The 67771-nt window shown below is 39.1% G+C and overlaps 1 long non-coding RNA gene across 1 annotated transcript; it reads left to right on the top strand.

The window, feature by feature from the left end:
* The first annotated feature begins 27180 nt into the window (after window positions 1-27180).
* Window positions 27181-38193, top strand: LOC121670899. The gene is made up of 2 exons (XR_006018322.1): window positions 27181-30660; window positions 35457-38193. It is a non-coding gene; the product is annotated as an uncharacterized LOC121670899 (long non-coding RNA).
* The last annotated feature ends 29578 nt before the right edge of the window (window positions 38194-67771 follow it).

Genomic DNA, 67771 nt, shown 5'->3' on the forward strand with positions numbered 1-67771 from the left:
GAAAGGACCATTCTTTTCCTATGTTCTCATATAGAGAATAAAGTTTGTATACAGAGCTCAGGAGACAAACAAATCCCTCGCATGATGAAAGTGGAAACAATTCTTACAAGAAGATTAGGTAAGGTGACTTGTATGCCACAACCATAGTAAGGGCAAGATCACAGACCTGAAGTGGATGTAAGTTCTGTATATTTTTAAGTAATTTTATTTAAATGGCCACTGAACCTGTCCTTCCTTATCTCCACCACAGAATGCCGTGATGTAATTTTATATGAGAAAAATTAAGCAGAAGAGCTAACTGCAGACTCAGTTGAAATTGAATCTGATCACATTTTTGTTAGGATTCTTCAGTAGAAATGAACATCTTTCTCATTATGGTGTTTATGACTAGGGTGAAGTTAATTTTCTTCATGGTAGCTGGTGGGGAAGTGTTTTGCATTTGTGCTTGAAACAGTGTAGGTAGAACCATAGAGTCAATCGTATCAGAATCATCGACTCATAGAATGGCCTGGTTTGGAAGAGACCTTAAAGATTATCTAATGCCAACCCCCCTGCCATAGGCAGGGACACCTTTCACTAGACTAGATTGCTCAGAATTCTGTCCAACCTGGCTGTATACATTTCCAGGGATGGAGAAAGCACAGGGAGCTGAGCAGTGCTTGCACAGAGTCAAGTCCATTTCTGCTTCTCACCCCAGCAGTAAGCAGGCTGGGGGTGAACAAGGAGTTGGGAGGGTACACAGCCAGGACAGATGAACACCGTCTGGTCACGGGCATATGCCAGACAATGTGGCCTCATGCTTGGCATGTAAAACTGGAGGAAGGGGGGATGTTTGGAGTGATGGTGTTTGTCTACCCAAGTCACTGTTGTGTGAGGTGGGGAGCTGGTCTCCTGGAAATGGCTGAACACCTGCCTGCCCAAGGGAAGCAGTGAGGGAATTCCTTCATTTGCTTTGCTTGTGTGCACAGCTTTTGCTTTACTTATTAAACTGTCTTTATCTCAACTCATGAGTTTTCTAGCTTTTCCAATTCTCTCCCCATCTCACTGTGGGTGGAGTGAGTGAGCAGCTGGGTGGGGCTTAGCTGGGGTTAAACCACAACACATATTTTTTACATCAATGCTTGACTAGAGGCCCTAAGAAATTTAAACTTCTGAAGTGATAGATCCTGTGTGCAATATAATAGTAGGCCAAGAGCTGAAGACATGATGAAACAGGTGGGTAAAATAACTGATGAGCAGATGTGGCACAAAAGTGGGTGTCAATCCTACTAATAGGAATGTACATGCACTTATTATTCACTTTGATAGAATAAACTGGTCTCACTCAGAAGCCTCCACCTGATGGATTTGGATTTGGATGTGGATAGCCTTTCTTCATTGTTGGGGCCCTCCCCCTGCCATGTGGCCCTGGGAGAGGGGCCCTGGGGGGGAGACACGGGGTTTCCCTGCCCCTGGTCAGCCTCGTTCCCCATTGGTTGTTTTGTGTTCCCCTGCGTGGGCAGAAGGACCCTTGGGTCCATGATTGAGCAGTTCCTCGGCAGATCCCGGCCATGTGGCTGGAGAAATAAACATCTCTGAAACAGCTAGCAAGAATCAGTCCATATCTATTTCTTTTCCACGGGCCTCGTTGTTTGATACACGTGTTGCAGTATCCGCACTGTAACACTTCACAATCTTGCTTAGCCCACTCAGAAACACATGCATTTCTATAAAATTGTCCCACGAGTGATTTGCCTGATTTTGAGCTCATGAGTAACCCACACAGAGGATGAGAGAAAGGCTGTGGATGTTGTTTACCTGTTTACCTGTATCTACAGCTTTATGATATGAACTGACTTCCCCATCTCTCACTAGTCAGTTGTCAGAAGCTGGGTACAAGAAAGCATAGAATTTCAGAAAAGTACTTTCTCCTGGAAATCATACCTGAATGCACGATACTACCGACATGTGCATATATGTGGATTCTCTTACATATGCATCCTTATTTTTTATGCTGACAAGGGAATAGTAACATGGGTCTGTGACCTAGGGACTTCTAACAAGCATCTATTTAAAGGCTTCTAAGAAAAGCTTCTCACTTTTTCTAAGCAGGAAGAGGAAACTAGCACCTTAGTGAATACCTTGCTCCCATTCTAGGCTAAGTGGGGAAAAGTACCCTTATTTTCTTCCTTCATGTTAAAAGGTAGGTTTACTTTGAGGAAATAAGACCCAAATGAGAACAACTGTGAGAAACAGCTGAAAAGAGAATTGGGTGAATATCTATCCCCAGTAGGCATTGGGAATAAGTAAGTGGAGAGCTTAAGACTCCCAAAGCATTATTCCTGAAGAAGGCTGTGACTGAAAGGCCAGGAAGTTATTGGATTGGATGTTTCTAGCCAAAGACATATGCCTACAATGTGTGTTTATTCCTGGGTTAGTCACACTCTACTCTTTTTACAGTAAGAGAGAAACAAACATTTTTTTCAGTTATGCATCTCTATTACTCACATAAAAGTGTGGGAGAAGTCAGAAGAACCACATCATAAAAAATCAGTTTAGGATAACTAGTTCATATGTATTAAATGACACTGTAGACATCTCAATTAAATTGAGATTTGTGGTAAAAGAGATTAAATAAAAATGATCAGATTGAGTAGAACTAGAAAAAGGAGGTGTTAAGGGAAAAGAAAAAGGCCTTTAGTTATCATAGAATCATAGAATGGCTTAGGTTGGAAGAGACCAATGTTCATCTAGTTTCAGCCCCCTGCCATGGGCAGGGAGACCTTCCACTAGACCAGGTTGCTCAAAACAGCATCCAGTGTGGCTTTGAATACTTCCAGTGATGGGGCAATCACCACTTCTACAGGCAACCTGTTCCAGTACCTCACCATCCTCACAGTAAAGAATTATTTCTTCCTAATATCTAACCTAAATTTACTCTCTTTCAGTTTGAAGCCATTCTCCTTTGTCCTCTCTCTATATTCCCTTCTAAAATGTATCTTTCCATCTCTCTTGTAGGTTCACTTTGGGTACTGGAGGGCCACAATTAGGTCACCCAGGAGCCTCCACTTTTCTAGGCTGAATAATTCCAATTCTCTCAGCCTTTCCTCATAGGAGGGGTGCTTCATCCTGCTAATCATCTTGGTGATCCTCCTCTGGACTTGCTCCAATAGGTCCATGTCTTTCCTTTGCTGAGGTTGCCAGAACTGGATACAGCACTCCAGGTGGGCTCTCGTGAGAGCAGAGCAGAGGGGCAGAATCACCTCCCTTGCCCTGCTGGCCATGCTGCTTTTGATGCAGCCCAGGATATGTTTGGCTTTCTGGGCTGCAAGTATGTGTTGCTGGCTCATGTCCAGCCCCTCACCAACAATGTATGTGTAGACAGTTATTTATATATATATGAAATTATATCAGGATATATATGAGAGGAGAGAGATGATGTAGGTTAAGTGATTTGAATATTTATTTCAGGCAAAGAAAGAGGAACAGACTAACTGAATTTGGCAAAAGCAAAACTATGAGAAAATAGGACAGCTATCCTAAAGTATATCCAAATGGTAATGACAAGAGAGTTATTTATGCTGAAGGACAAAGTAAGAAACAGAACATTTGTTTAGAAAGTGTCCGCAGAGAAATTAGAGAAAGGTTTCTAATTATTACAAGAATTTAACTAAGAAAGACTCTTTGCAATTACAAAGCCTATCTAGTTTAAAGTTTAAAATACCTGACAGATTTCTCAAGAACTTTGAATGATGTGGGTTTGCCTATTATATTAATGCATTCTAGCTGATCCAGTCTTAAGCCTTGGTTTGTTTTATTTTAGAAGCTTTCTGGCTGAAGGCTATTGTAAAAAAATTATGGCCACTGTCAAATTCTCCACGAACTCCATTATTTTTATAGCACTTCTACTGTTTTGTTTTTGTTTTGTTTTGTTAAGTCTTTGAGAGCAAGTTACCCAAGAGAAGGAAGCCGTTTCTCCCTAGCCTGTTCCACTTATCCCTGAGTACTAATACAAAGGCCAGCTGTAGTACAGACCTTAGGAGATTTATAACCACTTTGACCACAATGGTTGAAGAGCTTTTTGAAAATTCGTGGTTTCATCTCTAATTACATCTTCTGCAAAATACCCTCTCTCTTTTGAGGGAAACCTTAGATTTTGTTTGTAAAAAATAAATGTTTTGGTTAGATCTATTTATGTTAGAAGATCCTCTCTAAATAGAATTTGGATTTGCAAAAGTATTGAGCATTTTTAGTAGAGCTTTTAAGAATATGTGCAGTAACGTAACATAATCCAGATTTAGAATACAGATATGAAAACATGTGAATATGGTTATAGTGTCTCTATTCTACCTTCAGTACTTGTAGTTTGGTATCTTTTCCAACATTTGAAATTGCAGATAAGCCTTAGATTTTCCCAGCGATTTCTCCTTAGGAATATGAAGCACTTTACAAATTTTAAAACAGATTTCTGGCCAGTTCAGACAGGCCTTCAGGTAGGAGAAGATAAAATGTTAGAGCATGATATCATCCTATTCTCAGTTTATCTCCAATTCCATTGCCAGGGCACATTCAAATTCTTTCTCAGGATTTACAGGAGCATCACTTTGAAGAGAGTTTAGACCTCTTTTCTTCCATGTCCAAGCACTCATATTTCTTGACCTAAAAAAAAAGTTGCTTGTGTATCAATTTAATTATAATGACAAACATTTTTTTCTTTCTAGCTTATTAATGAACATCTTGGAATTTTTGTAAAATTCAATGAGCTTTGAATTACAGTTCATTAACTAACAATTCCAAGCAACAGGCAGCAGCTGAGGACATTCATGCAGATGATGTGCCAAGAATAATGATGCTCCTCAACTCCTTGTCACATTCTCTCTGGAGTCCTCTGTCCCACTGTGGCACCCCAGGATGGCTGAACTGGAAGGGTAGATTTTTCTCTTGCTTTTGTAGTTTTGCTCACTGTAGAAAAATATTGAGGGCTCAGCCCTCCATTTCGGTCTCCCCTCAGACTTTCCCAACATCCTTGTCTCTTTTCTGATGGGGCTTCCTCATGGGGAAAAGAGAAGAGCTTATCAGTGATACATTTCTGGGGACATCAGTAGGTGAAAAGACCCTTGTTCTTGTGAAATATCTTCTGCCTGGATGCAGGTGAAACGTCATCTCAGATCCAGAATTCAGTGAGTTTTGAAGAGGATCAAGTGATCATCCTGGATTTTTGATCAGCATCATGAATTTTTAAAGCTGTTAAGGGTGTTAGCACTAACAAATCTGCCAGCTTCTTCCTCAGGCACCTCCATCTGAGTCCTTGGTCCTAATCCAGCAAACTGCTTAAGCATATGACTACATGTGAGTGGAAGAGCAGCATTTCTGGAGCTATGCACTGGTTCAACCTTGAGTATAAGTTTAAATTCTTCCCTGAAATGGAAGTTTCTGATGAAACAACTCCTTGGTTCATTCATATTATCACCACAGCCTGATTTAGGGTGATAAAGCAGCTGTACTGTGTATGTCCATTGTGCACAGACTTGAGGCTCAGAGCACAGCTGGAGGGAAGCAATGATTCTTCCTCATTTTTCCCAGATTGCTGGAATAAGAACCTGCTAAAAAGTGTGGAGATTATGTTCTTTTTGACACAGTGTATTTGAAATAGCTAGATGTAAGATGTTAGTGAATAATAATGATAAATATCTGCAAGTTCATGTAGCAAGTACATTTGTAACTTCTTTAATTCATTTAAGAGAAAATCATTCTTTTCCTTTAATTTGATGCTATAGTGCTATAGCCTTTGCAGGCACATCATTCCTCTGCTATCTATCTTTTAGTGGTGTTTAACATTCTTCACATTTTTGTTTTTGCTATTAGCTGAGGCATAAAAGGTTAATACATCTAATTGTACCTCACATATATATATACATATATTTATATCTATATTTGCCATGTCTCACTTTGCTACTGGTGCCAAGTAAAATGTTGGATTCTATTCAGTTTTCTTCATATTCATTTTCCTGCCCACTTAACAAAATTACATTCAATGAGCTGTGGGAGAAATTCACATCAACGGGCATGTAATGCAATTTCTGGTATATATGCAGGAAGAAAAAATCCTGCATTTTCTTTCATTTCTGTCAAAATCAATCAAATTGTACTGAACTGAACATAATCTCTTAAAAAAAAAAAATCACCCAGGCATTTCCAGTGAAATAAGCCTCTCTTACATGGTAACATGCACATATTTAAGAGGTCTCTGTTTTATTTTTTTTTAATCATGCCTAATTAGTTTTTTTTAATCACCCACACAACTAAGGCTCTTGCCTGCATAATTTATGACATAGAGGGGCCAGTGTCAGAAATCAAATGTTGTAAATTAAAAATAACAAGTTTGAGACTAGTGATTCAATTAAAACCCTAGAAAACATTGGATTATGCATAATTGAGAGCTTGTATGCAGAGATGCATGTCATGCTTGTCAGCTTGGATGGAGGATTGGATTGGAGCTGTCAAGAGCATTTAAATCAGCTCAGTAAAAAAATTAGAAAACAAAGATGATATTTATTATTAACTTCCAGTGTTCAAAAATAAACTGAGAGGTATTTAAATTGAATGCTTAGATGACAAGGCTTTATTTATAGCAGAAGTTGTAAAACTCAGTAATAACCCTAGCTGGCACGGATGTAAAGATACTACTGTGCAGCTGAGCTGCAGCCTGCAGTGGGAGGATTCAGCAGTTGGCCCCAAATCAGATTCAGCTAATAGAAAGTTGTGTTGGAAAAGAGGAAATCCAGATTCTTGAAGGGAGATGTGAATGACCAAATCCTTATTTTTCTTCTCATTTTCTTCCCTTTCTTTTCTTCCTCCCAGAGACTGATGATACCCCATGAAACACTTTGTGACCTCTGAGAGTATGTGAGGACATCCTAGGGAAAGACTGACTTGTGCTGGTGAACCAGTTCTGCTGGCCTACATTTCACCAGCCACTAATGTTATTTAGTATGAATATCTGAGGACTGAAGATTAACATCTTCCCACTTCAGCCACACATCCCAGAGTAAGTTCCAAACTTTATTTGAAATTGTTGAATAAGCAATAAATTGCACTGTTGAGAGTAAACTTAAAAGCTAGCCAGGATACTTTTCACATTTGAAAACAAAGAGCGTTTTCATTCCTAGGTTGAGCAGAAAGACTCCAACAAAACAAAATTGCGACTCTCAAGACTGCAATATATTTGTCTCTAAAATGAGCTCACAAGGGCTTATCCTAGCCCTCAGAAATACACCAAAGGACTGAATGCTCAGGAAGCTCATTTAGTCCTTAGCCCATAACAGACATATAAAATTAGGCTGTATTTTTAAAAAACAGTCCAGTCCCTAATGACATGGCCTTTTGGATGACTTGAAATCTCTTAGCAAGGTACCCTGAAATGCTGAATGTTCATATCTTTTTTTTTTTTTTTCTTTTCTACAGTCTCTTTTCCCTGGTCCTTTTTGAGCAAGTCCCAAGACATGAGATGTTTTTCCCATGAAGCTTCTGTAAATCTAAGTGTGCCAGTGTACCCTGTTTCTTATCAGGGTATCTTACCAATGAAAACAGGAATGCAAAGGGATCACCATCAGCTTTAGTAAGTTTTTTATTAGCTACGTGAGGTGATACAAGACAGTGGCAATGTCAGCCTTTTTAATGTTTTATGACATTTAAATTTAAATATAAATCTAGAGGAAAATTATTGCCTCAGGAAAGGCAAAAAGGATCTCCAGAAAGGGAAGAAAACTATATGAAGAGTTAAATTCCTCTCCTTTGGTAAACTGCTCACCACTGACGTCAACAGGATTTGCGAATGCACATCTGAGAATGGAATTTGGCCATAAGTGAGGTGGAAAAATGATTGATGACTGTCTAACAGTGGAGGACTTGGATCAGCACAATCACACAGCAGAGCTGGAAGTTACTCACTTTACCCTCAGCAGATTTCTGTCAATTTTCCCTGTGAGCTCAGGGGCAGGTGGAGAATCTCCAGAAACACAGTAGCTCTTGGTACCAAGCTACCCTGGCTGAACATGACCTCCATCCAGTGCCACAGGAGACAACTTTCTGGGGATGTGACGGCGGAAGGAACACACCACAGAGTAAGGTCTGGGCCACTTTTGGTGTACCTCATGCAGGGAGTGCACATCAGCCCTAAATTTGGAAAGCGAAGCAGAGGTGTACTTAGGCAACTTCCAAGGGTTCTAGAGGGAAATACATAGTTAAAGCTCCTTAGTGAATGTAGAGGTTAGATTTTAGTGGTTCATTTCTTTAAATCTCATTTGGCAATTCCAAATCTTTGCTATACTAAATTCCTCTTATAACCTACAATCACTTGGTAGCATTTACATATACTATCTTTGTATCTCTTTCATCATCTTTCTTTGATGTTTTATTAGTTACAAGGTTTAGCCTAGAAAAGCCTGTGCATTTTTCTTTACTTAAAAAAATTAAAATGTGAAAGATTTTAATTTAAGCCATTCTGAGAATTCTCCAAATTATAACAAGACTGTAAATATGAGAAGGAGTCTTATGTAAGCAGAAGGGAAGCAGAAGCAGTGGGTTATCGTTTTTACTGTATTGGAAACTGGAGCTTTATTCCTGAAAGTTTAAAATATTAAAATAATTTTCCATTTTTATAAACAAAATCAACTAAATGAGAATATTGTGTAAGTAATAGGAGAACTGCAAGTGCCTTCAACACTGGCCTAGCTTTGCTCTTATTAACCTCTCTAACAGTTTTCTTAAAATCTTCAATGGGACTAGAGTTCATCCAGAGTCCCTCCATTTATTAACTCTCGCATCTGGGAAAAGGATCAAACTTCTGCCATTTTTTGGAGGAACTGCTGGTGTCAGTAAGTTAATGTGTAACATGGAAAAAAGTTAAATTCAATTTCTGTTAGAGCACAATCCACTATCAGAATTTTCCACTAAAAGATAAGCAAGCCGTTTTTTCCTACAACAAAACTAAAATGAAAGTATTTCATTCAAACTGACTTTCTAGACTTAAAGGAGTAGAAATTAGAGACAATTTTTTGCAGGCGAAAACATTAATCATTAATACTGTTCATTGTCATGGGACTCTTTTCTTTACTGTGTTCTACACTTCCAACGGAAACTAAAAGTTCTTGTGTTTTCCTCATGGACTAAATCAAATGGAGGGGTACTTTAATGACTATTCTGGCAATTTAAGTCTGAGTAGATGCACCCCACAAAAATTCCTGGAAAAAAAAAGTTGAGCACAGATTTCTAGAATGAAAACATAGGAAGAAGGCTAGCATGATGAAGGGTGGATGTGGATGAGGAGGGTCTATGAAAATGGGGAATGAGATTGTGGGTCTTTCTGGGGAGTTTCTACATTTTATTCTCTGAGATTAAGACTTTACCCTTTGCACTTGACTTCTCTACCTTTCACCACTTTCACTGCTTCTGCAGATGGAGCATGATGTTAATAATGCCAGGGTCAAAGATTTGATCCCCATATGGGCAATTCACTTAAGAACTGGACTCGATGATCCTTGTGGGGCTATTCCCACACAGAATACTCTGTAATTCTGTCATCTGCAGATCTTTGCAAAGGAAGTAAAAGTCAAACCCATGTGCAGTCTGCCTTGTGTTAGAGACTCTCAAAAGTTTTCAGATTGTCTCTGACTTGAATTTACTCTTGCTAGAAACTGCACTGAGTTTCAAGGGATGACGTGTGAGAGAATACAAAATTTTCATTTGGTCAAATGGCAAATCTAATGTAGTTGGATGGACCTCCATCTAACACTCTGTGACTCTTTCATGGGATCCCCAGCTCTGAGTTAGATCCCCCAGCTGAGGTGGGATAGGACTTGGAAATGTGTTCAGTGAAATCCAGCCTGGTGCATAGGCAGCCCCATAAGATGCCATGGTAAGCATTTTGTCTCAGCTTTCCACTCTGTCCTTGACCTGATGCAGTGCTGCCTGCGCTGCTGTTTGAGCGTGTGTGCAGGCTGACACCAGAGCCACATGCAGGCATGGGCTGGTGGAAAGGTACTAGGAGTGGTCCAAAGCAGCAACAGGCATCATGCTAACACTAAAGCAGTATGGGCTATGCACAAAATCGTTATTTCTACCTCTTAGCTAGCAGTGCAAATGTCCTCAGAAAATTTAGCTAGAGAAAAGCAATTTTCTGGATGCTGACTATGCACAACCATGAGGCAAGACGAACAGCAAAAGTGAGTCACATCAGGACACTTGCAGAGACAGAATTTTTATGTTTCCTGCAGAAAGTTTCAGGGAAAGAGTGTGACCAATGCCTGGGAGGTCAGGTGTCAGCTTAATGGACCTTCTTGGGGTTACAGTCTGGTGTAGATGCATATACATTTTTTCTTAATTTGTGCTAAAAACACCTACCTGTCTTTCTAGATGTGGTCTAACAAATCTAGAGAACATTATTAGCAGAAACTTAGGTGCCATGGGAGGACAACCATCTTCCCCTGGGGTGAAGCAGCAGCTCAGCTGGGGCTTTGAAGATCTACATTTTGGACTTAGATGTTTACAGTGGCTGTTAGGCTCCTAATCCTTTTAGTGGATCTAGGCCATAACATATAGGCAAAGCTTGGTGGAGTCAGCTGAATTTTTTCTTAGAAGTTTTGGGTTTCTTTGAAGCTGAAACTCACAATGGAACTAATTATAACTTAACTGTAGTTGTCTGCCTAATGCCTTACAATATTCTTGTTTGAGACATTATGTACAATTATTTTTTTACTTTTAAAAGTGTAGTATCACATTCTCTCTATCTGCAAAAATTAAGAGTGTTTGTGGTGAGTATGAATTCTGGATGGTAGATGTAGAATTTTATCATGAAACCAGATGCAAGACTTTTTTCTGTTGAAAAGCTTAAATTTCTGCTGATCATTAAAGAAAAAAAACCCAAACAACATTTCAATTAGTTCATGTTGGTCGTATTTAATTAATAAAACACATTACTCAATGGGTGTAAATAGTCATGCAAAGATATGTGTAATAACTATATATTTTAGTAACTTAACATCTTAGTAATATGCTAAACTCAAAGATTTTTATTCAAGGCATTCAAAACCTGGGATTTTTGATTGAATAATTCACAGACTTTAAGATGAGCAGGAAATGATTCAACCATGCAGTCTGACCTTATGTACTCAAATGCTCATCTGGCAGACTGTGAGAGAGAAATTCCCATGATGTGACTTTACTCGCTATGAAAAGTGTGCATCCAAGAGATTGTAGGAGAAATACTCCATCAGAGGAATGAACTTAAATGTTAGCAGACTGCTGGATTGCCCTTTTTGATTAGCCTGAAATCACTGTATTGCACTGCATTCCTCTTAACAAGCTACAATACAAGGCTAATGTCATATAGGTAACTAAATATTAACCTTTGTACTAGTACATTTTTTCAGAAGACAATGAAAAATGAATCTACTTGTGTAGTGTTGAGGAATTAATTGGGGCTGCCCCATTTCATAAGACTCGATTAAAAATAAAAAGGAATTGCATGATGAGAAGCAAAGAAGTTAGAATAGAGAAGACCTCAGTAATAAGAAAATGAAACAAGGGCTTGAAAACGCAGGTTCCAAAATCCCAAATCATCCAAAAAAAAGTAGTAAGTGAAATCCCCAAAATACAGGATCAAAAAAACATCAAAGCAAGCACGTATACACTGCCAACAATTAGAACAGTATTAATTAGCAACAATGTTCTTTAATCTATAAATAATAAAGTGATCAAACGGTCCCACAGAGAGGTGTATAACAATACATAGAATTTTACAGTCATAGGTCAAAAACTCTATTTAAAATCCCTGTGGCTAATTCAAACGTTCAGATTTAAAGCCCTGTTTATCGTTTAGTTGAGAGATGACTCCGAGGTGGAAGAGATGTCAAAATCAGACCCAGTGCCTCAGACAAAATACATAGCACACAATAAAGAAACTGCAGTCTCTAATCCTTTGTAATGAAGGAAAAAGGTGCAGCAAGTAAAAAACTGCAATAAGACAGAACCTGTGTTTTAGAAGAAACTTAAAGCATCCACTAAGACAAGGAGTGTACACAGTGTATCAGGAGTGAGCTGTGGCACCATACTGAGAGTTATGACAGGTGATCACAGAGCTCTAGCAACTTTAACACAGATATATAGACATCTGTGTTTCACGTTATATTGTAGGTCAGAATATTTAGAAATATTCTTGATCAAGTTGTGTTAAATGACTTACATAATTAAACCATTTGATATTCTGATGAGCTAAATTAATATTGCTATCTCCATTTAAATATTGAGTCAACTGAAACAGGTTAAATGAGTAACACAAGGTTATTTTTTACCTCATTCTTCCATCTGGAAGACTGCTTTAGAATCTGATTACTCAAGTAGTAAGGAGCTTTCTTAATACTCACACAAATTCATTAAGAGTTTATCTCTAAAACTTGACTTTTTGTCATTTTGTAATACACTAAAATCACAGATCATTCACTGCCTACTACTTGATTATTTCCATACAGGGTAGAAATCTGCAGTTTTCTTTACTGAATCATACATTGATTTTTTTTTTCCTGAACACTTCACTTTATCAATCTTAAAATTTAACTGTGACCTCCAACGTGTTGTGTTCTTTTCCAGATGGCTTAATCTGAAGACTCAATGAATGCATTTGCTATTCTTTTATTAAAGTGATTAATAAAAATATGGATCAGTAGGCAGTTTATAATTACTCTTGCAATAAACTTCCCCATCCAGTAACTTTTTCACCACTGATATTTCCCTAGTTTGTTCACGAAATCACCTGTGAGTAGCAGAGTCAAAGCACCACTGAAGTCAAGGTAGATTTTCATTACAGAACGATTTGAAGGCAAAGGGGAAACAAACTGACAGAAATATATCTCATTGAAGCCTTCTTGGCATAAATGTGTCTCTTGCCTTCCCTCTTATTTGAAACTGATTAGCCCTTAGAAGAAATTCTTGCTATTACTCCCTATGTACAGAACTTATGTCACTTATTTTATACACTTCATTCCAAATATAAAATACTTTGACAGAAAACATATATTTCATACATAGCACAGAGTAATTAAATATGTTTGTATACACATATATGTACTTGATATGTTATCTGCATTTATATATTAATATTGAGTAAAGTTACTGTCATTTTTGGATCAGGATGAAACTTTGCACAGAATTTAACTCTGTTTTGAAGATGGAATAGATGTTTTCTGGTGGACTAATAAACTGTTTTTGAAAAATTGAATTTTCATTTACATACCTTATGCACATTTTTCACATAATTTCCATAATATTAATGAATTTTATAAGATTTATAGTCTTTGCTAGATTTAAGAAGCTAACTTTTTTCAGATACCTGGATGGCCATCACTCACATCACCTTCCAGCTTAGTGTTTATTTTACCTTTAGCCACCACAATGAAGCTTAACATGCAGTGACTTTATGTTGTTGCAATGTTTGTGACAGATAATTATCATCAATATATTCTGTTAATTTTAATATTGTTTTACTACTGCATACATGTATCCTTCAACATCTGCCTCCAAACCTCAAAAGCCCTTTAATAACCCAGTTTTTCTTTTCACATATTGCAGAGTAATTAGTTCTGTGTCCTTTTTAGATGGATCATCAGGAGGCCTGACCCGTACGGCCTTCTTAGAACTCTGGGCTCAGGGCTTCTTAGACCCTCCATGCTCTAGTTTGCAGTGCATTTCTCTTCAGCAGAGAGAACATCAGACTCCTCTGCTTCTGAACAAGTGCTGCCCTATAGTAGCTGTAGACTCTCTACTCTCTGCATTTTTTAACATCTTTTTCTTTGATGATGTGTGGCTCCTCTTTACATTTTTTTAGTTGAGCAAGATTTTAGCTGGTTTGAGCCTAGAATTCTCTTAGCTGTCTTTAGCCAGAAAAAACATTTCTCTTGTTATCCAGTTCATAAAAATCTCCTTCACCACTTCAGTAAGAGCACAACAAGTGCTCCTTGCAGACACAGATTTAATTTACTCAGCTGTTCAGCAGTTTTGGGCTTGTGGTTCTATGTTCTTCATTTTCTCCACAGTAAACTGTATCCAAGCTCTAAATCTTGCTATTTAGCACTACTCAGTAATGCTACTCAGTCATATACTCAAAACCAGGAATGTTGCATCTCAACAGTGATTTCAGAAACAGGCAGATGCACAAGAACAATTTAGGTACAAGTGTTTTAAGTTTGCCAATCGCAGATACTGAAAAGAGTGCCAAGGAATGTTTAGCTATGGCCTTTTCTACTGGCATTGCCTACAACTCATCCCTGAAGGTGAGGATGGCTCCCTTTTATTGTGTCCTAGGCTCTTTTGGGCTAGGAGCACTTGGAGTAGGTACTTAAAATTTTTCCTCTAGAAAAGCATGACTTAAGAGACTAATACAGCTGGGCTATATGACACGTGTACTAGCTTACCATTACCAGTTTTCTGTAGAATTGTAGGAGGTTCACTGCTTGCAAAGAACCCAGTCATAAGTGCTGATAGCTGTATGTCCACAGGGTCTGTTAGCATTCCATGAAGCAGCAGGAGATCTCTGGCACGATGTGGTCTACACTTTTTAGCTTATGTAACTGATCCTTTTCGCATTTCTGATTTTTCCACCCAGGGACTAACTAATGATTATTTGGATCGTTTCCTACTCTTCTTGTCTTGCTGTCTGCCCCTTCCCTGAACTGTAGCTCTGTATAGCAAATAAGATATGATTCATGGTACATAAATGAGCCAAGAAGAATTATCTGTTCCCTTTAAGTGAGCAAAGAGTATGTTTGTGTATTTTACAGATAACATCAGAAAGCCCCTCAACACAAAAGCATGTATTTTTCTAATGAGATGTAATTTTATTTACTGAAAAGAGGACATTATAGTGTCATCTTCATTTCAGTAAGATTTCCCCAGGTAACATCTTACTCACACTGTGAGTGTCTTGAAGTTAATTTCAATTTCAGAAAAGCTCATTGGTGCATTCCTCAATATTGATATGTAAGTAATGGAGGATTCTTTAAAATTTTAATATTATGCACAGTTTAAAGATCCCTATGCTAAGGAAACCTTGGACATGCACATTTAGATTCTTATTCAGAAACTTGGATTTTGGATGGTTATATGAATATTGTAGAACATCGTGTTGGAAAATTATTTCCTTCATATTTTTGTAAGAGACCAGGGCCAATGTTTTAAAGCTCTATATCAAATTGTACATGGGTAAAGTGGGATTATAATTCATTTTGCCAGAGCTGGAAGAAAATCTTGACAAGACCACAAAAAAATGCAGGTGAAAATAAAAAAAAGCTTTCTGCTTCTTTTTCCTCTCTGTAGTGAAATTCATAATCAGGTGAAGAAAACATTTGCTGTTCACGCTCAGACTTATATTTACTAGATGCTATCCCCCTTCTTTTTAAAACCTTGATGTAATGATCCTTACTTCAGTTCTGCGGTAAACAAAAAAATTGCAATCTTCTGTGTTGGGAAGGGTTCAAGTAAGTTCATGACTTTTTTGTAGTTGTTTTTGGTGGTTCTATAACAAATACATAGACAGACGGACAACAGAATATTTGCAGAAGGAGAGAGAAACTGGTAATTGCAAGCATTTGCTTAAATAAGCTGATTCTCATCTAGCCAGGACACAGGAATGTATATCACATAACCCCAATTTCACACCTCAAAATATATTGAGACTTAGGTAGAGAGGAGCAGTGCAGAATCTACATGCTGTTTAAGAACCTGCAGGACAATGAATGCTTTTTTAAAATAATGAATACATTTGACAAAATCAGTTTGTACAGAAGAAGTCCATGAATGGATAGGTATATTCAGCAAATATGATTTTTTAATGAATTATTAACTAGTAATCAGTTCCCAAACATGGAACTCTAACATGAAGCTTTTACAAGGAGACTCTTCCTCCCAAATATTGGAAATATCCATTTGCAAAGCAGTCATTGCCTGGTACAGAAGAGAGTCAACATAGGAAAATCCATCATTTAGTTGTTCATGGGATTTTGTGAAATATTTTGCACAAAGCACTTTTTACTCAGACTGCTTTGTTTTCACCCACTATGAAATCAAGAATAACAGAAGTTGGAGAAGCTGATGATCAAAGTTTAAATGTTGCTTTTAGCATCTCAGAGACCTCAATTTGAATTCTGCCCAGTGTGATCTGTGACATTTCCATTGTCTTAAGGACACTTTGCAAGAAGCGAAGAAGAAAACTCACTGTCAGGAAAAAAGAAAAAAAAAAACAACCAAACCCCAAGCTTGAATTAAAATTTAGATTAAGAAAAAAGAGGGAACTAATCACTCTCTTCTGCTTTGCTGCTGATGGCAACACAGCTAAGACAAGTACCCACTTAATTGTACTCCTGAGTTTAAGGTGCTCCTGTAGTCTCTAATACTGCAGTCCCTACGCATATTACCATCCTTCTTGTGGATATACACAAAACTCCCCTTCAAGGTGACAAAGTTTTATTTGTTTTATTTTAAATATTAGCAACAAACAGTAAGTGAGGGAGATCTGTCTATGCTGACTGAGGTCTGAATTTATTGCACCTATTTAAGGTACTTCACTGAGACACTCAAGCTAGTACTGCAACTGCCCTTTTGTAGAAATGTACGGTCTCAGGTAGCCTCTCCCCTGATACCCCTAGGTAATTCATTGCAGTGTCTGTGGTTAGGCAAAGTCGCTCAGATAAATGGTAACGGGGCAAAGGGCTTCTCCAGCTTTCTCATTTCTGGAGTCTCCTTCCTCACTTCTCAAGTCTTTGCTTATTATTACCCCAAAAAGGGAACTACGTGGTGATGATAGGTGACTATGTGAGCTCGTGCCAGCTGATACTGTGACTGTGGGGTTACATCTGAAATTGCCCTAACACTTCAGTTGCTGCTGGCAGCTGTGCCTGAAAGTATGTCAACCAAGGGGACAGGAAATAATTTTTTTCCTCTACAGTTGCTGCACTGTAGCTAAGAATGATGTAGTGGAAGGGTATTGGTGCCTCTGTGTCCCACTGCCTCTGGGGGAGGGCAGGCAGCACTCCCACTGCAGGGCTTCTCAGTGCACATTTTCTGGAGTGCTCGGGTAGCTCAAACATACTTGCAGGCACACAGTTTTACAAATGAGCTGTTTTGCCTACTAGCAACACTTTGAGTTTTACTAATCTGTAAGATTTCATGTCTGGGGAGCAAAGGTTTTTCCCAGTCTAAAATGAATAGTTCTTCTAACTTTAAGAAGGGTATTGGCTGCGATAAAGCAAGCAGGTTTTGGCCCTTTCTCCAACCAGTGATAAAATGTTACAGAAAACCCCCTTAAATTTACAGTTGTACTGATAACATATAACTACAATCAGCCTTGAAAAATTTTGATGTTAGCCTTTGGTGCACAATAAGTGTTGTTTTCCTTAAAAAAGAAAAAAAAAGAAGCTCCAGCTTTCACGCTGTAAATATTGAATTATCATTAATATATTAGCACAGAGAACTTAAGCCCTAAGACCTTCAGTGTCTTTGCTGAAGTCAGCAGCTTCAACCAAAGCCTATCATTGGTGTCTCTTGTGTAAATCCTTTGATGTTATTACTGCTCTGAAGTGAGGAGAGAAACCAGGATTTTAAAGGGGAAAAAAACGCTATGAATTCAACTGGCAGATGAGTTCTTTTCTGGGAAGCGGTAGGAGCAGGGTGGCAGCCTATGTGGTGGACAGCACAGAATGACAGAGTGCTGTTGAGGACTTATTGCCAGCTTGTATTAATGCGTGCTGCCCTACTGAAGTTGGTGGAGCTCACAGGTTTCCACCACCTGTGCCACTGCACCTTTCTACTCTCATCTCGCCTGAGCTACTCTTACTTTACCTCCACCAAGGACTCTCCAGAGACAGAGCAAGATGTAAAGATCTTACTCCTCCTACCCAGGCCGGACATCTGGAGACTGATAGTTGTCAAAACTTGGAAGAGCCCAGTGAATGAAAGAGGGATGAATGGAGGAAACCTGCAAGGAATGTATGTATATTTTTAGGGTGCTAAAAACTACTGCAGCTCCTAACACTGTCTGCAAAAACCTCTTTTGCACTCTTAGTGTCAAGATGAGAGTTTCTGTTGTGAGACTTGGCTGCATCTTCCATCTTCATTAAATTCTTAGTTTTCCAAAGTAACATTGACCCAGGTAGTTGTTTTTATGAGAAAAATAAACCAAGACAACAGGTGTATCTGAGTAAGAGTCCAGTGAGAAACCATCTCCTTGTGAAAGGAGCAACAGCTCTTCACTTTGGTGGGGGGATCCAAACAGGTCTTGGCAGCTGAGACACGACAGTGTTTCTAGTGCTTGGAGCAGATGAACTTCACATGCAAGTAGAGGTAAACAGCTTTCTTTTGTGGACTGATTTTGCTTCTTAATCCTTTCTTTCCTGTAGTTACACAGCACAGAACTAACCTGATTTTTGAAGAAGATATCAGGGGAAATATAGTTCAGAACATTATATAAACAGACAAGATACACTAACTTATTAAAGACTCTGCACAACTTGGCGGGAAAATTTGTACTCCACATCCTTTCTTCTTGTAAAAGAGAAGGTTTCAACTTCTGTTTTGTAGAAATTGGAGCAATTGGAATAAATGTTTTATGTGCTGGCCATGAAGTTATTAATTTAATCTGAAGAGCTGAATAGAATTTTGCCTTTGTGTAAGTGATAATTAGGCAAATAGAGCTGCTATTTTCCTTGGAGAAATTTAGGTAGATGTGCAAGATGAGGAAGGTATTTTGTTTCTTAATCACTAACCATCAAACTTCCTGACTTATAGTCACTGCAACTTTCTGTAAGTTTAGTTGTCAAGTTGTCAAGATTTTCCCAGAGTGGCAGGACCTATGGATGAAATTTAAGGTATCTGTGCATTTTTAGTCTTGCTGATTTTTAAATGTGATGGCTGTAGGAACTGACACTGTTGTAAGGGTAAACCATGTTTCTGCAGGTTTTACTGAGGTGGGACTTTCAATTGAATTACTCTAAGTTGGACCACATACACAAAAAATGGTGAATCTCTTGCAGTCCGAGGTTCCATTGAACAAGCTGGAAATAAAAGCAAGGAGTACAGCAGACCAGACCAAACTCTTAGGTACCATTTCAGAAGTGTTATGATCAACCAGGGATTCATTTTCATTGCTAGTTCAGTTCCTTAAGCCTTGTCTAAACTCCAGAAACATACCATTCTAAGAAGTGGTTGGCCCTTCTGACTTGGTTGTAAAATACCTCATGTCCATGCTACACTACTGATTTGATTTGCGGAAGTGTGCAAATAAGAAAAAAATTTCCCACTGGTGGGAACCACAGGGTAGACAAGATGTCTATGAATGTAGCTATTTTTACCACCATTTTTCTTAGTTTTTTCAATAGGTTTAATGAAAACTGTGGTTGTGGCTCCCACCAGTTTTAACACATTCATCAGCATTGGAGGCAAACCTGTGGAATTTTGACCAACTGTAAATTTCCTCACAGTTAACTCAGCTAGAAATTCTTCAGTCTTTCTTTTCTTTCTTTTTCTCTTTCTTTCCTTTTCTTTCTTTTTCTTTCTTCTTTCTTTCTTTCTTTCTTTCTTTCTTTCTTTCTTTCTTTCTTTCTCTTTCTTTCTTTCTCTTTCTTTCTTTCTTTCTTTCTTTCTTTCTTTCTTCCTTTCTTTCTTTCTCTTTCTTTCTTTCTTTCTTTCTTTCTTTCTTTCTTTCTTCCTTTCTTCCTTTCTTCCTTTCTTCCTTTCTTCCTTTCTTCCTTTCTTCCTTTCTTCCTTTCTTCCTTTCTTTCTTTCTTTCTTTCTTTCTTTCTTTCTTTCTTTCTTTCTTTCTTTCTTTCTTTCTTTCTTCCTCTCTTCTTCTCTTCCTCTCTTCCTCTCTCTCTCTTTCTCTCTTTCTCTCTCTCTTCCTCTCTCTCTCATTCTCTCTTTCACTCTTCCTTTCTTTCTCTCTCTCTCTCTCCACCATCCCCACCCACAACCCCCTCGTATAATATTTACTATGAACTATTCAAACCATTACTGGAGTGTTTCACATTAAACTTGCATGGTCTTCATGCCTGTGCAAACAGAAGCCACTACCTTGCATGCATAGACTTGTCTGAAGATCACTTTTGGCATTCCACAGTCTTCAAGACTCCCTGAAATTACGTGGCTGCCCAGTCCATCTGCAGAGTTACTGCCCCTGCTGTGACTGGGCACTGTGTGAGATCCATGAGCAAGGGGTGGCACTGTGTGAGATCCATGAACAGGATGGGTGGCAGCTCTACCTCCCCTCTGAGGGACCTGCCAAATGCCCATACAGACCACAGGGGTCAGACAAAGGACCCTGTACGTGGAGGAGCTGGGAGGTCCTTTGGCATCTGGTCAGAGAACTTAGTGGCTGGGCAAAAACCAAAGGGTAAAGTAGTTCTGAAGGAGGAATGATTCCCAGGCAAGAACAGTCCATATACCCACATGTGGGGCTCTGCTTATGTCACTCAATATGCCTTGTTCGGCTGGAAACAGCCCTGTTTGCTACTGCTGGCACACATCCAGGGTGTTGAAAAGCTTTGTGCGGGTAAGTACCGGGGAATCAGGTTATGGTCTAGCTCTACACTTTCCTCACATTACACAAATACTAGACATGGTACCAAGGGGGATACATTTTAACCTTAACACCTCAGTGATGGATAGTAGGAGGGATAGCTATGCTTTCTTTCTAAGAGGCTTTCATTTACATTTGGGGCTCTCGGGTGGCAGACTACTATTCCACTCTCTTTCCACTCTCTTTCAATGAATATGCACAATTGCAGCTTAGTTCCAAAAACAATTTTAAAGCTGAATATAAATGTTTTCTTTTCTCTAAGAGGGAGAGAGAAATCCACAAATCTAACACCCACAGACTGTGTCTGTCTCTTTAAGTTTTCAAATCTTTATAACCAATTTACAAATGACTACATTTCTACAACCCCTGTGAATAGCTATGTTTTTTTAAGGCAAACATTGTTTTATTTGGACTATCTCTTTTTTTTTTTTCACAAGAAAACATACCACATGAAGAAGAATGTGTGGGTGTTGTGAGAATGAATGATTTTCAAGCTGTGAGGACATTATGGCCTCATGTATCCTAGGAAAAGTACTGGCTGCTGACGACTGGTGTCAACAGTGACCATGTCTGAACAGTGCTGAAAACAATTTAAGTCCTTCTGTCCCCCAGTTCACACCGTATTCAGCAACATTTCAGGTAGTTTGATTAAAATCTGAAGAGGCACTGATTCCACTAGCCTGGTATTAACAGGAGAGTGAGCCTTAGTGTAGACAGCTGCCTGGCTCCAGAAGCCATCGACAGTGCTCTTTGTGCTTGACATGTCCTGGAAATGGCTTCTGAGCCAGAAAGCTGTCTACACTGAAGTATACACTATTTAAGTGAATACCCTTTTTCTGTGTTAGCATCAGAATGGGGTGAAAATTAAATAAGCACTGTTGAAAGATACAAATATCCTTTCTGTTTGAATTTTCTCACCAAACAGAGATTTAAGATACTTTGTCAAAATCTGAATTACTTTTTCTTCATATCCTTTTCACAGTAGTAAAAGGAAAGAAAGATTGAAAAGGAAACAAACCCAATAATTTTCTGGATGCATATTTTAAATTAAAAGTATGATCTTAGCAGGAGTCTTTTTAATTTTTCCCAGAATAAAAAAACTTTTTCACATTAGCTTCTTATGCATTTAAGAAAGGATGAAGTGTAGTCCTGTTTCTCCAGAAGGCAGTGTGAATAATCCTGTTACCCGACATATACTTCCAAATGAAATTGAAATCCAAAGCTAGTATCTACAGTCCAATAAAAAGTGTAGCAGTTGGTATCAGGACTATATTAGTACAAGTACTTTTTAATGGCATCCTGCCCACCTACTGTATCTCAGCCCATAGAATGAGAAGGAGACAAAATAAAAGTACCATGTGAGAAAACACAAGCAAGCTAAAACAATTTTTTTTGGAATAAGGATATTGTAAAATTATGTCTAAAAATTCTTGTGAAAAAAGAGCCAAACCAAATATTTGGCCCAGTAAGTGAATTCAAGGACATTGTTGACAGAATCTAACTAATTCATATTTACAGAATTTAAGCTTTTGTTCTACTTGCTACAAAACAGAAAGGGGTGTCTGAAACACCCTAAATCTTAAAGCAGGATCCTACTTTAGTTTATGCCATTTGGAACACTTGCAAGGGCGAGAACAGCGTATTTTACACATGGAGTAAGGGAGAAACAGGTACTCACAGGGAGCCCCTTGGCTCACGGGAAAGTGCACACACTCAGAGGTGTAATCCCAGCCGTGAATGTGCTCCAATGCCAAACCATGTCCATTCAGAGCAGCTGGTCTGAGCTACCTTCTCCAAGAGCCAACTTTTGTTTCCTGACTATGCATGAAGATGAGGAAGACCATTGACTTCAGTCACCTACAGGAGAGCAATTTGTTTTCCAAACTTCTCCCCCAGTTACATAACTTTGCACCTCTGTTGGAAGCTAAAATAATAAATAAAAGCATGGGGAATCACATCTACTCTGTTTAAAGCAAATGATGCAGCTGTTCATTTGTATGTTTTTGCATTCAGTTTCTGTCATGAGACAACATTGAAGATCTTAACAGTGGCCCATAGCACTGGAAAAATTCTCTCACTTTTAGAGCCTCCCATGAGATATAGATCATCATGCCTCATTCTTTGTACAAAACATTGTTTGGAGGCTACTGGAGGTCCTACTGTACAGAGTGAAGTCTCCAAACAGCATATCAAGCACTACACCTCTCCGTCTTTTTGAAACCCCGTGTGTGAACCATGTGCATTTGAAAAGGGTGTGGATTTTCTAAAATGATTCTTACCTGCTCCTGTTGGTTTGCTGATCAGCCCCATTTGTACCATGAACATACTTGGTGCCCTATGCTTCTCCTTTCACATTCAATAAAGGGGACGGATCATTAATGCTGTCAGTCACCAGTACATCTTGTTCTTTAGAACTGCAAAGCACATTGGGCTCACTGTCTGTTTCCCAGACTTGGGAAGTGCAGGAAGGATAGGCCTTGGAACATAATGGAAAATTTCCTTGTATTAACTACCAGTAAAAAGAGACACCCTGAAGGCCTTGTCTTCCTTCATTAAATTCATAAAAAGCTGTATAATTACAAAGCTTGTGACATGCTAATTTTCTACATAACTTTCACACTTTATCAGCTCTAAAATATATCTGAAGTGGCAGCACTGATACACAGATAGGTACCAGCCCACATATCCTGCTCTAGATAATGTGATCCACAGAAGTGTGGTGCAGTCTGCAAACAACAAATACCTCTACTAAGGAGAAATGCTCTGCTTGGGTTACTCAATGAGTGCTGACAGGAGAAGCATTAAACCAGGGCATTAAAAGACTGCAAGAATTGCAGATTTGACCCTGCTAGGCAGAAATGTGCCTTAATAACTTAATTAATGATAAATAGAACTCCCTAAAAATCACATGAACTTATTAGTAAACAATCTCACAAAGTTACATTTCATTAATAACCATAAAAAAATCTATAAATGGTGCCCATTGGAAGGATAATGTTTTTCCTTCTCTCTGAGAACATATGTTTGTAAACCGTGTAACTGGGCCCCGAGTAATTTTGGAGTGAGTAATTTCCGAACGTGCAATTACAAATGGCTAAAGTGCAATAGCTCCCCGAAGCATCATCACAATTTCTGCAGTGAGTGTTTAATTGTAGCCAGACTTTGTAACCTTACCATGGCCTGTGTCCCTGCCATAACCCTAGGCCTAAGCTCCACTCCTCAACATATGGGAAAATTTTTCAAGCTGATTGCTCCAATCTGATTAGGGGAAGTTATGTAGCTGCCATTTATTCAGAGTCTTGTTACCACACTCTAACAGCTGCTTTGTAAAAGATTCCCATTAAGGCCATTTTCTGCCTACTCCAATTCCAGCATGCCTGTCAAAGTAATTGTGATTGCTCTGATTGTTCTGAGGGTGTCAGCAATAAAAAAAATTAAAAATATTTTTGATATTGGGTTGGAAAAAGCAACTTTAATACAATGGTAAATTGGTTAGGAGAAATGCTTCCTGCCTCAGCCAGTTTTCCTGCCCTGAATCCTTTGTAAATTCCCCAGTGCAGGAAAGCACAGGTGTCTCCAGGACAGTTTGAGAGAAGGAACTTGCTCTGTATCAGGTGACTACTAAAACCCCAGCACAATTCCATTCTATGACAACAATCTTTGTCTCCAGTTGTCACTTTGGCAACCTAAAATCTTTGATGGGTTTTTCACTTCCAGCTGTAGTAATTGTGGGTTTGATAAGCAGCACATAGCTGAAATGTTGTGGTAGAACTGCAAAGAAAGCAGAGAATAAAAGGTTTTCCATCATGGTAAACATTTCCAAATAAAATTTAAAAAAAAAAAAAAAAAGTCAGGTGCTCAGGAGTTACACCTCAAACTGCTGCCAGTGGTTTCAGACTGACCAGCAGAAAGTCATCAGCCACATAGGAAAAAGAATGGGGTTTTGTCTCATTTTTTTCAGATATTTTATTATGTTCAGAATTTTAAATTAAACACATAATTAAAGGGACTTGATCTCAGTTATTTTCTGATACAAATATGTAAATGAATGAGTGGTTAATAGTTAAAAATGGTCCAGGATTTTGATCTGAAACAGCATCCACATAAATGTGTGTTGATCTCCTTGGATTTGCTTATACTTATTTCAACACAGATGCCTTTGCCCCTTTACATTTCAGATGCAATTTAGCTCTTAAACCACTGAAGGGTTTACCATTGCTTGGTTCCAGAGATACAAGATAACCAAATGTTTGACAATCTTTCTTCTAGCTACATGAGAATCAACATTAACATGATTAATGTACATATATTCATATGTTTCAGTGATTACTCCTCCATGCAGCATCTGCGGGTTCAATTGAAAATGAAACAAACAACTTTTATTTAGAATCATACCCACTTTAAGAAGCTTCAGGTTAAAAACTGGAAATTATTAATATTAATTTCTATTCCTGTAATCCATGGATTTTGAATTTTGGAATTGTGGGTTATATTCTACCTCTAATTGCAGGGATTTGGCAGAGATTGTTTTAATGTGTTTTGCCCCAAGTGAGAAGGCCTTTTGCTCTTGCTTCATGTTAGGTCAAAAGTAAAATGCACAAATCTAATGAAAATTCTCCAACCTGACTTTTAATAAAGCAAAGCATGTTTATGGTTGACATAGGTGTGCTGACTACCTCTGCCTGGACTGCATGAAACCTTTAAAATTTTACCCCCAGAATCCAGTTACAGTTTAACCATGTCTAAGCAGTTTAATTTCATCAAGGCTACGTTTTTTTAAATCTGAGGTCCTCAGATTTTTCTAAGAATTAAAAATATCCTTAAATGACAATATTTCTCCTTTACTGAGAAAGAAAGACTTGTTTTTTATTATTCCTTGAAATGAAAACTTCTGAGAAGTTGACAACTGGAAAAGTTCTGTTTTAAGCAGTGAAATCCATGAAGTTATTTTTTCCCTCTTTAGCTGGAAAATCTAAATTCTGGGTATAGATCAGATAACAGATAAGGCTAAGATATCTGCAGGTGAGGTCCTATGCTAAGCATCACACCTAAACAAAATGCCTAAAAAGGCCCCCAAAGTTTCTAAATCTTTAAATAGGACATAATCCACAGTAAAAGGCATCCTTGAAAAGAAGAATTTTGCTCTTTGATTAGTTATGAAAATTGTCTTTGGTATCCATGAGGAGTGATCGCATGTGTTCCCTATTATGTCTGGCTTTCCAGGGGTCAGCAGCACAAAAGTTTGTTTGGTGAGTCGTCCATGTTCCATATTCCATGACAACTTGTCTGAAGGGGTCATGTTCTTGGACAGAGAATATTTCACTTTCAGGCTATTTTTTATTAGTTCCTGGTGGCTAATAAGGCTTCTCAGATGTGACTGAGCCTTACTGCGTAAAATAAAGGGGTTAGTTATTCCAGGAAAAGATGCTGGCAAGGTGAATATAGCATCTTTCTGCCATCACTGCAGACAAGTCATGCTCTCCAGAATCCCTTGTGTCTCATAAGTTTATCACAGCAGGACTTTCACAGGTTTATTTCTAGCTGCTTTTCTGATGATGTGTATTAGAGGAAAGGACAGTTTGGCATTGCAGAGGCAAAAGGAGAAGACAGGCAAATAATTTAATGTCATTAATTTTACCTCGTGATCTCTTGGCAGAAAACACTTTTATGAAGTAATTTTTGGAGTTGAGGCAGAGTCTAAACTTTTTTAGCTTGAAAATGGTGGTGAATAGATTTTTGTTTCCATCCAGAGTTAAAAATGGTTTAACCAAGGCAACATGTTCACTCATAGCCTAAGGGCCCAGTCCAGGGACAGCACATATAAACACTGCTTGTGAGAAATTTAAAAAACAAAATTCAACTACAAAGCTTTAAATCATTGTATGGGAAACTTTTCTTCTAAAGAAATTGATATATTCCATGGCTGCAACTGTTTTGAATTTTATAAGAACATCTCCCTCAGTTTCCATTAAAATGTTGATTTTATGATGGCTTCTTGTAGGTCTCTGTTTATTCTGAGTCCATGAGAGTTAGCTGTTGGTTAGACTTCCCTGGGCAACATTGTTTTTGCTAGAATTCTGTTGACGGGATTTTTTTTCAAGTACTTGGTTTTTCTGGGATAAGAGACTGGGTGGCCAGGCTTCTTAATGGTGGTAAAGTAGAGGTGTAACACCTTGTGAGAGAGTGGCAAAATTGTTCAAATCCCCACTGCTTTATAGGGATTAATTTAATGAGAGCTGTCAGTGAATATTGGAGGTGTGAGAGAAGTCCAAGGTGTTACAAGTGCTCTTGAAACCATGCTCTGGCTTCATACCTGCCAACATCTCAAATGTTAAAAGTGGTAGACTTGGCAGATGGGCTGAGTCTGGTTCTTATGGCTGCCTGCTCCTGCAGAGCCTCCTGCCCCCTCTCTCCATGCCACTTGGAGAAGCCAGGAGCATCTTGCTCTTGTTGGCTGGCTTTCCCTTCTGAAAAGTCAAGCATTCCCTGCTTGAATTTTCCTGCTGCCGTTGTTTGAAAAAGCAAGACCCCACTGATCCTCTGAACAGCGTACACTGCAGGGAGTCCTGTGCCTGTCATTTTAGCAGCAGTAGAAGTTTTGCAAAATGAGCATGTTGGACCAGAAGTCTAGAGTTGGCAGGGGTATTTCTAGGGCAAAAAGAGGAAAACTGGTCAAAGTGGAAGAAAGATGGATTATAAAGGGAAGTATTTAACAGACACACTATTAAGTTATTTAGCAAAGAGGAGCTGTGAATATGCTAGCCATTGAAGGAAAAGACCTTTTAGGCATGAAGAAAAGTAGGACAGAAGGTGAAATTGGTTTTAGATTTGAAATCCTTAAATGAGGTTAGAAAAACAAATAATTTTCTCTTTGGTGGATAGATATCCTTGTGAATCTATAGGTGCTGTGTGAATCAGAAAACAGGTAAACTTGTGCCCTAGGTCCATCAAACTACTCAGGATTTATGCAGAATTTTATAGACAAAGAATCCAAGAATACCCAGGATGCACCTGATTTCCTGTGCTGTCACTGTGAAATATATCTCTGCATGCTCAGCAAGCTCAGTGCACTCAGCATGAATGTGAGATGTTAAGCAGCTTTATACAAGCAGATGACCACTTGTCTGGGATTTTCAAGTGCTTGGAAACTCAGTAGATTCAGAAACTGTGAGCAAATGACCAAATTCCTTTTGACTCCACAGGAAGTCAGCAGCAAAATGTGTAAGGGGAGGTAAATGACTCACAGAAGTGAAAATCTATGGCCAGTAGTGTCAGAGTCGGCAGTTATGGGTTTTACACAAAAAACCCAAACCCACCAAAGGAAAATTCATGGGGCCTGCACCCGGCCCATGTCTATTGTGGCTGTGGCAATGGAAGTAAATAAGAAAACAAACCCGTAACCTCTAAGTATCTGAATCTCTCTCAGCAACACTCTTATTTTGACCTCAAAAATTAATCAAATGATGAACCACACTAACAAATGTTGGCCAGACCATTCAGTCATTGCTCTCTTCAGAGACAGTAATGTTAAGAACTGCTTCTCTGGTTACTCAAGGTTGAGCTTCTCTTCCTTCAGGCAGGTCATTTTTTCCTCACTGGTGATCTGGTTAGCCCTTAGTGCCCACAGTCACTGCATTTACCTCTAGATACGGGAGTGTGTGTGGTGGGCAAGTACAGGATCCTTCTGAGATGGAGGAATTATCCAATTGCTTTGTCCTCTGAGGAGCTGTAGACAGTGGAAAGAGAAAGATGATAGCTGGTGTTGGACTTTAAAACAAAGAACTAAAACCCCAGCAACTCATTCTGAGCATGAAAATCTTAGTACTTGTCTCCTGTTGGGAGACACCCAGAAGGAGAGCCCAGAGGACTCTAACTCCACAAGCAGGGGTAATTGCTGATGTGCAGAACATGCCTGGAGAGGGCATCAGAGGGAGGCAGGTCCTGAAAATCAGGTGGGGCTGGGAAGGTTGAGAGCAGGAGAAAGACAAAGTGGAGTGGTGCTCTGCAAAACATCCGTTGACAAAATGTGTAGATCACACCTGGCTGTATGGATTAATCTGAATGCCTCTGGTTGAGACTTCAGCATGAGTCAACCAGTTCCTCATGAATGCTCTAATCAACAGGTTATAATACAAAAGGAGCCTAAATCCTGACATATTAAAAAAAAAGGTCGAGGCTGACTTCTGCAGAAAAAGCCTAAACATCCCACTCTAAGAGGCGTTTCCAAGTCCTGCATCTTCAATTCAGACCTGTGTCTCCAACACTGAGAAGTGACAATGGTTAGCCAGGTCATGTTGCTTCCTCCCTGGCTAATTCTGAGTCCTGACATGATGAATGAGATTGACTTTTGGTGGGTCCATGCTTAAAGCAGGATGCCTTGTGCCTCATTCTGCACCGAACTTTCCCCTTCCATGTAAGAGTGGGGCATAAACCCAGCAAGGAAACCATGCTCTGCTCTGACAGACATACGCAAAGTATTCCTAATGTGAAATTATCATGCTGGTTTGTCTTATGGTGTCTTTGGCTGGTTGGGTATTTTTGTGCTGGATACATCATGCAGACAGGAGATATGTGCTATTCATCTCCTCCCTAGTCAGTCAGGTGGAGTATTTTGTTGCAGCATGCCTGTCTGGTCTATGGCCCAAGGTGTTCTTTGATGCCAAGGCGAGGACTGAGGAATAGGATGGGGAGGAGCATACCTTGCTCCTATCCCCATTGGGAATTGGGGTCTGGCAGAGGCATGCACCTGGGCACAGGAACCAGGGAGAACCTCTGAGCTCAGCAGCACAGGCATTTTGTGTTAGGAAGGGCTATGTGTCAGGAAGGGCTGCAGTGAGCAAGGCAGCTCCTGCCATGTAACTTCACTTCTTCCTTAATGGTGGGTGTTTGGCTTTGAAGCTCTAGTCTCCCCTGATCAGTTTACTCCATAAATTAATGTGTTAATTGTACACACAGTGTTGTCTATTAGGGAGGTGTGTGTTTGATAGCCTCCAGCTGTGAGTTTGCAGAGATCCTGTTGTAGAAATCATTTCAAGGAGCAGTTTTCACAACCTTTTTAATGCACTCTTAAAAGTAACAGTTACAGGGGCTTTAAGGTATGCAGCTGAAACATGTTTGGAGAATAGCTCATTTAGCAGCTCCAGTGTTAACTTGATGTTAGATCGAATTGCATGATGCCAAATTAGCTGTACACCACATATCATCCCACTAACATTGCAAGAGCTTCTCTTTTTCTTAAAAAAAAAAAAAATTAAAAAAACACAACCATTTTTAAAGCTCGTACTTTAGAAATTCTTTTGTAACAGGTTCCATCTGTTCTTAATTTCTTTCCTAAGCAGGCAGGCTAGAAAGCAAACCTTTACTCACATCGACTCCTTGTGTGAGTCACAGCGCACAGAAGTGTGCAGGCACTCTGATCCCGAGATAGAGGCAAGTGCATATTATATATTTACAACAAATCTCTTTGACCTCTCAAATGCAGCAGGCACTACTGTTAATATACCAAACCCTGTGTGTCACACAGGCAGAGCCACAACAGATGTATTTTAATGTTTTGGGTTTTTAATTTGTCACCCTTCTCTCTTTGGACATTCATTCTTAAACCTATAAAAATAAGTAAATATAAGTTTGTTTCTTTTAGTAATAGGAACTAAAGTCCAGCTGATATTGGGAATGGAGGTCTACTGTCAAAAACTACAGTTTAGCAATCTGTCAGGTGAATATTACTGAGGTGCTCCAAAGTGTTCAGACATCAGTAGGTTTGAGAGGGTCTACACAGACATCCACACCCACCACCAAAGTATGCAACCTGAAAAACAGATAATGAATTTTCCCCACTACAAGCAGATGTATTTGTGAGGGGACAACAAGCAGCTCAATGCATAGTTAAAAAACACCTGCACATTCAGCTGGACCTGTGTTCCAGTGGTTGTGGCTAGAAGAAGTTTGTCAGGAAAGCAGAAACAATCCATTTTTCTTTCCCTTTTTACAGTAATTTGCTCTCACCAAACCTGGAAGGGCTCTGGGTGGAGGGTGAGATGAGAGAGGAAGCAAAGCATCGGAAGGTGAGAAAATAATGCAGTGGAAGTTGAAGCAGCTTGACCCAGGGAGACACTGACCTATGTAATGTAAATGGGAAAACTTGAAGAAAGAAATGGTTTGCAGACAAATAATTGGAGAAGGTTGACCTTGATACTGAAAGGGGAGGGGTGGAGAAGGAGAGAGGGAGAAAAAGAGGAAGAGAGAAACGAAGATCTGTGTAATGTAAATCAAAAATACTTCAGTATAAGCATTTACAGACCAGTTGGAGCCCAGAGAATGTACTCCTGTCATCTAGCCCCTGAAAGTTTCAGTATGCAATTTTCCCAAGTAATCTAAAGTGCTTGTTTCAAGAAAAAAAACCCCCACCTTTACAAGGGTCTGCAATTTGCTATTTAAATTGTATAGAGAAGTTTAATGTGGTAGGTCACAAGTATGCTGCCCTACTTCACCAATCCTTTCCAACAGGCAGCCTGCTTAATGCATACTGCTATCAGGCTTTTCCTGAATTTACTGGGGGCCTTCACTGATGTACTAATACAGTAGGTTCTAAAATGCTTGAAAAATAAGACGAAGATTAAGATTAAACAAAACATTTTTCTTGGTGATAAATTTAAGCAAATTGAATCTAATTGCTCAATTTTATTCCAAGACAGAGTCTGTGCTGACCTCAGACTCAAGTATTCTTCCTGCCTTTTGCAAGCCTGAATACATGACATCATTTGGACAATTTGCACATATTTATACAATTTGTCATCATTCTGTCTTTACAGTCTGGAGAGTTACAGGATTTGCCTCTAGGCTTACTTTTCTCCCTGCACAAAATGCTTTATGAGAATCATATGCTTGCAATACTATTTTTAAAAACTGAAAAATTTAAGTAAACATTGGGAACCTACTTCATATTTAAAGCTGATATGAAGAAAATAAATTGTGAACAGAGTAACAGGGGCTGGCAAATTCTAAACACAAGCATGTACTGGAGGCACAAGTGGTTTTTTCCTTAGGCTACCTTTGACATGGGTATGTATGAACAGCATGGGCCAGAATAGTATTTCAGATATGGGGGTGGCATTAAATGAATTTTTTTGTTCTTTCACCAAATGTAATTAACTTCTGTACCTTATTATCATATCAGTCAGTTGCATGGATTATCAGGAAGATTAAGAAAGTGGTTGGTTGGCGCACAATCCAAACTTAGATTCTTTTGAGATGAAGGAAGGGGAAAAGATTGGCACAGTGGAGAGGAGACTCAAGAGTTTGCAAACTAAATGCTTACAGTTAAATCCTTAATAGTTGGAGCATGTGAATAAATTTTCTTTTTCAAGTGGTACATAAACCAAGGAATACTTCAAAGGAAATTTGGCATTATTTTTTGAGAATTTAAGCCCTTTAATTGTGAGTTTTCACGGAATCTCAGTATATCCTGAGTTGGAAGGGATTCAAAAGGATCACCAAGTCCAGCTCCTGGCCCTGTACAGGACAGCCCCAAGAACCACACCATGTACCCGAACACACACAGGTTTGAACTCTGTCAGGCTGGTGCTGTGATCACTTCCCTGGGGAGCTGTTCCAGTGCCCAACCACCCTTTGGGTGAAGAACATTTTCCTAATGCCCAACCTAAACCTCCCCTGACACAACTTCAGGCCAATCCCTTGGGTTCTGTCACTGGTCACCACAGAGAAGAGATCAGTGCCTGCTCCTCCTCTGTCCTTCACAAGAAAGTTGTAGACTGCGATGAATTCTCCCCTCCCCTCAGTCTTTTCTTTTTAGGTCCGCCACATTCAGCTGCTAGATTTCAAACTGGAAAACCTTTTTGCTTGTTTGGGGTAGTTGTTATTTCCAAAGCAGTCTTCAAAAGAGAACAGCAGAATATGTTCCTGAAACAGCTGAGATGCTCTTTTCCTAAAGCAATGATATCTGTGAACTTTAGTTTACATGTAGACTATATCTATGTTTGGTTTCTTATCAGGACAACACTTGCCAAGGTGCCAATATTCCTTTACATCTGCTTATTTACTCCTGCATCCCAAAATACAGATCAGAGGTGATCTATACAGCCCATTGGCTGAGTCACTATTTGAGAGTAAATATGAGGTAGTAAATATGAGGTTGACAGAACTCATTTGCTTTACTGTATTTTTTTTACTTCCTCAATCCTATAAAAGGATCTGGTACAATATTTTTTTTCCCAAAAGGTAAGAAAAAAAAAAAAGTGATTTTAAAAGAAGGCCAAACTCTTTATAATTCCCCTAAAGTCATATTTTTTCCATTTTGAATCAGCATTTTCTTTTGAATTTCACTTTATCATTTTAGAATAGTTATAATTAATGCAGAGCTAAAAAAGAATTTTCATCTCCTGTTGAATGAAATTTTTTCTTCAAATAACATTTTTTCAGCATTATGGCTTGACCATCAGATGAAGAAAATCTGCAGTGTGTGCAGCTAGTAAGACCTTTCTTCCACAGTAAGAAACAAGCTTGGTCATTGATTTCAGCTATCATAAAATGAAGTCCTTATTGATTCACACCAACAGCTTTTAACTTTCAGAGCGAGCTCACATTTGAACGATAGACTGAAAGTGAGTGATCCATAAACCTGGTAAACAACACTTTATTGCTCTTGTAACTCTGTAGATGTGCATTGAGCTTTATAGACAAAAGCAAACCTTCTAAGTTATTGTGGACAAATAGAGAGGAGACAAACAGCAGACTCAGAAAGGTGAGGATGGATGAAGATGGTAACCATCATTTGAAGTATATTTCCAGTGGGTAATTGGAAGCAGGGGTCAGACATTCTGGCTTCTTGAAACAATCACTTTTTTAGGGGAGTTAGAGGAATAAAGATGGAAGGCCTTAGTGAAAGCCAAAAGGGATGAAATCAGAAAGATAAACACAGAACCTTACTTTGGGGGCATGCATTTTGGGCCCAGTGATAGATGCAGGGAAAGAGGTACAGTAGGTGTATAAAGCATCAGGACATTGTCGTTTAAGCTGAAGAACTTTTTTCTGACCTTGTAAATGAAAACGAACCTGAAGAGATACTTTAAAAGTTCCTTGGTACTGAACCTACACCACAGTTTTACAGAAAGACTCAGTTAATTAAAACCTGCAAAACAAAACACAGCTATTAATTCACTACATGGTCCTGTGGGGTAACAGCCTGCTAATGCAGCTTGTGTAGACCCTGTGCCGCTTGCTACTTGTGACAGCAGATCCTTCAGGCAGCGATGAGGCAAGACTTTTGCCTATGCTTACCTTTATTCACTGCCACTAAATCTTTTCACAATCAGGGTCTAAGCATCTGTCAATAAGTCCTGACCACACAGGCACATTGACTTATAATCTGATTTCTATTCACTATGCACACAGGTTATCAATGCACATATTTGGTGCCCTTCATTAGTTTAGTGTGCTATCTTTAGAGAAAAGTCAATGGCCTGCCCATCTCAATGGATACCGTAGAATAAATTTGTGAACTAACTACAAAAGAGTACATAAAACCAGATGAGGCATGACAGAATTAAAGTCTTTGAGTCAGAGGCTCAGCTGTGGCAAGCAGCCAGCTGTGCCACTGCCAGTTAGGCCATGCGTATTACCATTACAATTATATCGAAGGGAAATGACTTCATGCACAGGGTATGGCTTGAATATTAAAAATTCCTTGAGCGAAATGAAAGGCGCATTACAGTATGACAGAAAAAGAGTGCAAACATGTTTCATTTTATTTCAACACTACGCTCCAGCAGATGCACTGGTAAGCAAAGGAAATTGCTAGGTCTCAGTTTCATGTTCCAGGGCTTTACTGATTGGAGGACAGATTTACAGCACATGTAAGAAACAATTAGAATAGGGACTCCACCAACAACAAAGCGAGGGAATAAATTCCGATAATGAGACGGGAAAAGTACAAGGTAGAAATGATCTATGTGCTTGCATTCGAGGTATAAAATGTCAAAAAGCCCTGTGTCAGCATGAATTGCACTAGGCAACAGATGGTGTACAGATTACTCTCTCTCTCCTCCTCTTTCTCCCTGCGTCTCTTTCTTTTATAGGTTTCTTTCCAAAAAAACTACAGATTTCCCCCAAACACTTTGCTATTTATTGGCTGTCAACTGAATAACCATAAATGTTTGGTTGGGAGATTGTTGGAGAAAGAAAGAAGGGAACAGACAGAACAAACTTTAAAGTTTTCCCAGTTACATTGCACAAACAGGAGATCCACTCTTTACATTCTGAATACTTGCTTTTGGTTAAATAGTTTAGGCTGAAAATTTTATTTTTTTCTTCCCCATTCTGGAGACAGTAACTAAGTGTCACACAAAAAAGAAAGAGAGATGCCTGCAGAGTAAAGACTCTGCAGTGCTGAAGTCATGTCTAGTATCACAGCAATGAAATGGAGCTCAAAGAAACTTGTTGCTTCATCTTAGCATCTATTTACATTGCATAGGCAGAGTTCCTGAATCATGAAAAGGTCTCATTTCGTGAGAAAAACTCATGAGCTATGGAGGGATCTGATATTTTTTGCATACTTTCACCTTGGTGAATCATAAACGATAACAGTTTATGGCTATAAACCAACCAACACTGCAGAAGCCTTATGAGTAGGCACTATTTTACCTGTTTCCCCAATGCAGCCACTTTGTGTGTGAAATTGTGATACAGCAGTTTAGGGCAAATGAAAACAATAATACGGGAATTCCAGTCACATTAGGCATTTTATGCTCAGAAGCACAAGAAACTTGAGATTTTACAGTTGTTGTTGCATTTCTAACCTGGTACACATTCTTCTGTTTTTAACAATGCTGTTTTGTTTTCACAGGGGCTAAATACTCTGGAAGAACAAGATGAAAATAGTCATCTGGATGACATTTGTCTAATTTTCCACTTCTAAATCTGAAATATTTTAGTTGCCATTTATTCAGGATACAACTAAACCAATTGCTACTTTTTTTTCTCCTTTAATTCTCACAATGTATTTTATGGATAGAAAACTGCTCAGCTTTGGACAATCTAAGTGGCCAACGCTTATTTTAAAGTTCAAAGCTTCACTGTATTTTTGTGATATTATCTCTTGCACTTCCCACCCAGAACAATGCAATCCATTTAAAGCAGACTGGTTTTCTAAATTGCTTGATCAGAAAAGTACTAGAGATGCAGATTAACCAAAGAAGCAAGGGAGGGTTTTAACCAGAAGTTATGATCCTTTCATAGCCCATTAACACCTGATGAGGTGGCCCACACTCCTCTGTTTCGTGGCACTGCTGCAGCTATGTGTTAGCCTCACCCATCACATCCTGCCCCTGGGTCCTGCCCATGCTCCCGCTGCTAAGTCCTGATGCCTTGAAGTGGCTACCTGAAAACAGAGGCTAGACAAGAATAAGAGAATAAAAGTAGGTATTTATTTGAAGGGCCTTCAAAAGTACACCCTGGGCAGTCAAAGCCTATGAGGGGCTCCACCCAAGATGGACGCTGGGTCATGGGCTCTTCAGACTTTTATAAGTTTGGTCCATTTGTATATCAGGGTTAATTCTCCAGTTATAACCTCAGTTAATGATGTAATTACCCCAAATTTGCCCCTCCTCTTCAAAGGCTTTTAGTTTACACATTTTGGGGCTTTGGACAATCAAAGTGTCCTTGAAGTGCAAACCTAAGAGAGGGTTTGTTATGTCTAACCAGCATGAGAGAACAGCAGCTAACAGGACTCACGAAACTTCAGACTTACACACTAGGCAGTACAGGATTTGAAAAATATAAAAGTTAAAACCTAAGGCATCAGTCCCACTGGCCCCATCTGGCAGAAAAGGGTTATGATTAGAGGTATTTTGTGAAGTAGGGACAAAGGATGCTGTAAGTAAGGGGCAATGGTTTCTGAGATACTATTTGTGATAGGTACTTTACCATCAAGCAAGGAAATGTGCCCAGAGGCAAAAAAACCACAGCTGAGCTCTGAGGTTAGTGCAGTTACAGAAATATCTTCAATCAGAAAGGATAGTTTCAGTGTCAGGCTCAGGGTGGAAGCCGAGTGAGTATTAAAATCCACTGGAAAGGAAACTATGAGTTGTCTGGCCTTGTGTATTACACGTAGTGGACCAGGTTGTCTAGAAACTTTCCAAACCTGTCTAGGATGGCTGTGCAGGTGTTTGTGCATCATGTAGGTGTGTGCTTTCAGTTTGTAGATATAACCCACCTCATTTAATTTACCTGTGGAGCAGGGTGACAACTGTTACATGTTGACTCTGAAAACTTGCTGACTAAGTGCCATGTCTATGGATCATCACTCTCCCTCACCTCTGCAGCAGTGCAGAGAACACCCCCTTCATTGTGGGGTTTCCTGAATGCCCACCTCTGAGGGAACCTGCCAAGAGAGATAGTTGCAGCAGTTTTGATCTACCTTTGCCTTGTGGGGATTATATGGAGGTCATGTCCTCACAAAAGCAGGAGGATGTGTGCCATCTCTAGTGTGTCTCAGAAGGATCAGCAAAGGAGGAGTAGCTATTCTCCGGCAATCTCCAATCACATAGGGCTTTTGCACTCAAGATTTTAAAGAGGCTGACATTTCATAGTGGGAAAGTGAAACATTTAAATAACTTTTCCTTCTAAAGAGAAGTGTGTCAGAATGCACACCAATACCCAGACTTACACGGATGTCAGTCTTGACCATGCTCAGACAGAAGTAGTATTTCTTAAGGCACCAGGAAACGATGAAAAAAAAACTATCATAAAAATGCCTGTGTTGTTATTGAAAGGAGGAATTCTGATGAGATGGAAAGAAGACTGAGCAGTCAGAGGAACATCTACAAGTGGCTGACAAAAAGAATCCTAGCGAGGAATAATACTAAAGACTGAAGACTGAGACTACTGGACATCTTGTTACAAAACATGAGCAAAGAGTTTTCTAAATACACAAAGATTTTCCTCATTTCGCAACTTAGAGAGAGAGACATTTAGCTCCCGATCATACTGTTAGGAGTTAAAAGTTCTGTATTTTCAAGTGGTAAAAGTGGCTACAGGTTCACAGTCTGCAGCCAGAGGCTCCAGAGCACATGAGGATGTTATTTCTTTCCATTTCTTCCATCTCAGGATCCTGAATTAATTTCTAGAACTTAATTAAAACTTCAGAATACCTCTGTAGTATAGCTATTCTAATCACTTCCCCATTATACAGATTGTGAACAGAAAGAGAATGACATTTTTAAAAATCCTTAGCATTAAGCTAATTGATTCCTTTGAAGTCACTAGGAATATTACAAAGAGCATGAAAGCCAACAGAGTTAAGCCAGCTCTAAGTTCCAGATTTTCAGAGATCTTATTAGAACTGCTTAAAAAAACAAAAGTTCCCTTTGCTTAGGAAGCTCTGAAGTTTATTTTTTATATCAAATCAAAACACAGATTCAAAATTTCTCCTAGTACTAAAATTTCACTTTGGAAGCACCAACATATTCAATTTTCAGGTTGTTTGTTAATATTGTAACATAATTATGTTTGTTGTCTAGCTTTTTATATTATTGAATATGTAATAAATTTTCAAAATTAAGTATAAGAAAACAGTAAAATTATACTTTTCCCTTTATTTGTATGAAATAATGTCTACTTTAATGAGATAAGTTCAATCCAATTTAGTTTGACTTTCAGTTGTAGGAAATGTCATACACTTTGCCACATCTCTGTGAAACGCTTTGAATCCGAGAAAAAATGCCTTTGCAAATGGAAAACCATTTCACCTAAAGTGTTTAACCATTTCTAGCACTTAGTTCCTAAAACATGAAAATTAGTTGCCTTGGAGAATCTTGGTAAGTGCCTGAACTGGCAAGATATGTGTCACTCAATGAACTGTATGCTTGTTTATATCTTCAGATTTCTAAAGAACTTTATAAAATATAGCCCTCATGTTCTGGAAAATCCCACCCAGGACCACGTTACTTCAGGCCACTGAACAAGTAGGTGTTGGTGCCAATGAAACATGAAGCAAAAATCTTAACCATAACAGCAAGTGTATCTGTCCTTCCTTTTGCAATTAGAAAAAGGAGATAATAAGGGATTTGTGTAGAAGGCAGACAAAAACTAGATTAAAAAGAGAGCCAGACACATTAATTTCATCCTGGTTTCATACTTTTTCAGCTGGCAGTGGAAAGAGAGGTATATTTTTCCTATGGAGCCAGAAGTCTGTGCAGGTAGCAGTCCTCCTGCTACTTTTGTGTTATGACAGGACTGCTCCATTTCATTTGCACTGACCTGGATACGATGGTGATCATGCCAGGAACTCTTGAACTAGAATCTGTGATTGAGTATTGCTTTCTTCTTTTTTTTTTTTCAGGGTTAAATCTTGTGAACTTCTCTCCTTTGACTGCCTCAATTTCTCTAAAAATAAAGTATACACCCTGTAGAGAAGTTGCGAATACAAATTAATGAATACCAATTAGCATACACACTGAGGAGAAAACCCTTTGTATTTAGTAGCAGATTGATCAGTTTTCCTTTTTGGATCACTTTCTAATTTTAACCTCAGTTTACTTTAGAATCCCCATGCAAATCACTTTGTTTTTCAGTTTCAAATATACATATTCATCATCAATTATTTGACATTGTAAATTGTCAAGCCTATGATACATTCAAAGTTTCTTTAAAGAGAAACAGATAGATGTTATTCTTTTACCCATTGACCCCTGGATCAATGGAAGTGAAATTCTGAAGGCAGTCCAGTTAGAGACAAAAAAGTACATGTGTGTGTGTATAGATATATGTATATGCATATGCACATGCATTTCTTATGAAAGATTGTATTAGAATTGCTGTTTAAGTAGATATAATTGTATGTTCAAAGGAAAACTTCTCACACTGAGATGAATGTGCATGGTCTAAGACAGAGCTGTCTATTGATGCTCTGTATCAATAGGGACAGGATGATCATCAACTCCCAGAATTAAACCTGTTTATCTGAAAAAGATCTCAACATCAACATTTTTAGTCCAAGAAATAGGCAAAGTTAAAGGCAAGTTTTCAAGTCAAAACAAAAACCAACCCAGCTAAAACTGTCAGTGTCAAGCTGTGAAAAAGTTAATGAAAAGAACTGTGATCTGCACCATTAGTTTTTGTGAGAAACTCTCTTTTTCAATAGTTTGTACACTTAAAAACTGATCAAATGTAAATGCAACAGTGGGTTGGGAACTGATTTGAGGAAACTGCAAATGTAACTGATAATTTTGATTCTAGCATGAACTTGCCATGCACTATGGATTCAAATTATAGTTTTGTGCCATTACACTGCTTTATTGTTTTTTTTCTCTGTTTCACTTTTTCTTTGATGTAGAAAATCAACAAAAACTAAAGAAATATAAATGATGGGATATGTCAGAAAGAAGCCAGTGACATTAGTTTAGTTAGGAAAAAAATGTGGTAAAAATAATCCACACCTCTCTTAGCTTATTTTTGTTAAATTATTTTGGTTGTGAAAGAAGTTAGCATGACTGTTGTACTTGGTCATTAAAAATAGAGGATAAGTTAAACAGAAAGGATTGGGAATTGTAGGAAACGGGCATATATGAATAAATAACATGAATAACCAACCCATGTCATTTGGCAACAACCCAAAATGAGGACTTAGAAAAATTACTTCAAGGAGGTCTATGCAAAGAGATGTAGCAACGGGGTGAAAGACTGGTTCTAGGCTTTGAGGAATGCTGAGGACATGGTCTAAATCAACATGAGTAGGGATAGTGTAGGTGTGTGATTAGGTGATAGGGCTCAACCATTTGGTATATTAAGTTCCTCTGACTTCTCCCCCACAATTCTGTAAAAATTCTCTTCTCTTCTGATTCGAATACCTGCTGTTCTGCAACCACACACTGGCTTTTACTTGCTTCCCACTTTTTCACCAAACTCTTTGGCCTCCAGCTCTGCAAAATCTGAGGCTGTGGATGGATGACTTTCATCTCTGGGCTGACGGTAACTCCTCACACAGAGCAGGAGCAGAGGCGGTACAGGTTGTACCACCGTGGGACACCCTGAAAAATGGCGCATGGCTGCACCAGAGTGCACAAAAATGCTTGTCATGCCATGTGCTGCTAACAGGATTCCATGGAAGACCTTCACAGTCTCTGTTTTCCTGACAGTACACCTGCATCTGTGAAACTCATTTCTTCCATTGCCAATACTCCTGCAAAATGTATTTTCCCATGTGGCTGCCAAAAAAAATACAAACAAGCAAACAAACAAAATAATAATTTAAAAAAAAACCAACCCTCCCCAAACAAACAACAACAAAAAACAAACAAACAAACAAAAACAAAAGGAAGAAGGAAATCATTTTTAAATACATTTTTTTCACAATTGTCATCAAGAAAATTCATATACTTACCTGGACAGTATGCCTCTGAAAAGGGAGTTTTTTTCTGTAAATTCCACCCTCCTGTTCACAGCACCAGTGCTTCAATGAGTTTATTATAATATCAGTAATTCATTAATAATTTAGGATTCAGAAGAAAGCCTGCTACAAAAGGTGGTCTATTATGTAACTTGTTTTTAAAGTTTCTTTTTTCATAAAAGAATTTATGCAACAGTGGTAGTTGACAATGCCACTCTAAGTCTCTGCAGTTTGTTTCTTCTCTGAGACACAGATCAAACAAATAGTGCTATTTATTTTTGCTTGAAGTAGTAAATAATATCTCTATTACAAAGATACATGACAGCCGATGTGTGATCATCAGGCTGCAGTCTCTCTTGCTGAATCTATGGTAGTGCTGATAGTGTTACAGCCTCTCCCTTAAAAACCTGCCTTTCAAAAATATTTTATTGCAGGCATAAATGCAGGGTGTTGCTGTCCTAGTTTGTACAACTCGTGAAGTAAGCCTGAATTTAAATCTTTAGCAACCTACATTTTTTAATAGTAGACATTATCTAATGCTGATGCCAAAATTACTTCCTTTGAGTTTCTGACAGGAGATCCACTCAGCCTGATGCAGCCAAGTATGGGAAAGCTGTGTGGTCCCCTGCCAGAGCTGTCACTGATACCTCTGCTGCTGAGCTTACTGCACACCAGGTCTGCATAAGCTAAGAACAGGGCACCCAAGGAGGTGAAATCCTGACCATTGATCAGGGCATGAGGATTCAGCAAGGGATGCTGGCTCCCCTGTTTCCTCCCCACAACTGTTGTGAAGAGTTATTAAAAGTTCTCTGTACTGCTCCATGGGAACCAGTATAAATGCCTATGTAAATATGAATGTGCATGTGTTTTTCTCTTTTGGCATCACCCTTTACCTGCTCTTACTAACAGCTGTGTTTCTCAGAACATTAAGTCAACTAGAGACCCCATGGCCAGTGGCTGCCGTGCCAGTACATCCACAAGAGGTAAACTTTTTCAGAACACTTATATGAATGACAATGATTATATGAAGCCTTGAACATGCTATTTTGTGATTCAGTGACAGGTTCCACAAAAAAGTCTCTTCCAAGGATGCCTTGTTTTTTAAATGGTTGAGTCCTTTAAAATAGAATAGAATAGGTATTCCAACAAGCTAAAGAGAAAAAAATCCAAAATAATCTAATTCAGCTCTACAGACATTAATGCTATTTGTAGACTCACACTCCTCCAAGTTTTGTTTGTTTGAAGGAGTAGATGGTAAAAGACATTAGAATGCAGGTGAGCTTCCACTAAGGGAAAATTATTTCTGGAAAAAAACCTCCTACATTTGTTTGCACACTCACACATACAGATGGGGTATAGCATTATGCCATATGGAAGATAACCTAAAATATTAAAATACATTAATTCTCTTGCCCTGAAGGCCTGCTGGCTGATTACAGACAACTCACTGGGGGTTTACACTCCAGTAAATTCACTTAGTTTCATAACATAGGTATTTGCTGGTGCTGTGATACACTGTAGGGCAATGAGCCTATTGATCTGCTGTTATTAGATGTGTTAAGGCTCTGAAACATATTTAAAAAATAAAGTAATTGAATTCTAAAATTTTTCAAAAAGTTAAATATTATAAAGCTGCAGTGGTGCAGCAGAAAGTTTAGCACAATGTTGTCTTATTTCTCCAGCAGTTTCAGATATTTTTTTTGTTCTGATTTTCCTTGCAGACCAGAGTGCTTATTGCTACACCTCTTTTTGCTGCACATATGTGCTTGTGTACTGCAGCATTACAGCATCATGACAGCAAAAGGGGATGTTCAGCCTTTTCCAACCAGATTCCAACCCTTCTAGCTACCTCCTACCTGTGACTGTAACTTAGATTTGTTGAACTGGTACTTAACAGTGGTCAGAGGAGGTTGTAAATCCCACTCTGGTGATGTTCCTTTACTCATTGCTGGTCTGAAGCAACTGCATGAATTTTGGGTCCCTTGATGTATATCAGCTTCAATAAGGAGAAGATAACTGAGTCCTTTCTGCTGTAGGGAGATACCACTCACAGGAGGACAATAAATTAGCAAAAATCATCTGCATTTTTAGTGAACAAATATGGAAAAAAAAAACCCAACAGAATGTTATCATGAGCAGAAACAAACACACTGTTGGATGAAGCTACTGATGTTGGATTGCCTGCCTAGCTGTTTCTGAACATAAACACACTAGTAAATGAAATTTCAGCTGCCATGATGCCTGCATGTGCTGGTAAAACAGGCCGCAGGGGAACTGTAGTCGCATAAAGCAACTTACCTACAGATACAGTGGGCCAGATCTTCAGAACTTCTGTAAATCGCTTTAGTCTGACCAAGTGTCTTGCAGTTATGGTTCAGCCTAAGGAAACCTCCGACTGAACCACAGAAGTTTCACTTCAGGCCTGTGTTTTATGTTCTTATAAAATACAGTGTATTTGTAAACAGTGAGGTAATCTATTCTTCATATACCACCTTTCAGATGACAGCCAAGCAGCCTTCTCTTGTTGTTAGCCTTTGCTATTTCAGCAAATTGATTTTTTTCCCATGCACTCTTTTATTTCTAGACTGCTTGGGCCTGACCCAATTTCTTTTGAAATCAGTGGAAGGATCTATTGTCAGTGGGAGCTACCTGAGGCTAATTTCCCCCTTTGGGAAATAAAAACCCCCAAAAGAAACCAGCAAAATAAAAACACCAAAGAGAAATTCTGTTTTCAATGTCAGCTCTTGATAGATTTATCCTGAAGAAGACTTAAAATGTAATTAGATCTTGGTCACTAGCCATTTTTAATCTCTTCCTTAGCTTTGCCAAATATTCACCAGAGACAGCCTGACCTTGCATTTTGTCTTCATGTGTACATGCTGGTCTTATGGCTGAGCATCCTTCCCTTGTCTAAGTCTCCATCCACCTGGTTTGCATTTGGGCAGGGCTGACACAATAACCAAGGTTATCAGTCCTGCCTCCTGCTGTCTCCTTCCTCTGGCATAGCCTCGTGGTCCCCCAGTGCTCTTTCCTTGGTTGCACAGTGCTGATGTTCCCACTGACAGACCCTGATGTTCAAACAGCTGTATCCACATCAGCACTTCAAATACACTCCTCTGGAGGGTGCCAAACTGGTGCCATTGTCTATGTCCAGGAGGGGCTGAGTGGGAACAGCAAGGGCTCTCCCTGGCTAATGGGGGGATGATGGATGAGCTGGGCAGCACCCACCCCCTGCCTGGCAGCACCCATCCCCTGTCTGGCAGCAATGGCATCTCCCTGCTGCTTCAGAGCAGGTTGGTGTGTACCACCCTTTCCATCAATGGCACTGTTGCAGTGAGTCCTGGGTCAAATATGTTCAGCCTGTGGAGAAGAGTCACCTGTGCTTGCCAGAAATTCAGCAGATGACATCAAAAGGATAGTTCTACTCACCTAACTGCTTTTCTTCCACTATCAATTAATCCAGCACATGAAGCACTGCTGTTTAAGATGGCATTAAGCATGGTGTAATATGTACCCCTGGTAAAACTATTTTTTATCAAATTATTCCTTTTATTCAAGAGTTTTTTTCCTGGTGAGTGATGGTCAACTACTTGCATTAACTAATCCACAGAAGACAGCCAAGAAATGTCATGGCATTTGTCATCACTGCATCTATGTGAGTCACTTCTTCCTGGATCTCAGTTTCCTTATTTTCAAAAGTAGAAATAGATGATCAGTGGTTATTTCTTGAGTAGCAGCCTAAAAATCTTCAGATATAATATTTCCTAACTACCCATATATCATCATTAGTTGCTACTATATTAATTCCCACATTTACCACATGACCTTGTCTTGGTAACCATCTCATTTCTAATGACTGAACTTTGTACATCTGCTCTTACTAAAAAGTACCATTGGTTGATTACAGTACTCACTGCCATGGCATTATAACACACAACCAACCCAAAAGTATGCAAGTCCTATTTCACAAATCAGATATCCACTGATATCTACTGTAAGGTAGGATCTGCCACCCATGTTTTAAAGCATGTAAAAAGTTTCTTAAAAATAAAGATTACAGTCACTTCACAAATTGCCAAGAAAACTGCTCTCTTTTAGACAACAAGGCACACAGCTTGCGTTCAGCTGAAGCAGTGCATTAAAAAAGAATCCCCAAAACCTCTAAACAGACTAAGATGTAAAAACAAGAGATTTTTAATTTTTCTGTGTAAAAACTTTCCTAGCCTCTCAAGTATGGAATTTCTGATTTAATCAGAAATATTTTCCTGAGTGTAATGTCATTTATGCTATGGCTCTAGATCTGCAGCAGTAAATCTTTAAGTTAGACTGGTGAACTCTTTCCTACAGCTGACTTGACGCTATAGTAGAGAAAAAGTAGGCAGGACAAAAAAAGAAGGAAGTCTTACATTTTACCATGAAAACAGTTAATCTTCCTCTGCAAAACCGTAAAAATTCTCCTATAAATCAAATACATTGATTTATTTTTAAAGAAAAAAATCCCTTGAAGCAAAGGCTTTTTTTTTTTTTTAAAAAAAGGGAAAAGTAGTTGTCCACTAAAATGTGTGGGAAACTATTTGAGCCAACTGTTGTTTTACAGATCCTAACCTTAAGGCCACATCAGCCTTGAAGTTCTGCTGTACAGCTTAAGTGTCTTTTGGAAAAAATGGATGAAGATCAATGTGCCTCTGATCTAAAATGTTAAAAATCCTTTAAAAGAAAGACTTCTAAATCCTAAGGTATGAGAACATCTTAAATACATATATCCATCATACTGTGTATTTCAGATAATTTAAGACTTTTAAAATTAAATGTGATTCCTTTGTGAGTGCCATCATTTTTGCAGTTTGGTGGAGAAAGAAAACTTCAGAGCCTGTGGGTGCAGTTGTGGCAACTCTTCTTACACTGAGTAGTACCTTTTGCTGAGTGTTGTCCTACAGCCCCTTCTAGGTATAGCTGTAACATATGTTGGAGAGCAGCATCCTAAATGATTAATATTAATCTTGAGACAAAAAGCAGACCCATTTGAAGTGGTCCTAAGTTTTCTCATTGCATTTTGTCCCTGGGACAGAATATGGCTGTTGCATCTTTCAGGTATTTGATTCCACTCACCCTTCTTCATCCCACCTTTCTAGATATGTTTTAAGTCCACAGTTTGAAGATATTATTCAGCCTTCTCCTAGTGAAAAGGACTGGACGAGAATCCTTTTGAAGGCTTCTACCTCTTCCCTTAATCAGACGAGGCGTGGTTGGTAAATGATGTAAGGCTTGCCTTTCCCTAGGGACTGAGCACTCAAAGCTCCTCCTGATTGCTTGGGGAACAAGAGAGCCAGAGGGGATCCTAAATCAAACCCTGTCTCTCTCTCACCAATGCACCGATTGCTGCAACAACTTGCTTTCATTAGGAACATTTTCTTCAATTAAGGGAGGCATTGTCAAGTATTCTACTTTTAGAGCTCTTAATTTGTTATTTTTTACTGGTAGAATTTGTAATGCCATCTCAGAGTCCATGGCATCTGCTGGGACAATATATTGTCTGCTCCTGTGCCATGACACATCACCATAAAACACAGGGCTATAAGAGCCTATAATAATTTATGAGAGTACATTAGGTACCCATGTAAAATTAATCAAATGGGCATTATGGAGGCAGGACTATGCCTGACTGACAAAGGTTACCTCTGTACGGGTGTCTTGTGTAACCACACGGGGAAGAATCCAATTGCTAATGTTCACTGAATTACAACAAAGGTTTTACTCCACAAACTGGCACTCCAAGAAATGAAGTTGAGAAGCATGAAAGCAATCCCTGATCTCAGTGTTTTGATTCCAAACTGATACTCTCGACAAGATTCAGGTAGGGGTTTCAATACACATGAAAACTGGAGGAAGCTAAGTTTTTCAGGGAAGAGTGATATGAAGGCCATTAGAAGTTGAGCCAGGATCTAGAGTAGATTTAGCAAAAAAACCTGTGGAACACATTCAAAATTCATTCAAAACTGAAGTAAGGAACCTGTTGAAACGTTGAGATTCCCATTTCCTAGGACCTGCTAGGCCTACGGTAACAGCTTAATTGTGACTTCACACAGCTTTTGGGGCTGGGCACTCTTCTACTCAATTATGCTCCTGCTGAAGTGAGTATGAATTGACTCATCTTGCAGAAAATCTCAAATGCCATTGGGTTTGATTCAAAATAAAGGTCTGAATGTTATTCACACTGTATTTTTATTTTCTAGGCAGAGAGGTCTGAATAGAGCCCTGAGCAAAGCCTCTGCAGCATGGTGCAGTACACTTGGCCATATATATGATGATATATTTTTCAGAAAAAACTGGCTACACTCTGGGTTGAGCCAGCAATTTATTCACTGGCTGTGCTGCCATAGCCTTTCTTCTGGTCCTCCTGACCCGACCCACTGCCAGTAAAATCAATTGATCACACAGCACTGTATGTCTAACTTTTTATCCAGTCCTCAGAGAAAGGGAATTATTTACAGCCTGAAGTTACCAAGCATGGCTTCTAGATCAAAGTTCAATGGCTGCAGCTTTCAGGTTTCTTTACTAAAATCTCTAATTTTGCTATATATAATAGCAGATAGAAGCTGATAAATTCCTTTTGAATTGGATATCACACAGTAAAAAAAATTGCTCACTGCTACTCTGAACTAATTTTTTTCATTAATTCAGGACTGAAAAGATGCTAATATCCTTAGGAATCTGAATTTTGTGCACTAATATTATTTTCATGGTATCAAAATTATCTGCTTCCTCTGGAGAGGCAAATAACTTGGTGGGTGGGCTCTGGTCCGGGAGTTAGGGCATTTGAGTTTTCTTGCCTTGTGAAACCAGTTGAGAAATACTTCTAATGAGTAACAATTCTCAGAGTACAGTTTTGTTTCCTTTAAAATACTGGGGTTTTCTTCCCCATAAAAATATCATTCAGTTGTAAGCAAAAGCAAAAGCAAAACAAAAAGGGTTTATTTTTTGAAAGCTTGTATTTTACTTACCAATTTCCTTTTATTACGTGTGGAGGGATCATCTTCCTTTCCTTGCTGCTTTTACCCTCCAAATTTTGAGTGATGCTACCTTATTACTTCTTCTGGGCAATTTCCACCAACTATTCTTGTATCTACCTACAAGTACACAGACGTGCCATTATCTGAGCCCTTCGTGATCAGACCCATCTTCCAGTTCTCTCCCTGAGGCAAGTCATCTTATCTCCATTATCTTCAGAGATCACAAGACACAGAAATCTAAGATTGCAAACTCAGACACCCCAACTCATAATAAGAATGGATGAATCAGCTAAATTTTAGATTAAAATCCAGATTTGAAAATGGCTTAGATGCGCAGAAAAAAACATGAAAATATTGGTTATATTTTTTCCTGCTGTTATATTAGGTAGATTTTTGTGCCCATCTTGAATGAAAAGCAAGAAGGTCTGGAAAGGCAAATATCCCTCCAGAACTGAAATCCCATTTCTTGCACATTTATACGAATGACACATCTGTTAAAATACATATCACAAAGAGTCCAGCCTCAGTTGAATACAAATAATTAATATGAATAATACATAGAAATTTCTCTATTTCTTACATGTTAGCTCGGCTGTGTGGTCCACAAATAGAGAAAATGATCCTGGCCAAGTTCCAGCTGGCTTGTGCAGTAACACAGGTAGTCATAGGAGTTCAGATTTATAATGTTCATTGGTGGCATATTCTCCAGAAATCAAAATATACTTTTGAAAGGAGTTTTGAGACCCTTGTTGGAAAGCATTAAGGAAGAAGCGAGTTTCTTAAAATAATTTAAATCAGATTAATAGCCTGGCTGAAGAGATGATAATTCCTTGGGATCTATCTGCAGTACACTTTCATGTTTTGTGAGAGATCTATCTAAGAGATTACAAATTACATGCAAAAAACATCTGGCATTTTTTACTATTTAGAGGAGAGGGGAAGAAAAGAAAGCAAGGGCTGGATGCTGTTGACTAGAAGTGTGTACACTTGTTTATTTTCAAAAGTTGGTTGAGGGCTTGCAGGGAACAGCAGGGTAATGGAATATTCATGAAGCAGATGCCCTTCACTTAGCAGAGGGCAAAGGAAAGCAGATTGCTAAACCCCTCCAAACTTCCTGTGCAAGAAGCTCACACTACAGAATAATGAAACCTGTGTTTGCCACCCTGCAGCACAGCAGTGCTAACCTGGCACCACTCAGCTCTTTCACCTCTCCCTTGCCTTTTGACTCCTCCTCCTATTTTCAGGCATGGATCCCTGATGGTGCTGCACAGTGCCCCTCTGACCGCAGCTGCAGCGGCACAGACCTGTAGAACTGATCACAGCCTCGCGGGAACCCTCCTACTTTTGCCCCGGGGATAGGCTGAGAAGATGCAAAGCCCCACGGTGCTGCTGCAAGCATGGTCCTCACCTGTCAATACCTGAGCAGGGGGCGGTGAGGGCCCATCACTTGCTGGCCCAGAGATGGAAGCTGGTTTTCATGTTGGTTGATGGGTTTACTTTAAGAGCACTGCAACAACCAGCGGCAAACTTTATCTCCATTATCACGGGACACAGACTTCAGGACTCAGCCAGTTGGTCTCCCACTGTACATAGGTGCCAGCCATTTTCAGCCCTACAACCGCAAACACTTTGAACGCCAGAAGAATCCCCCAGCATTACAGCATCCCGACAGCTCCAGCGCCCCAGCGCAGGCAGGCGCAGTGAGGCACCCAGGGCCAGTGGCGCTGCCTGTCGCGGCTCTCACAGCAGCGGCGGGGCAATGCCCTGCGCTGGCCGCCCGTGGCGGCTCGGCGTGGCCAGGCGCGGCCAGGCGTGGCCAGGCGCGGCGTGTCGCTGCCCGGCTCGACAGATTGGTGTCAGCTGCCCGCGGCCCCGGGCCGCGCTCCCCGGGGGCCCCGCGGGCAGAGGCGGCCAGCGCACAAAACCGGCAGGCACGAAGCAGCAGGTGGCCCCCGCGGAGGTAATCAGGATCACATTCAACGGGAGAACCGGCTCAATTTTCAGCCTCGTGTATGCCGAGGGGCCTGGAGCTGCCTTGTTAATGCTGCAGGGAACACGTGGGACACATTGACTGCATTAATTGTCCCCACTCATTCAGCAGTGGATGAATTATAATGTTACCACTCCAGGGTAAAGCAAACACCTATCATAACAATCATGTCATTAGTGTGCAGATGCCGGCTGCTCTGCTTAACCTTTTGTATCGGTTTTTTTTTTTTTTTATGGCATGCAATAAGAATATTTTTATTGTTTTTCATATAATTGATTTTTAGGTTGCAAGTGTAAACCCTTGAAACAAGCTCGGCACATTACTCAACAGCCAGGAATAACCGCTTGGACTGGCAAAGCACAGATTAAAGTTGCTTTAGAGAGAAACAGCAAGGCTTTAAAAGTTTATGTTTGCGGTTTGGTTTATCCATTGCAGTATGGCTAATGCATTTGTTATTCACATAGTATTGAGCTCCAGAAGAACTAATGGTCCCTAAAAAATGTAACAGCCTTAGAAATGCTTCTAATTTAACTACAGCTACTAGCAAGCAAAGATAATATATGCACACCCAGACAAATGCCACATTCTGGTTTGAAAATTCATATCTCTGCAGAAAATCTTTTTGTTCACTGTTATGTATGTGCACACACATATGGAAACACACACGTAGATATATATACACATACAGATGTACATGTGTTTGTATATGGAAATTCCTTTTTATACATGAAACTTTATATTAATTAATATTAGTATGTATATTAATAATCTACATGTAAAATACTATCTTGGCTTTGAGTTGCATTTACTCACACATGCAGGAAAAAGCTTCTTTGAGTATTGCAATATCATTATTATACAATAAATGACCCTGAGCTGGTGCCACGTTCTCATTCGTCTTTAATCGAGCTCTATTCTGTTTGTAGTGGTATCCTTAAATGGCATTGCCAAGTGTGTTTGGAACTTCCCACTATGTTTTCCTAAAGCACTCAAGTACTCTATCAGATGTTCCCTGTAATCTCTTGCCTTGGTGATTTGCAAGCAGACACCCCACTCCCAGCAACCCTTGTATATGTCATTAGCAATTGTTCATCTAAACCTCCAGAAAGCATCACTGGGGGTTTGTGAAAGGGGTTTGCATGGCTTAGCAAAGGGGTTTGCATGCTTTGGCATTTGGTCCTGACTCTGCACTGATGTTTGTTAAAATGTGCAGATCCCTCATGCTTGTGCAGACCCTGCTGGAGCCAGCAGCTTTGTGTAACTGAGTATTGCAACACCACAGAGAAACTAACTGTTCATTCATCTTCCATACCTGAGCTTCAGCATGTGTTCTTTGTGAAGGTGGAAAGGAGATAATTCCCCATCTTCCTTCTGCCCTCTCCCACCACTTCTTCATGCCTCCTTCATTAGTTAATCAACTCAGATCCCAGTCTTGTAGACATTTGCCAGTCAAATGCTTTATATTACCTGCTGCAAATAATTTCCAGAGGTTCAATGGAAATAACCACATGGTGTAAAGCCAAGATTGCAAACTGATCTTTCAGTCATTTGCACCTAAACCATGGTGCAAGAGGTGGGAGATGTGCATGGAGAATATCAATGCACTGTTTATACAAGCGTAGAGTTGCATTATTCATTGTTTGATACTATTATAGTGAACTGGGTTTAGAATGAGATCCAACAGTAGACACAGTGTCATAAAGCAGATCAGAGCACAGGGGAGAAACGATAGAGTAGTATCAATAAAATTACTGATACTAAATACACGTAAAACTATAGCAAGAGTAAGCGTATGGCAGGATGAGGTTCAAGTTTTATGGTTATTGTTTGGGTGTTTTTTAAAGTCATCAGATGCTGACTAATTTTGTGTAGGTGCTTGCGGTTTGTGAAATGGGGAAGCCATTTAAAATGGTTTAGTCACATTTTAGCCTTAAATGAATATTTAATTTTTACATATGCATGTAAAACCATGTTGTTTATTGGTATTTCCACTGAAAATTGCTGTGATTCAGCTCTTTTGGAAGCATTTCAAAAGTGTAAAGTGGATTTATGTTCCATAATCAGTAGAAGGTATATTTCCCTGAAATCAAAGAAGTAATTTTTTATTATGATGGTGGATTCATGTGAGAATATAATAGCATTTTCTGGTATGCTATATTTCTATAAAACCAGAATACAGTCTTACATAGCCCTTATAATGCTATATACAAATACATTAAACAGTATAATCTTTTTTCCATACTTCCCCTTTAGATTGTTTGTGAATGGGAGAATTCATCTTTCAGACTTTCATTTGCTTTATATGTGCAAGTACACTGTCAGACTAAAAATTCTGCAGTTTCAGAAAAGTGTTTTTATGAATAAAATAAAATCCTGCAATTGTAACCTGTGTGATCATTTTTTTCCCCACCTGATGATATTTATGGCATGTTTTTTCAAGCATGCATATTTGGTTGATCAAAACCAAACAGTAGTACTTGGGTGTCTGTGCATGTATTTTCCCCCACAGTAACCTTGGCTGAAATCAACTTTATCCAGACGTTTTTTCCTCCCAGTCTCCAAAAAAACTACCGTAAAAATGAACCCATATGAAAATGAGTTCTTGTATGTAAAATAGTTTCCCACACATTGCTGCTGCTGGATGTTTTTACTTAGCTTGCTGAAAATGGTGTGTCTGCACAAATAATGAATGTGTGCTGCCATCACACCCATTCTTATATTTTCCTATTTGAAAAATATGTGTAAAGTATGGGCATGCTGTAGATCGGGAAATAAGTCCTTTCTTTTTTATTGCATAGTATTCTACTGTTAATTAGTAAAACATTTGCTGGTAATTTGACCCGCTGCAATATATTGACATTTGATTACCAATTTTTGAACCTATGTGTGTTATTTGCTAGCATATGTGCTCATATTTATAGGCATTCTGGCACCATGTACCTGTGGACAGGATTGTATCTATGGACATAAGAATAATAGATTGTTTGGCACACTTATGATTTATTAGATATTTTTGCTAATTCCTGGATGATAATGAAAAATCTAACCCAAAGATGAGTCGTGTTCTAGTTTGCTGTAACAGTTACTGTAAGAATATTATTCAGACAAGAAAACCACTTATGGTGAAGTTTGCAAGTAAATAAGCTTATAAACTTAAATACTGAGTTATACCAGCTGAGATTCTGCTCTCTAGGACATTTTTATTTTTCTTAGTAGTCATGGATTGTTTTATACCCAAGTAACTGGATAATTAAAATAGCTTATAGTTCCCCATATAATATCCATTATTCTATTAACAACGCTTTATGCTAAGAAACATAAAATTAAATTTAGGGCTGTTTTCTTAAGCCCTTCATAAATATTTTAGAAGTTAATTAGGAGACTACAGGTATGAATAGACCAAGATTTATTCATAATTAAAAATCAGATATCACATGTCACCTCTTCTGATAGAGAAAAACCTTTAATTACCTGTAATTAGGCAATTGTCCCTATAGTTTGCTAAAGAAGATTGAATTGGAATGAACATGGTAAAAAGAGATACTCATGGTAATAAGTTTCTTGCATTTTCTTTGTTCAGTTTCTTTTTTTTTTTCATGTTGGTACAGAATATGGTAGAAATAGTAAAATATGCATATCTTACTGATACATTAAATCACAGGAAATACCTCTATGTATAATTTGATATAATTTGGCATCTGACCTTTATCTAATGCCTCAGAACTTTTCATGCCAATTATTTTGTCTTCCTTTTCCAAAATGTGAGCAAAAAAATGAGCTCATGAATGACAATATATTCCTTCAAGAGACCTAAGAGATATTTTTCCAAAGTTGTAATTAGCATTCCAGTTTTCTCAATACATTTTTTAGAGCCCAAATTCTCGGGGTAAATTACTGATCCAAAAAAATACCAGACACATTGTTGCCCAGGTGTCTGACCCTGAAGTATGGTGGTATGATATCTGTGCATAGCTAGAGCAGTTCCAAGAAGATATGGGGTTGGCAAAAATTTATAAATCTACCTTCTTTAGGGCAAGCACTTACATAAAAACATCTTACTATAAATGGTGTCATTTCCTGCAATATGAAGATATACATATTTTGCCAAAATCAGTCAGGACTACATATGCTATTTGATAGTTAAGGCAGTTTTAATGAAGTTTTTACATCCTGTAAAGGCTTGTCCACGTGCTTTACCTGTCATACTGACTCCCTTTGGAGTCACTGGAACTTCTCACAGTGCACAAAGCTAAGTCTGCAGAAGTTGTTGCTGTGTTCAAGCCAAGGGGTTGACTCTGGAATATTCTTGCCCCCATACTGTGTCTTTCTAATCAATATGATATTTTATTTTGCTTAGAAACTCCAAGCTACAAATCTAGTTGGACTTGACTCACCCTCTATGATTAGGCATGCAATTCTTATCTCACAGACCTGCTGGCCCTTGTTCTTTTGGACTAGCCCATGGTTTGCCAAATGCTCATTCTCATAATGTGACTGTGCTAGTCTTGTGCCCGCTCTCTTAAACTAAGTAATAAAACAAAGTATTTGTTATTTAGGACAAAAGCATTTCAAGGTATTTCATATCCTTCAGTTAATCATACTTTTCTGCTCAGGTTCAGGTCAGTAGGCATCTTTTGGAAGTTCTTCCTACATTCATCTATCTATCTATCTATCTATCTGTTTATCTATATATCTATCTATCTGTTTCTTTATCTATCAATCTACCTACATACCTTGCTCTGTAACTTTTAATACATACACACACATATATATATATATATATATATATTTATATGTACACCATTGCTTATACAACTTCTGGATAATAACCCTTTATTTTGCCCTTTCTAAATAACTTTTAGCTCTTTACTTTCTTTAGGTCTCCAGGATTTAACATCTAGGCTATTGGCAATGCTCTTTATTTTCCTTATGATTTTTTTGGTTGTTGGTTTGTTGCCTTTTTTTTTTCTTTTGCCCTTTGTAGCACCTGTGACTTGGATGCTTTTGTACAGATTTTTAACATTTGTTATTTCACATTGGTAGAGACTTTGAAATTAGGCCAGACTGGTTGTCCAGAGCATAGGGTTGCAAGCAGCATCAAAGGACCATACTGAATGTCATGAGTCATTTACAGCCTTGTGTTTTGAAGTCTCTTACTTTAACTCTGGAGACAGGATTCTTGAAGCCTGCAGGTCACCTCTCTGTATTTGCAGTGTGTACTGCAACCTCCTTGCCTTCATTTGTCATGTTGCTTTCCAGATGGCATTTCTTTTCACCCTTTTGCAATACAGGAATACTAAAACTTCTATTAAGGAGCAGTTGCTAAATGTCAATGCTGCCTTCCAACTGTGGGTTTCTGAAGTTGTTGGGAAAACATCTTATTTCTTTAGATTACTTTATATCTGTTAGAGATACATCTCAAAGACATTGAGAAACACATTAACAGGTTAATTTTTGAGGTGTTTCCAGCCACCTTTCCTACTTAGTACAACCCGAAGTTGGAGTTCCTTAAGATGTATCTCAGCAGAACCAGAGAGGCTTAAGGATCTTTTAAGAGACTTGTGATATTAATGAATTTGTCTTGGCAAGAAATTCTTTTTTACAGGTAGGATATGTCTCAGCCTAATTTCAGCCATCCAGCAGTGGGGTGTCCTATTTCAAATGGTCATGTGGACTCCATTTACAGTCACTACAGTTAGAGACACACATGCTTTTGGAGGCAGTTCATTATTTTAGATGTTCATTTTGAGGATCAATTGCCCTCTACAGGTTTATTGCTCCTTGCAGTGACATTATATCTAGCCTCAGTGAACAGCTTACACTGGATGCTCAATTTTCACATCTCTAAAAGTAAGTGAAATTAATTCAACTTTAGTTTTGTCGCATTTGTAGAATTAAAAGGATTTTATTGATAGCCTATTACATAAAAGACAGGGTCAGATTCTGTATTTCTCATTTTGTTGGCAAAATCTGATCTGCATGTCCAAAGTCAAAATTCAGATTCTTAATTAGCCCTTCCTGGAAGTAACTGAAATCCAGATATAGCAGGTTACCATTTCTAGATAAGAGAAACAGACATGGTGCTGAGCAAAAGTGAGACGTGGTCCAGAACTTGTATTGTATATAAACATGTGTGCAGTTATATTCTTGTAGAAATACATGGAGATACAAACTCATATGCTCAGAGAGTCATAGCCCAGTTCTGCTGATAGTGTTGTCAGTAAAATGCATGTGTGCATGGTATGAGTGCGAATGTCTGAACAGTGAAAAGAAATAAGGGCTGTGAAGCCATTAAATTTTACAGACCAAATATTAGTTCTCCTTTAATCAAAGAATGCCATTGATGGTCTTCCAACAGTCTAATATTCTGTATTTCACAACATATTACAATCAGTCACAGCACACCTGTAAAGAGTTAGCCTAGGCATGAATAATTTCCTACTGGTTTATGAACATCAAGATTGGTGAATTGTAAGGCATTAAACCTTTAGCAACACTTAAAGGAGAGTGACAAGAACCTGTGTACTATATGTATGATCTACAAGCCAAACCACTCTCCATGATATTTGAAAAGTCATGGAAGTCAGGTGAAATCCCAGGTGACTGATAAAAGGGAAACATTGTACCCATTTAAAAAGGGTGGAAAGGAAGACCTTGGGAACTAATGACCTGTCTACCTCACCTCTGTGCCTGGGATGATCATGGAACAGATCCTTCCAGAAGCTATGCTAAGACACATGGAGAACAGGGAGGTGATGTGAGACAGCCAGCATGGCTTCATCAAGGGCGTGTCCTATCTGACCAACCTAGTGGCCTTCTATGGTGAAGTGACTACATCAGTGGACAAAGAAAGGGCTAAGGATGTCATTTATCTGGTCTTCTGTAAGGCCTTTGACACAATCCCCCACAACATCCTTCTTTCTAGGTTGGAGAGAGATGGATTTGATGAGTGGACTATTTGATGGGTAGGAAAGTGGTTGGATGGTCACATCCAATGGGCAATGGTCAACATCTCTGAGTCTCAATGGACATCAGTGACGTGCGGTGCCCCTCGGGAGCCCATACTGGGACCAGTGTTATTTGATATCTTCATCAATTTCATAGAAAAGGGTATCAAGGGCACCCTCAGCAAATTTGTAGATGACACCGAGCTGAGTGGTGCTGTTACCACACCTGAAGGATGGGATGCCATCCAGAGGGGCCTGAACAAGCTCAAGAAGTGGGCCCATTGGGATCTCATGAGGATTAACAAAGCCAAGTACAAGGCATGGCACCAGTGTCAGGGCAACCTCCAGTATCAACACAGGCTGGGGAATGGACAGATTGAGAGCAGTCCTGCTGAGAAGGTCTTGGGGTTGCTGGTGGATGAGAAACTGGCTATGATCCAGCAATGTACGTTTGCATCCCAAAAAGCCAATTGTGTCTTGGGCTGCATTAAATGCAGCATGGTCAAGAGGGCAAGGGAAGGGATTCTGCCCCTCTGCTCTGCTCTGGTGAGACCCCACCCGGCCACATTTGATGGTGCTCAGAGGAACCTGGTCTAGTGGAAGGTGTCCCTGCCCATGGCAGGGGAGTTGGAACTAGATGGTCTTTAAGGTCCCTTCCAACCCATGCTATTCTATGATTCTATGACTTCATAATTCTATGATTCTATGACCTAAGCAATCTGGAGGCAAAAATGAAAATTCTAATAGAAGTTTGTTTAAGAGAGAGGAAAGAAAACATGCTAGTTTTGAATGGAAAACTCTTCTTGTGAAACCCTGAACCCACTGTCTCTCTCAGATAGGAGTCATGACTGGTTATGTTACGATTAAGCCTATATAGCATTTTGGGGGACTTCACAAAAAGTTGAGATGACCTTGGCAAAGAAGCCTACAAGTGCTATCTGCAGTGCTACCATTTCCTGCCACCAGGAGCATTTTGGACCCTGTATGGTCAGGCACGTCCTAAGGGGCAATTAAAATGTTCTATGTCACTTAACATGCCCAGAGACAAAACTGACTGGCCGCTCGCAGGCTGTGGTCTGCCAACAAATCTGCTCTCTGGGTAAATGAGGTGAACAGAGACAACCCTTGGAGACCAGCAGAGGTACAGCATCAGATACTGTATTTGTCAGCCTTCTGCATAAAGCCAGTTACAGCTGATGGCACAATCAATATGGAGGCTTCAACAGGCAAACCCCTGGCTCAGAGGTGAGCCCCTAATCACAGCCAAAAGGCAAGGCCTCGTGACCTCATCAGGTCCTCCATGTGAAACCCAGCCCCAGCAGAGTATTCCTTTGAACTCATTGTAAATCATCTGCTGTTCACAGGCTTAAAGGGGAAGTCTGTGTCCACACAAACTAGTTTATGAAACGGTATTTGCACACACACCTTCCTCCCAAACTATACCTCTGCAGTGATAATCTGTCTGAGGTGTAGGTTTGTTGATGTTAATGATGCTGATGAGAGTCCACAAATGGCAGATATATTTTTAGTGCTCTCTGAATGTTATGAATACCCAAACCATATGCTTTGGGTCCTGTTTCTTGAGGTATTTCAATACTTGAGTAAAGTAGAATAATATAATTTTAATGTAAGATTATAATATATATGCATAAATATATATTTACATATATTTAGTGTATATTTACCCATACACACACACACACAAATTGCTTATATGCACATTATTCATAAATCCAACTGAAGTGAAAATTCTCTCATTTGAGGAAATTGAAGGTGTTGTCTTTCAGAATTCCATTGTTCTAATGCTTTGACTTTTATGCTGAATGTAAAAGGATTTTAATGAATTTCAGTTTGAAAAAAAAAAAATTTCTTCAATGCCTATATGATGTGCTGTGTTTCTTTATATGATCTATATTCTGCTTAAAGGGAAGATTTCTAGGCTATGATCACCCAAAATATCTGTTACATTCATATGACCTGTATAAAAATACATCATATAACAGAGGGATACTCCCGCTGCAGTATTTTTTTTTCCTTCTCCCCAGCAAAAGCACATAACGATTTTTCAGTGTTTATAAATGAGGACAAACCCATAGCACAAGTCTGAAAGCCACAATTCTGTGTTTTATCAGAAGACAAGGTATGAAAGGGTAAATGAGCTTTCAAGGAATCTCTGCAATCTGTAGGACAGTATAAAAGAGGCAGTGATAGTAATTAGCCTTTTTAAATAATTCCTCATATCCTTAAGCACATTATGGAAATTTACAGTACACATCAGATGTCTGTGTGTGTCTGTGGGGGAATGCACGTTTATGTGCATGTATGGGCAAGTGAGAGTGAAAGAGAGCTTTCCAGCCATCTTTGCATGGCTGCATTTGTAACTGAGCTGAAATGTTGAAGCAATTTGTAATAGTGTCATTCACTCCTTGGGGGAAGCTCAGTGAATGCATGCTGTCAGGTGCCACACAATTCCCTTGGCTTGTTTCTCCCTTGTAACACCAGTTCATGATATGTTCTTAAAGATTATAACATTCTTCTCTTTAGTTTTACAGGTACTAATGTTTGGTTAATCTTAACTAATCCCAAATATTCCACCACTCCCATCCTACCACTGCCTGCTCAGCAAGCCAAAAACCTTTTCTGCTCTTTGCAAGACAGTTGTTTACTGATGTAATTCTATTATTATATTAATCAGTAACACATACTAGAGGACAATAAGGTGATGGCCACTTAACAATTCCAAGCTTTTCACCATTAAAAAAAAAAAAAAATCATAGAATCAGAATAGTTCAGGTTGGAACGCTCCTTAAAGATCACTTAGTTCAAATCCCCCTGCCACAGCCAGGGACACCTTTCACTACACCCAGTTGCTCAGAACTCCATCCAGCCTGGCCTCGAACACTTCCAGGGATGGGGCATCCACACCTTCTGTGGGCTACCTCTTTGAGTACTTTACCACCCTCATTGTAAAGAATTTTTTCTAATATCTAATCTAAACCTACTCTCTTTCTGTTTGAATCCATTTGCCCTGGTTCTGTCACTACATGCTCTTGTAAAATGTCCCTCTCTGTCTTTCTTTTAGGCTCCCTTCAGGTACTGGAAGACCACAATTAGGTCACCCCAAAGCCTTCTCTTTTCCAGGCTGAAGAATCCTAACTATTTCTGCCTTTCCTCATAGAAAAGGTGCTCCATCCTGTTGCAAAATGATTAGAGGATCAGGGACATGGATTATTGATAAAACCAAATCAATAGAAGAGCTGTGCAGGCAAAGGCCTGCAAGCAAAGGCCTGGATGAGAAAAAGCCTCCATGAGAAAATCCCTGTGTGAGAAACAGGCCTGAGAAACAAAAAGGGAGTTTTAAGGAGGTACAGTCCTGTGCTGATAAGATATACTGACCATGAGAAGGGAGGAAGATTTTTGATCTCTCAAAACAAAACATAAAGCTTGCCAAATGTAGTCTTTTATCTAACCCAATTATGTAGAAGAATGTGCTTTTGTAAGCTTAAACCAATCAAGAACTGACAAGCTTATATACTGATACTATATAAGTGCCTCTGTATTGCCAATAAACAAAGCTTGCTTATCCATCATATTGATTGTTCTGCATTGCTTCCCCCACCTGAAAGTCGGCACCATCCCACTAATCATCTTGATGCCCCTCCTCTGGACTTGCTCCTACAGGTCCATGTCCTTCTTGTGCTGGGGACACCAGAACTGGATGCAGTACTCCAGCTGGGGTCTCACCAGAGCAGAGTAGAGGGGCAGAATCTTCTCCCTTGCCCTGTTGGCCACGCTGCTTTGGACGCAACCCAGGACAAAATTGGCTTTCTGGGCTGCAAGTGCACGTTGTTGGGTCATGTTCAGCCTCATTGTGTGAGACCATGGGATTGAACTACCACATATCCATAGACTTACTGTGCATATAGTAGCTGTTTGTCTAGCATTTTTTGACACCTGGACTTTTGGTAATTACCACCCAGGATGTCACCTTTAGAGAAAAGGATCTGGGAGGTCCTGGGGGATAAATTGAGCATGGGCCAGAAATGTGCCCTTGTAGAAATGGAGGCCGGGGGCATCCTGGGCCGTGTTGGCTCTTTTCTTACCTAGTCAAAGGTGGAGGAAGTCACCCTTCCCATCTATCTGGCCCTTATGAAATATTGTGCCCAGTTTGGGGTTTCCCAGTCCTCACAGCAAGCTCCATGCTGTAGGGAGAGAGGCTGGGGCAGTTGGGTCTGCTTATCCCAGAAAAGAGAAGTTTTTAAAGGGATCTATTTTCTGTCTACAGCTGCCCAGCAAGAGAGAAGACCAAGCCAAACTCTTTCCAGATGTGTGCAAGGATAGGACAAGAGGCAATGGACATGGCTTGAAACACATGAAATTCCAAAAATTCTTGATGTAAGACATTGTTTTATGATCAAACATGAGGTTGGTCAAACACAGGAAGAGGTTATCCAGTGAGTCTATGGGATTTCTGTCCTTGGAGTTGTTCAAGATTAGACTGGACATAGTCCTGCACAACCTGATTTGAATTGACCTCCTCTAAGTAGAAGGTGGGCCCAGAGAGCTCTTGAGGTCCTTTTCAGTCTATGTAGTTGTGTGATGGTCTGATTCACTGAGTCCCTTCTTCCCCATGTCCCCTATGTGCACTTCCATGAAATATCCTTCATTTCAGAAAATGAGATTAACAGATGGCAGAAGTAGGTATAGACTGGGAGTTAGGCTATACATTAAGTTCTCACAAGTGGTGTGGAGTGCAGGTCTCCTGTGTCTTATATGATGCTTTAACTACTGGGCTCTTGGATAAAAGGAGTGAACCATCTCTCTCTTCTGGGACCTGTCTCTTTGCTTCATTTGCTTTTATATGCAGTGCCTCTAAATGAAGTGTTCTCTTCCCAATTGACCCAAACACTTTTTTCCTTTTTTTTCCTTGTTTCTTCAAGAAGAAAGAAAACCTGTTTAATTTAGTTCAGGCTGAGCCAGCTTTTTTAAAAAAATGCTTTGGTTTGGCAGCTACATGTGAGTGATTCTCACTGCCCTTAAAAAGGAATAGAAAGTTCAGTGGCTTCATTCCCAATTTATGGGCCAAGACAGTGGCCAGGAAGGATTGTTTTACAGCTTTAGACTCCAGCCCAGGGGCTGAATTTCATTCCAGTTTATCCTCTGCTTCATGCTCATGTTACATCCAATTTTATACTTTTTTTTTATAGAGATGAAAACAAAAATTAAAAAGATTAAAGTACAAATCACCATTGGCAGCCTACTTAGCACTTAAATAGAAATCTCCCTCCTTTGATTGCTTTATGCAATAAAAATAAAATGAATAGAGAGCAAATATCTAAGTGCATTTCACATTTCTAGTTGTAGTTCACAAATTTTCCAAAAACAATCTAGAAAGTTCTAAACTAAAAAATTTCTAATCTGGATTTCTTTTCTCTGGTGAGAAATTATAAAAATATCAGTTCCAACATGTATATATGCCAGTATTCAAAGAGAAACAATCACCACTCTTCTTTCCTGTAGCTTGTTTCTACACCAACAAGTAATTCTATGTTATAGGCAAGCCCCTAGGAGAAGGATCTATAACATGACCCTTTTATTATTAATTATTATTATTAATACTATTAAATGTTTTAAAAAGAAGGATTAGAGGCTGAATTAAAACCGTAGAAAAAGTGTGCTACATGAACATATGCTCAGATGGGAATTGAAGAGCATCTGTTTCCTGTGGCCTCAGCTGCCACAAAAGAAAGCCTAGCAACTCCATACACCAATTCTGGAAGCTCAAGACCATTGGTTTTATGTTTTAAAAGCATTGAGCATAACTCCTTTTGGGGAAGGGGCCAAATAGATGTGTATCAGAGTACTCTCCCTTCACAGAAGTACTGGCCAGGGTTGCACCTTCACTGCTTCCAAACTGATCTTTGGTACACTGGGACCAAAGTAGTGGAGATTAGGAAGGCTTCAAACCTGGCACTTTAAGGTTCTTATTTGATGTAGCAAGGACTGAGGAAGGTACAGGTAGCGGGGGGAGTGCCTGAGATGTGAGCACACCATTATGCCTTGACACAACCCTACAGATTAAGATATGCAGCATCTTCATACAAAACTACCAAGAGTTTCTTGGTGGGTTCTAGACACAAGGGAACCTCCCCCGCAAGGGATTCTGGTCCTGGAAGGATTTTGGGAAGGCCTCAGTACTGCAAACTGAAGTAAATCTGTTGAAGCTGTTTGCAGTAGCAGTGGAACTGCAATCTCCATGTGCTGAAGGAACAGAGTTCTCCAACACTTCCATTCCTATGACGGGCAACAACTCCTTGGACATGTAAACCATTTATCATCAGTTTTCTCAGCTATAGAACAAAAGTAAGAATGCTTATTTTTCTTGAACGAGTTTTTGAAGCCTGCATACACAAAAAAATTTGTAAGTGTGGGTGTTGAATTGCATAATACTGTCTTTCATGGCTGCTCTGGTAGATTTTGGTATTATGTTTAAGTAAAATGCACACTTGACAGGCTAAACATAATTTAAAAATAAATAAGTTTAAAAAAACCCAGACAAAACTATCTGAACAAAATGAAACAAAACCAAAAACCCAACAACTTTTCCTTCTATTTATTCATTTTGTGTTAAGAATTTATGTTATTACAATTTATTTCCCCTCTTTCTCCCAGGAGAAACACACCTGAACTTTCTGAATTCATGGAGTGTGAGAGATATTTTGACTGGGATAAATTTTGTAGAAATTTTTCTAGTGATGTCATAAGTTTTCTTTTATTCTTTTTCTTCTAAGAATGATGTAATTCTGTGGATTTTCCCTGGGAAACTGCTGGGTACTTTCATATTCCTGCCATATACCAGGCTTGATAAGAATACAAGCAAAGTATGGTGTTGTCTCTGTACGAGCTCACACCAAAACAAAGGGGATATCAGTAACGTGAGACTTTAATATGAAACATTTAATTTATAATTGCAGTATTAAACAGGTTTTTCTAAATTTTGTGTTTATGAAGATTAATTATTTAGTAATTGCATGAGGTCTGAATATTTGTGTAAAATATGTTTAACCTTCAAAAGTACTGAACACCATGACAAAAAAGTAATCAGATTTGGAAAACAGGGAAAGATTTAGCTGGAGAGCAATTTTGTAGATGCCTACCTCTAAGTACCTAAGCCTGTACTTTGTGCTTGGCCAGTCTGGGGTCCTGGTGATCAGCACCTTGCTAGATCAAGGCCTCAAGAAGGACAGATTACCCTTAATCCCTTCCTCCTTGAGGACATCTTGTCCCAGCTGCAGCTCTGCCTGGCCAGACCCATCCTGTTAAACAGCTTCAGGTTGAGAAGATGCTTGGCTAAACAACAAAAAACTCACACCTGTTTTTCTTCATGGCCATAATGTACTTTTCTGCTGCCACTCTGATACCAGGGCTTTCTGTAGCCTCTCTATCTGTCTTTGCATTTTCTCACTGTGGGGAAGGTGGGAAGCAGGCTACCAGGAGCAGCAGAAGGCTGCAGCCCTGGCGCAGCCCTGGCTGGACTGCAGGAAGCTTGGCTGCCAATCACCCCTCTCTTTAAGCTATGCTACCCTTGTTCAATAGAGGTAATGGGTCCAGTGGGCAAGTAATAGGTCCAGTGGGTCTATTACACATTTTTATTGAAAAGCAAAATAAATAGCCCTGTAAAACTCACACACTGCCCCAGGGCTACAATAATTTATGCACCTTCTTTTTCCTTCTTTTTCCCTTTGCCTTTTCAGAGTTGCTCGGGTGAACCTTTCCAGAATGGCAGGTAAGAGCTTTTGTAAATTCATCACCAGCTGCCTGAATAAGACAGTATTTAAAATACAGCATGTTATGTGGAGAACTGTGTCAGGCCTTTGATTTGATTATACACATGTGTAGTGCCAAAGGAGATCACATATTACTCAGCTAAACTTGTTTAATAGAAAGGGTGTAAAAATCAAAGTATGTATAGTATCAGGTTTACTTTCCAGAGAGAATGTGTTTTTCCACAAAACTATGGAAAGGGTAATTTACCTCTCCAACAAGCTGATAAAAAGGAGAACATTCTTTCCTAAACAGCAACAATTATGCATTAGGCAGGCAGTAGTAAAAAGCAATTCTGCTTTCCTTCTTACACCATAATAAATCTGTACCTGGGACTGATTAGAGAGCAACTGGAGAGGTGCTGCTTTTATTTCCAAGGTTTATGAATGATTTTTTTTCTTTTTTTTTTGTTCTTTCTGAACATGTTCTAACAGTGGAGTTAAGACCCTCCCACAATCTTTGTGGTTGTGTCCCCCTTGTTCTTCATTTGTAGAGGTACAGATTTCTTATAAGTGGAGGAGAGAAGAAACCCCAATGTTAAAAAATCAGGATGATGTTTCAAAGGACATGATAAAGGAAATAATCCTGATGGGAATCCCTTCATGCCTGCATAAATCTATGCTTTCTTGAGTATCATAAGAGCAGTAGTTTGAACTTTGCTCCAAGCCTGATCCACATGATATGAAAATGCTGCAACTTTAAATCCTTTAGACAAAGCTTTAGTAAGGTAAGTATAGCTTTGCTGTACCTAACTAAATGACTCATTGCTCTTCAGCACTGTCTCTTAAACCTGCTGCTTCGTTGATGGCTGCATTAAGCACCATTGGAAAAATTTACCTTTGCAGTGAGGGAAAAAAGCCTTACCTTCATTAATTAAAGGGTAGCATATGCCCAAGACCAAAACAAAGACATATTTTCTAAAAGTCTTTGTTGACTTTTATCCTTACTGTTAACAATTTGGATAGTCTCATTACCAGGTGGCTGTTGTGCAGGATGATTTTATCTCAAGCAGCTGTTTCCTTTTCTATTTTACTCATGAGAGCAAAACAAGAGGAAAAAAATCAATTTAAAATAAATAAATAACCCTTCCTAAATTCAATAGAACACTTTAGGCAGAGCACTTGAGACAGATGTTGAGGAAAGAGAAAACACAGCCTCTTTATGATTTACTCCTTCCCCTCTCACAAAATTGTCATTAACACCTAGAAATTGGGAGACAGTAGTAATTATTGCAGACTGCAAAACAGTGAATAAAACTTTATTGAAAAGCTCCTGCTAAGATTAGTTCGCAGCTGGAAACTGAGATTGCCATGTGGACGATGCCATGGCATAACATGCATGAGAAAAGAGGCAGTGGGGAAACGAAACAGGTATCCAGCACATGGGAAGTAAAGGGGTAGTCCTGAGACTGTATCAGGTCAAGTGTCTAGTGTGCTGTATTAGGCCTCTGCTCATGCAGAGAGGGTTTGGAATAGGCAGCTAATGGTGGAGAGCAGAAGAGGAAGCAATTAGAACAGACAATGTGGGAAGTTAATTACTTGAGGTTAAACCAGAAGACAAAGTTTAATAAAGTAAAGAGGAAAGCTGTCTTTATGGTGGTATTTTTCTGAGGTGTTTGGTCTTCATATTTAGTGAAAACCACCAAGCTAATAGTCCTGAAATGTGATGTCTCTTGGCTTCACAAAAGTAAGTAGGTAACTTGTAATAGTCTGGTTTCCCTATCAGTATCAGCCTGAAAAAGATTCTCTGAAAGACGCAAAAGGATACAGATTACTCTCAGCAGTCCTGAATTCCAAATCTAAATTCTTCTTAATGTTTCTGCTAGGCAACCCCCTTGTCTGAGGTGTTTTTCTGGCTATTTAAGTGATCAGGAACCTCAGAGGGACCTTGCTTTCTCTGTTGGCAAGAAGTACAGGGGACCTTGGTGGAATGCAGGTGAGATAAATTTAACTTTCTGTGCTCATTCAGCCCAGGGAGCCTTGCTGGAGACAGTGGTGCAAATTAGGCATTTGTCTACTAGGAGCTGTATTGCACTGTCAGTGCTTTAATGTGTGAGCACAGCATGAGCAACCTGATTACCTATTGTGATTCTTTACAGGACAGATTTCCTTCTGTATGGAATAATGACTGCACCACTGTTCGGGAACAGTTGGGAAGTTAAAGCAATAGGAGTGCTATAGGCATGCAGAAGGAAGTCCCCAAAGAACAGAGGACTTACAGATGGACTAGGAATATTCAGGTCTAATGTCTGGATTTAATTTAATTTTTATGCTGTTGTTAGAGACAGCCTGGAGTTTCTCTAAAGAATAAGCAAAGATACTGTCCTTTTACACTCCCAGGAGCGTAATCTTAAAAAATGTCTTCACTGTTTTTCCAGTGGCTACAGCCTCCCATCACATTGAGTTACCCTGTATAGTGAGGACATGTGGAGGGGATTCAACCCTCTGGCTCCAAGTGAAATTGGTACTGGTTGTCTCTCACCTTCCACTCTTAAAAACACTTGACAATTTGACATTCTCACTGCTAAATGAAACTGACAGAGGCTCATCAGCAACAGGACATTGTTATCAGCCCTGGCAGAAATCATACCAAGAGCCTTATGTGAAGTGATGACTTGCATTTTCTTCCAGCAGGATGAATGCAATTGGGTGTCAAGTGTTGCCAGTGTATGACTAGGGAACAGTGAGGAAGTTACTTAAAGAACTTGTGTTCTTCCTGCTTCCATCTCAGTCATCTTGGAAGTAGATTGCAAATTGTTTAAACCCTAAAATACTGCAGAATAAATGTCTCATTATTACACTGTAGTTTGATACGACTTGGGAAAAAATCTTAATATGCTTCAATGATTGTTTTCAGATGTTGGTCTTTATCAGACTCAAGATGCTGGGCAAAAGATGAAGGCAAATTGCTAGTACCACTCTGCTTGCCAATAATTCCTTTCTTTTTTTCTTTTTTTCTTTTTTTCTTTTTTTCTTTTTTTCTTTTTTTCTTTTTTTCTTTTTT

Source organism: Corvus kubaryi, unplaced genomic scaffold, assembly GCF_017639235.1.
Source record: "Corvus kubaryi isolate FWS band 111438036 unplaced genomic scaffold, C.kubaryi_AGA036_p1.0 133, whole genome shotgun sequence".
Taxonomy (NCBI): domain Eukaryota; kingdom Metazoa; phylum Chordata; class Aves; order Passeriformes; family Corvidae; genus Corvus; species Corvus kubaryi.